At 42.7% G+C, this 60,948-nt stretch overlaps 2 long non-coding RNA genes and 2 pseudogenes across 3 annotated transcripts; 3 read left to right on the top strand and 1 right to left on the bottom strand.

The window, feature by feature from the left end:
• Positions 1–325: 325 nt before the first annotated feature.
• LOC129050749 (uncharacterized) lies at positions 326–14,744 on the bottom strand. Of its 2 annotated transcripts, XR_008514491.1 has the most exons (5): positions 14,123–14,744; positions 13,742–13,908; positions 10,851–11,000; positions 4,815–4,866; positions 326–626 (listed from the first exon to the last, which is right to left on the bottom strand). It is a non-coding gene; the product is annotated as an uncharacterized LOC129050749 (long non-coding RNA). The 2 variants fall into 2 exon arrangements; XR_008514492.2 differs by lacking the exon at positions 10,851–11,000 and having other exon boundaries at positions 14,123–14,695.
• LOC129050752 (uncharacterized) lies at positions 14,125–25,552 on the top strand. The gene is made up of 3 exons (XR_008514498.1): positions 14,125–14,975; positions 24,463–24,587; positions 25,140–25,552. It is a non-coding gene; the product is annotated as an uncharacterized LOC129050752 (long non-coding RNA).
• Positions 25,553–42,521: 16,969 nt separating this feature from the next.
• LOC100447750 (angiogenic factor with G patch and FHA domains 1-like) lies at positions 42,522–43,522 on the top strand (annotated as a pseudogene).
• A 3,896-nt stretch (positions 43,523–47,418) lies between these two features.
• Positions 47,419–49,090, top strand: LOC100448129 (mitochondrial protein C2orf69-like; annotated as a pseudogene).
• The last annotated feature ends 11,858 nt before the right edge of the window (positions 49,091–60,948 follow it).

The raw sequence follows: 60,948 nt of genomic DNA, 5'->3' as shown, positions 1-60,948 counted from the left end.
ACCACAAAAATGTCTGTATTGGGCTGAGTTAATAGGTTCTGCCCCATAGCTACTCCCATGGAGAACTGTGGAACAGAAGTTTTCTGTGACTCTCAGGTACGCTGTGGTCTGGAGAAAGATGACAGTGTCTGTCTGAACTGAGAGTCTTGATCTCTAGAACAGAAGTTTGATAAGGAAGCAGATCACATTTTTTTTTTCTGTATGGGGGTGTCCAATCTTTTGGTTTCCCTGGGCCAGGTTGAAAGAATTGCCTTGGGCCACACATAAAATACACCAACACTAACAACAGCTGATAAGCTAAAAAAAAAATCGCAGAAAAAAATACTTAATGTTTTAAGAAAGTTTATGAATTTGTGTTGGGACACATTCAAAGCCATACTGGGCCACATGTACCTCGTGGGCCATGGGCTGGACAAGCTTGGTTTAGGATGTGTAGCTGATATATCTCCATTCCCCTCTGCAGCCTCACCAGGACCTCTCTCAGCCACCCCCAATAGGGCTAGTGTCTGTGCTCATCATTGGGGTATTCATAGATGAGCTTGGTGGTTCATCTCTGCCCAGCTTAGTCCCCTCCTGGATGAATGGGGAAATAAAGGCACTGGGCTTTTCACAAACCAGCCCATCACCTGAAACAACAAAGAGCATTTCTCATTAAAGAAAGATTAAGTACATTTGCATCTACTTCTGCCACAACTGGCTCTTATCTGCAAGCACTATCTATGACTCATTTTGTTCCTAACATAACCCAGTTCTACATGTACTGAGCACATATAATACGCAGGGCACTGTGCTAGATGCCCTGGCCTCAGTAAGCATCACTGTGGGGAAAGAAATTTCCTGGAAAAAAGTGTTGCATTCGAAAAATTAACACCATGCCACTTTTCAAATTGAGGTAAAACTAAAAAGACCTTGTGTCACTCGATAATTAGGGCATGAATAGACTTCTTAATATTCAAACTCATCTAATAATATCATGAAAGAACATGTCTGACTTTAACCAGAACAAAATACTATTGTTATTCTGAGATTTTGGGTTCAATTTTGTGTGAAAATATGTAATATTTTCATCACTTTGTGATGTACAACAAGCATACAAAAATACATGCACAAAGTATTCATGCAAAGCTCCATGAATTATTCCAGAGCAAATACACTTGTGCAGCCAAGAAAGAGAACCACCTTCACTCATGCCCTGGCAATTAGTCTTTTCCTCCCTCCCTCCAATGGCAGCTAAGCTTTTAATAGCCTACATTATACAGTAACTTTGTATTTTTATACAAAATGTTTTATTACAGAAAATTTTAAACATGTACAACAGATACAAAATCACCCAACCTCAACAACTACTAATCATGTGCCATTTTGTTTTATCTATACTTCAACCTAGCTCACCCCTACTTTATTATTTTTAGTTCTGTTTTTCATTGTGAGGTCATATGTACATTGAAAGGCATGAATCTTAAATGTACAAGTTTGACAGACAAATACACAATATAACATTCATAACTTTTAACAATAGAATTTTTCACCATCTCTAAAAAATTCTCTCCTACTCCTTTCTGGACATTTTTTTTTCTCCCTCAGAGTTTATTTCTTTGTTCATTTTTTTTAAATCATAGGTTCATTTTGTCTGAAATCACACAATATGTATTATTTTATGTTCAGCTTGTCTCATTTAGCAGGTTCATGAGAATCATCCAGGCTGTGTTCCTTTGTGTTGATGAACAGTACTTGGTTGTATGAATGCTCTACAATTTGCTCATCCATTTTCTGTTGAAAAACATTTAGGTTACCTTCTGCTTTGGGTTATTATGACTAAAAGGTCTATACACATTCTTGTGCAATACTTTTTATATTTAATTTAATTTCTGTATCAGCATTTAAGTGACACTGCTTTGCATTTTTTTTATTGATTGGTCCAGAGATTACAATATGCATCTTTAACATATCACAATCTACTTAGAGTTAATACATTTTAATACATGTAAAACATAAAGACTTTCCTACAGAACAGTTCCATTTTCCTCCTTCTATCCTTTGTGCTGCTCTTGTAAATTTTACATTGAAACATTACAAATCTCACAATACAATGTTAATTTTTTGCCTTAAGTAATTACTGGTCATTTAAAAAATTAAGAGAAAACAGTGTTTTGAAAATATTTGGAAGCCAATACTTTGGGGCTATGCAAATACATTTTTTCTCCTTTAAATTTTACCCACAATTTTAAAATTCTTTAGTAACTTTTGCCTACAGTTGTTATTACTGGGGTGTTCTTGTAGTGATTTTCTGTTTTGAATTATTCATCTACATTGGTAGATGTAGTACTTGGAATTCTGTAAAGATTTTCTTTCTTTCTCCCCTCCTCATTCCCTCACTTTCTTCCTTCTTTCCTTATTTATTTCATCTTTTCTATATTGGTATGGATGTGTGGATATATATTTTATTCTCTGGTTATAATTTAGTGCTATCATTATTTATTTTGCTGCTCACATTTTTCCACCTTGGGCCATTGGGAGTTCTTAGAGCGTGGCTCCTTTTGACATGCTCCCTTGTATGTTTTTAAAGCACTTTTTGACTTTCTGGCTCTATAAGATACTCTAGGCTCAACTTGTATTTTCTACCTCCTGCCCTAGAATTATCCACTATTACAGGTAGCCCTGGTTCTTTTTAACGAAGAACAGTATTTAGATATCAAGATCCGAAAGTTAGGTGTGCTCATTGATACTGAAATGTCACTGCTTCTGGGCCCTATTAGCAGACAGGGTTTGGAAACATGTTACTAAGGTGTGCACACATATCTCCTTTTCTCTCTCTCTCTCTGGATGGATATATTGCAATAGAAATGTTTATTCTGATATTTCCAGCTCCACATCAGCATGGCAGGGTTCATTCTAGCATACCATTTTTATTTTCAACTTTTTTCAACGAGAGTGAGAAACAGGCACTAATAATCAATCATATATAAATATATAAACTAATATATAAAGTAGTTTCAAAATTGCTAATCCATAGCTTTACAGGAAAAAAAACAACTAGAATACAGTGTCAGTGTACAGCTTTTGAGTATTACAGCATTCAATCAAAACACTGTTTTCCTAAGTGACTCAGGTCAAGAATTTTCATCGCCACCATCTTCAGTAGGGTTAGGCCATACATTTGTAGTATAGTTAAACTCATTTATCACCTACTGCATTTCATCTAAATGTCCCTAACTTTCTGGTTATTTTTTCAATTTGCATCAAGGACATTTACTCTTTGTGGTCTATAGTTCAATGTGATTTGGCAACTGTTCAGAGTAACATCCGCCTTCACAGTACCACACAGAACTGTTTCATTACCCTCCGATTCTCTCATGCTGTCCCTTCATAGCCAGCGCCTCCCCTCATCCCATTCTTTGGCATCCACTAATCGCTTTTGATCTTTATAATTTTCTTTTTCTACAATATCATATAAATACAAACATACAATATGTAGCCTTTTGGATCTGACTTCCTTCATTTATAGAAGTAAACTTAAGATTCATCAGTTTCATGGTGTGAAGCAATAGCTCCATTTTGTTGAAAAGTAGGATTCGAGTCTATGGCTACATCACAGTTTATTGATCCACATATTAAGGGACATCTGGTTTATGTTTAGCTTTTTGCAGCATGGCCCTTCCCCAACTTCGAGCCTTCTCAGAGCTGGGCCATGTATCCCCACCCCTCCCAGCCTGCTTCCCCCAAGTGGTTTCTCCTGCTAAGAAGGTCAGTGTGCTCCCCCCTGGCCTGGGAACCTTCTGGGCATAGAGGTGTCTCCCTAGGGAGCTCCCTCCCACCCAGGAAAGCACACTGGGGCAGGCCCAGGACCCAGTGGTAAGTTCAGCTGAATGGATGAGGTAGGACAGGCCTTGGAAGCAGTTTGCTAGGAGGGGAAACCCAGCTGCCTGCAGAGCTGGGAGCCTTACAGGCAGCCAAGAGGTGTCAGCCCACCAGGATCTGAGACCCTACCCCACTCTCTGAAGAGCTCCAGGGCCTGACAGGTACCAGGTGAGTGAGGATGGCATCCTGGAGGCCCCACCTCTTCCCCTCCCGGTGTCCAGGGCTGCCACTACCTACTTCCTCACAGCTCAGCTTGTGTTTGTTCCTTCTTGGGGTCTGCCTTCCTGCTGGGACTCCTGCAGAGGCTGGCATATCATCCCACAGAAGGGAGGTGCCAGGAGCCCAGGAAAGAAAATGGAGGCAGTCCCCTCCCCAAGTTGGCCTCACTGCCATCCACCCACAGGGACATCCCTATCACATGGAGGAGGACATTGAGGCACAGATGAGAGCAGTGTGGCAGACACTGGGAAGAGCTACCTCCCAGGGCTCTGGGCTGCCCTCCTGAGCCTCCTGGGGTGGGATACAGAGACCCCTGGGTGACAGAGACATCTTATCAGGCTGTGAAAGGGGCTGTTTTCTAAGACAAGGAGACCACAGTAATTCAACTCTGCCCACTGCCAGATGGTGCCTTCTGAAATGTGGCCTGGTAACCCTCACAACTCAAGTCCACAATGGGAGAAATACCTAACACCTGCCTAGGATGGCCAGGTGGGCAGAGGCAAGCAGAAACTCAGGGTGAGGTCACTGGAGAGTGTGGTTCGGGCAGGGTTTGAGGGCTCAGTTGAGGCCAAAAATTCTGATTCTCTCCCGGGGTATGCTCCTCTCCTGGGACCTGCTGCCCTGGTTTCCCCCAGCTCCATTCCCCTAGCTGAGTCCTCCTTGCCACATTTCCTGCTCTCCCATGTGGGCCCAGGACCCATCCCTGTCTAGTCTGTGTGCCTGGAAGCTGGTCTCACCTGAGTCTTCAGCTTCATTCTTCATCTTTCTCACTTCCCAAGGATGGAGCACCTGCAATGCAGGAGAGGGTGGGGGTGAGCAGTGGCCCCATGATGGCCCATATCCAGGAGCCTGCTGCTTCTCAGCTGGAATGTGTGACTTTCCCTCCCAAGGTTCAGACTCTGATCTGGCCCAGGAGAACCCCAGGTGCCTCTCACAGGCTGGGCTGGGGCTCTGTCCTCAACAGGCAGGTGAGGGACCAATGCCTGGTGGACAATCTCCCTCAGGTCACACCAAAGGTCTAGGTCCCAACAGGATGGAAAAGAGGCCAGGCTATCAAAATGATTTCTAGATCCCTGGCCTGGGCTCTGGGTGGCAGGCTGGGGATGATGGAGGGACACCCATACTGCAGATGGAGAGACTTAGGCCCAGGACTGTGGGGGATCCAGGAGCAGTGAGGAGGCCAGGGCTGGACTCTGGAGACTTTGGTGCTGGCCCTCAGTGAGATGGGCTGCTGTAGATGTGAGGACAGCAGGGCATGTGGCTCAGGTGGCTTCCAAGGAACAAGTGGCTCCAGGGTTGAGGGCACCCAGAGGTGAGTGCAAAGTTACTTCTCCATGCCAATCTGTCCAAACAAACCTTGAGTTCTTTATTTCTATGGAATTCCTGTAGAATCCTAATGGGCATGACCTTCAGGACCCATCTTCACAGCTCTGGTGCCAGTGGAATTGCACTTGCTCGTGCTTCTCCATATTTTGTTAACAGTGGAAATATTGAGAGACAGGGTGGGTTGGGAAGGTACTGAAATAATGGCTGGGGCCTCCTGGGTGGGTGAGTCAGGGCTCCGGCAGCCTAAGACTTATTACAGTAAATAAGTTATAGGTAAAGTTAGAAAAAAATAAAAATAAAATGGAAATCATTCTCTTTCTTTGCTCACCATAAAGAGAAACACACAGGGTCTAGACATGTCTGTTGGAGCCAGGCTTGTCCTGGGTAAGTGGGAAGCACTGAGCAGGAGCCCTGGGGACGGAGGGCAGGTGAGATGCGGCTCCCAGGGAGATGCAGCCATGGTCAGGCCCTGGCCCACTCAGGCTGGCAAAGACCTTCTGAAGCCCAGGAAAGATGGCCCAGGACACTGAAGGCTCAAGTGGCTCATCTGAGCCAAAGATCTGTCCAGTTGGTGCAGAATCTCAGCAGCTCTGCCAACGAGGGGCCTGATCAGCCCTGAGGATCTTAGTCACTGGAGGCAGGTGGCTGGTGGATGGAGCAGAAGAGCCACCTACTGGGAATGTGGGAGTCCACTGCCCGGCAGACTGGAAAGAGCTTCTGCGGGTGTGGACCCTAGTACTGTCAGTCTGTGGGTCTGCCAAGGTGGGCATGCGGACCTCCGTCGCCATGCCCATCTACCGGAGCTTTATCTCCTCAGTCTGCACAAGTGTAGGACAATGGAGACTGGATAGGATTTGAATGGGAGGCCCCCTAAAAAGACAGTGTCATGAGCTTTGGCCTCTCCTCTCCTCTGAGCAGAACAAAATGACCTCCTCTGCCCTGTCTCCTTGCAGCGCCCAGCACGGGAGCAGGGCTTTGGCGATCACGTCCCTCTGCTCTGCCTCTCCAACCTTGTACACTTCTCAGGCAGTACAGAGATCAGGCCGTTACAATCTTGGCACAGACAGACAAGAAGAGAGGCAGGAGAGGGCGAGGGCGGTGGAGGCGTGGGCTGCACTTCCGCTGGTGCCCCAGACCCAGGCTGCGTTTACAGGCTGCAGTCCAAGGGGTACTCAGTGTGGCTCCCTGCACCCCTCAGCGGCCTGAATCAGCTGCTGCGGCTAATCATTTCCGAAGGTTTGCGTGTACCATTTCCGAAGGTTTTCAGAGAATCCCTGGTGACCTCTGGCAGGGGGGTAGTTATCTGGTGACCACCAGCCGGGCCCGTGGCCTTGCCCCCAAGCAGCACCCAGCAATCCCCGCACCCAGACACTAAGCATTTGTGGTGTGCCTTTTTCTGGAAGCTCGCCTTCTCCTGCTAGCCCTCCCTTTTCCTCATCCCGGTACTTCTGGCCATCCTCCTTGTCATCACAGTGGGACAACTGGGTGCTGGAGATTCGGAAATCACTACGCAGACCTGCAGTCCATCCCAGGCCTGGCCAATAGGGCAGCGACTTGGGGAGAAAAGTTGTCTTCCGCCTCCTGAAAGACCAGAACAGATCCGCGTACCAGTCGTGCCCCAGGGCAGGCTGTAGGCACAGCTCACGATAAGACCGGAAGGTGCGTGCTCCCTGATCCACCCTTTTTTCCTGGAGGCTGGGGCTTGCCTGGCCAAGGTTGTCCTTCATGACAGGGAATCAGAGCTTTGCGTGGCTGCCTTACCCCTCTGGGGCAGCGCGGGAGAGAATCGCTGCTGAGGCTTTCCTGCAGGCTGCAGTGGCTGCCCCTTTAGGGTCCCCACAAAAACACCACCCCTGCAAGTAATCCACTGTGTCCTGCTTGCCAGCCTAGGCTTACTCATCATCTGTGATTCCAGAGAAAACAATCTACAGTGGAATGACCAAGTTCTAGAAAGAGGAAAACACAAACAATCTGTGGAAAATCCGTTTGTCATCTAGATTTTTAAAAGATACACATTTTCTCTTCTTGTTATATTGAGTAGTGCACGAAGCCGATATAATAGACGTACAATGCACACTATAGCTGATTGAAGGGTGAATTCTTATTCTAAGGTACTTTGTGGTCTCAAATTTGTCTGTTCCCACCCCCAGAATCCCCTTAAAAGCAAGTATTTATCATTGAGAGTGGATGAAGAAAGAAACTAGCTAGGCTGATAGGGCAAAGAGTCCTTGGCAGAACTTCCCTTCTAACAAAAACCAGCCCAAGAAATCACTTCTCCTTAACAGCTTATAAGATCAGGCTGCAATCACAGATAAGGAAGCTGAAAGCTTGCATCGACAGGGATGCCTGCAGCTGCACCCATCACCTTGGGCCAGACACATGCAACATGAAGGGCTCCACCCCTCTTTTTTGCACATGTATAGTAGGAAAGAGATGAGCAACTTGTAGTAGCTCAGACTAAGAACCTGCTTGCATAATAAAAGGGTGGGATGTGGGCTGTCAGAGATTTGTGCTCTATGCAGCTGACAAGCCTGGTCCTAACTGGTTTTTCACACCCTATGTGGATAAAATACTCCTTCCCACTAGCTCACATATAAAAACCCTTGCATTTCACTGCAGAATGGCTACCCTTTTTCAGGACCCCTCTCTGAGCAGAGAGCTGTTCTCTTTCACTTATTGAATTTCTGATCTAACCTCACCCTTGGCATGTCTGCATTCTTGATTTCCTCAGTTGCGAGACCAAGAAGTTCAAGTGTCACCCCAGACAATGAGGCTACTCAACTATCACTTGTCTCATTGCCTGTTGGTATATGGAACTTTCAATGAAAATGTGTCCAGAAGGACATTTCATGAAGTGCTCTCTTTTTCAATCTTCAAGCAATGTGGGAAACTATCCATGATGTATTAAAAACTGTTGGCTGAAATGCACAATTTCTAACACAAAATGAATGCTATAAATTACTTGATGTATGTATATTATGGCCATCTGGACATCATCACGCACTGCCAAATTTAGTAAGAGGGACTTGAGAACTCGTGGAAGTTAGGAAGCTTAACTTCTGCATACTGTCACTTATGAAAGTTAGTTCTCCCTGCATTTCTCCAAAGCAAACTTGAAATGTCTATCTTATATAAAATTTCTATATAACCCCAGTGAGGTTCACCCTTCTGGCCCTGCCCGCACAGCACTGGTAACAATGGAATTGCATTTGCTCATGCTTCCCCCAATTTCCTTGAGGTCATAAACATTTAGTGACAGGGTGAAACAAGAAGGCACTGAAACAAGGGCTGAGGCCTTCTGGGTGGGTGTGTAAAGATCTCCTGCAGCCAGGACATCTTCACAATAAATAGGTTGTAGGTCAAGTTAGAAAAAAATGGAAATTATTCTATTTCTTTGAACACCACAAAGAGAAATGCACAGGATCTTGATGTGTCTGTGAAGCCAGGCTTGTCCTGGGAAAGTGAGAAGGGCTGAGCAGAAGCCATGGCAATGGAGGGTGGGTGAGATGCAGTCCCCAAGGAAAGTCCACTAGGGTCAGTGCTTGGCACACTGAGGCTGGCAGGGGCCTTCTGAAGGCCAAGGGAGACGGCCCAGGAAACAAGGTTGAAGCAACACATCTGAGCCAAAGATCTGTTTAAGTCCTCCTGAATCTCAGTAGCCTTGCCAAGGCGGGCATGATCATCCCTGGGTATCAGAGACACTGGAGGCCGGCAACTGGTGGGTGAGGCGGGAGACCTGTCTACCGCACCAGTGCGATTTCACTGGCAGGCCAACAGTGGGGAGTGGATAAAGAGAGAGTTCTGTGTGGAAAACTCCCTTGGTGGATCATCAGGGAGGTGAAGTATTTGGCATGGCCTCAAACCCAGTTTGTGGGATAGCAATTCCAGTAAAGCTAGGACAAGCTGGCATGGCTCAACCAGGCCCCCCAAGACACCATGTCCCTTTTCCACCACAGCTGGGCCTGGATGGGGATGTGGACACCCATATAATCCAGAGGATTGACCCCTGGTCAGTGGTGGTGCTGGTGTGTGGCATAAAGGCAACTGGGGAAGGCCCTCCAGGTGGCGGGAGAGCCAACCTCTCCTGTGGGGCCATGGGCAAGTCACTGCCCTCTTTGGGCTTTTGTTTCCTCCTCTGGAAAATTCAGGAAGCCTGTTGTGCAGGCCTCACAGAGTCATGATAAGGTGCAAAGGAGGAAGGAAATTTAAAAGTTTTTGTGGCTGACTCTTCCTGAGAGGGATGACGGTGAGAACAATGGTGATAGCCACATGCGACTGAGTCCTTGGGAGGCCCTGTGAGGAAGGTGTTGTTCCCATCACACTTCCCACATGAGGAAACAGTCTCAGGGAGGTCCGGCTGTATGCCCAAAGTTATGAACGCATTGAGCGTTGGAGCTGGGAGTAAATCTCGAACCAGGGCTCACTGGAGGTGGTGGGAGCATTGCACCAGCTGCCTCAGGTGGTTATTTCAGATCTGAGGTCAGGAGAACAGAGGTGTAACTGTGAGGGAAGCACAGTCTCACTGACCCTGTTTCTGACTCTGCTAATTAGGGACATTTTTAGAGAGTCCAGATGGGGCTTTAGCAGCAGGTGAGTTGGCCTGCGTCAGGGAAGGGCTCCAGGAAGTCAAGATAGGGCTCCTCTCTCCAAGCTGGAGTTTTCCACATCAAGAGAGCAGAGTGTCTTCCTCCTCTGGCCCTGCCCTCCTGTGGCCACAGTGCTTGGAATGCCTTGATTAGAGATCAGAGGAAGAGCCTGGGAGAGCGTGGCTCAGAGTGGATTTGGGGAAGAGTGTGGCTGGGGACAACCTGACTTTGTGACTTATTAAAACCCGACCATAGAGGTAACTAGGATGTGCTTGGTGTCTTTGGAGGCCAGCTGTGGAAAAAGGAGGGAAATATTTTGGGTAAGGAGGATGAGGGTCCTTGGTGGCTCCAAGCGGGAGACTTGGGTAGGGGGTCAAGGAGATATGGGTTGGTGAGAGTTCAAAGGACAGGCCTTGTGGAGGAAGCTGATAATTGGTGCTCATCACTGCTACCACCTTGATGGCACAGGGTGCTGTGCCCTCTCTGGGTACACTTCTCACTGACATGCAGATGCTGGAAGTTGCCATAGAGGATTATATGGATGTGAGTGAGACTGGGACAGGCAGGCAGGGTGGGGACCAGGATCCTGAAAGTGGTGAGGAGAGAGTCTTGGACTGAGCCCTGAGATTGCAGCACTCAGCAAACCTCCTTTCCTGAGAGCCTACCAGATGCCCCTGTGAATGTGGGTGTCAGGTCCATCTTATCTATGAGTGATGGAGGCTCCAGCAAAGACACCAGTCCCTGTTCCTTGAGTGGTGAAGCTGCAGAGCTGAGTCTCAGCCTCTGCCTCAGGTGGTGCCCACTGGGGAAAAGAGAAATTGGGCCCCTCCTAAGACAGGCAGTTCCTAAGTGGTTGAATACCTTCTTTGTTTCCAAGGCCTCAGTGTTTCTGTCGGTCATCACAGAGAATCAGGGCAAAAGATCACTGAGCCTCAGTGTCCCTTCTGTAGAGCCCAGAATGTGGTGAAGGTCCAAGTCTTGTTTTATGCTCATGTCCTGACACTGGTGGCCCTGGTGGTGGTGCAGCATAGGAAGATGAAGGTTAGTCATGGGCCAGGGGGCCTTTCTGAGGGATCTTGGCTGTATAACTTCTAGGAAAATATAATCGATACTAAGTGATGAATTAAGGTGAGCAGCTGGGGCCATCACTTTGAGTGAGGGTGAGGATGTAAAAGTCAGAGACCACCCTGGGGAGGACACTCCCTGGCTCCATCCTCTGAATCTAGGATTTATTGGGAAGGTTTGTGACACATAGAAGGAGGAGAACCATTCCAGTGGAGGGTTTGATTAGCGGACTAGAATCCATTATAAGTTACTAAAGGAGGGGCTGTTTATATCCAACTCTGAGAACAGGTTGGGGCTACATGGGATTGGAGGGGAGGATGGGACCCCTTAGGAGATAAGCCTCAGAGACTGGCTCCTGCCTCCTCCCTCCCCCACAATTCCCCTTTATCATCTTCCACCCAGGAGCTGTCAGAATCCTGTCCTTCCTTCTGTCTCCAGATCAAAATCCTCCAAGAAATGCAGCTGCTTCAGTGACAAGAGAGAATTGTCATCTTCCGACTGAAGAAGAATTTGGGGTTTTGTTCCAGTCCATGAAGTGTGATGGTCAGAATAAAAGGTGAGGGCCTACAGATTAGCAGAGGGTATGAGAAGACTCTGTCTTGCGACCAGCTTCGAGAGACTGTGGCTGTGGCTCCCTGGTCAACATTTGGCCCTGCTGCATGGGGACCCCTGCGCAGGCAGTGGGAAGCCTGAGGTGTGGCTTATGGTAGCCTCACAGCTGCCACTATTTCCTGAAGCTCCTACTGGTTCTGTCAGTTAAGCCCTCATCCCAGTAGGCCAGCAACACCCTGAAGACCAAGAACAGGGCATGGTGAATCTCAGGGCCACTGAGTGCCTGGGCTGGCAGGGGCAGAGTGCCTCAGGGCTCCGTGACATTTAGGCTGAGCACGGGCTTTGGGAGTCAGACAGTTGCACTGGGCTCCCAGCTGCACCACGACCAGTCCTGTGTCTGGGGCAGGGGCCTCGCTGTTCTGGAATTTGAGACACCATAGTCATAAATTTAACACAGCGTTCTAACTGCTTTTTCTTTTTTATCTATCTTTCTCTATGTGCTACTGATCTCTGTGTTTATTTAAATTAGAAAAAGTTATTTAATTTACTAAATATGTTACACAGTGTGTACTATTCTTCCTCATGATTTTTTTACTACATTGTATGATTCAACTCATACAAGGTACGTATGGTTGTTCCATTCATAGAAACACAAAGTGGAAAAGTAGCTCCCGGGGGCCAAAGGGAAGGTAAAGGGGGGCTGTTGTTTGACAGGAACAGAGTTTCAGTTTTGCAAAATGAATAAAATTCCCTATGAATGCAAATGATGGTTGCAGAACAATGTGACTGTGATTAATTCCTCTGACCTGCACATTAAAAAATTGTTAATATAATTAATTTTATGTATATTTTACCACAAAGTAAAAAAGGACTTTTTAAAATGAACAGATTATAGAAATCTTCAACAGTGTAAATGAATATCATGAATATAATCTTGCAATAAAAATTGATATAAAATTATCCATACTTCATAATATCATTTATATTAAATCCAAAAATCAAAACTGAGGTTCTGGCTTCCACTAATGGTGAAGTGGCTAGCTGAAGTAACACTCTCATAGAGAAAAATGATTAATCCTGGATAAAATAGTATATATCATTATAGAAACACTTCTATATAGAATACGTATATGAGATATATGTATATAAGAACTGAATGAAGATTTCAGCTGTGCCCTCTGTAGGAGAAATAAGTATTGCAGCTAGAATTCAGCCCAATTAACACCCTCTTTAAAAAACAACACTCTTTGAAGGGACACAACAGAATCCAGAGTCTCTATAATTCTTGTATGCAGTCTCTAGTACACAATTTTTAAATTTATGAGATGTGTGAAGACACATGAGAATGTAATACATACACAAGATAAAAAGCAGGCAGTAGACATCTCCAAGATGTAATCAGAAGACAAGAATTTGAAGACAGCTATTGTAAGTATGCTCATGGAGGGAAAGGAAAATATTCCATAAATAAACAGATGTTGAACCTCAGCAGCGAAATGAAAAATAGTCAAATATAAAAATATGAAGTAATAATTTTGAGCTTATCTATAGATCAGAAACAGAAAACAAAGCAATAGAAATTATCCGATATGAAGATGGAAGAAAAAAAAGAAAAAGCTTAAAGAAAATGAACAGAGCCTTACAGACCTGTGGAATGATTGAGTCTGAGAAGAGGGAAGAGACAGAAAAAATTAAATGGGTACAAAAGTAAATCAACAAAATTTAGAGAAAATAAACAGAGCCTTAGAGACCTGTGGAATGATCACGTCTGAGAAGGAGAGCAGAAAGACACAGGAATTAGATGGTGTAAAAAAAGTAAATCAATAACTAATACCTGAAAACTTCCAAAAATTGTTCAAAAACCTAAATTTTTGTATCCAAAAGTCCACCCCCAACCCCCCACCCCCCACAAAAATACAAATAAAACCATACCAAGCCCATATTGTGATTTAGGAAACTAGCAGGGGAGGACTGTCAACTGACTTGATATGATTTATCATTTTTATTATTTATAAGAATGGAAATAGGTTCTCCTTAGAGTTTTTTTCTTGGAGAAAGTCTGACATGTGAGGCACAGATGAGTTATTAAAGGCAGATGACTTTTCTATCCTTGTCTTAAATGTTCAATTTTTTACCTTAGAAATTATTTATATTTGTTTCTTCCAAATCCTGCAGTAATATTGATGCTCCAGAAAGAAGCCCCACGGAGATTCTGCTCTTATGCGTCCACCCTGCTGGGAGCTGAGGCTGTGCCTATGACAGTTTCAACAGCGAGTAGTCTTGGAGCACTTAATCTGAAAAACTTAATGGAAACATGAATTAAGAGAATGATCACTGTTTCGTTCTATCAGCAAATTATTAAAAGTGGTCCAAAGGGGCTATTTAAAAAGAGATATTAAAAGATTTTCCAAGGGAGCCCTATTCAGGGCAGAAACGCAGACATTGTCCCTGACCTCACCACACAAACTTCGCTCATGTGTTGGGAGGGAACAAGGGGGCGCTGTAGCCCTGCTGACCTGGATTAATCACGGCCGGGAGGTTCACACTAGGACCCCGAGGCCTAGGAAGAAGCCTGGGTTGGGTCAGAGAAGTCGTGGATGTAGCTCCCAAAGTCCCTTCCTGTGGGTGTTTTCTGACTGAATAGAGCAGGGTCAGGCCCTTCCCCCTGGGACGTTTTCTCCTCTTTATTGCGGTGGCGGGAGCGTCCCCGTGAGAGGCCCGACCCAGGTGTGGGCCCTGCAGCCGGCCCGGGGATCCAAGGGGCGCTCCTGGGGTGCAGAGGAGGATTTGTGACAGCCCAGAGAACAGAGGATTTGAAAAGGCAAATGGCAGGTGACTAGAGACAGGATGTTTTCATTTCTGGCGGTGAACTGACGGTTTCAGACACTCGCGAGGGGGCTTCTCGAGGGGATCCCAAGAAGCCTGATAACTGTCGGGTCCGCAGCCATTTGCCAACCTCTAGGGAGGGGTGCACTGCGCATGTCTGAAATGGCAGGCCCGGTACCCCATCCCTAGAGATGCCCTGTCACTGTGCATGGCTGAATGGGCCAGACCATTACCCTAGGACGGGTGCACTGCGCATGTCTGAAAGGGCAGGACAGTTACCCCACCGCTAGGGACGGGCTACATCGCTTACGTCTGAAAGGGCGTGGCGAGGGGGAGGAGCGAGAAGGGGCAGGGCCGAGTGGAGAGCCCGGACGAGAAAAGGGGCGGGGCGTGCCCAATTCCGGCCAAGGAGCGTTACCATGGCAACCCTGTCGTGGAGGCCCTGAGAGGCGACCCGCCCTATGTTGGTCTGGAGAAATCAAACTTCCAAAATGACAAGCGCGAAGCCCGCAGCTCCGGGAGACGGGGTGCCACAATTTCAAGGTGAAACTAGCCGCCCTAGCTGCACTGTTTCACCAGGCAGGAGAGATTTGGGAACAGCCAGGCTTCCCTCCGCAGGGCGAAGGGGCTGGGCTGCGTGGAAGGGCGGGGCAGGGAGCAGAAAGGTCTTAGTGCATTGCAGGAATTACAGTGTCTGGTCCGCTCCCAGCTGGTTGGTCGCAGGGCTGAGGGTCTGCGATATGGGCCTGCTCCGGGCAGGGGGAGTGTGGAGCTCTTGGGGAGGGGCAGGGCGGTGCGCGCCTCGCGGGGCGTGCTAGGAGTTGCAGTCTCTTCACTGGTTCCCCAAGGTGGGTGGCGGGGCTGCAGGATGACAACCCAGATTGAGACAGGAGAGGACGCGGGGCGCAGCCCTGGAGGGAGGGGCAGGGCGGCGTAGGCGGCGTCACTTCCAAAGCTTTGCTGGCCATTGATTCCATGTCAAACCGTCGCCAAGGGAATTGAGTCAGGAGAGGAACTTGAGGAGCAGGTCTGGGTTGGGCAGTGAGGAGGGTGTGTTGCTGCGAAGTGCACCCCGCCTTTGCCCAAATCGGGAGTGTCTTGTCCTCACTCGCCCGCCTTTCCGCTGCTTAGCGCGATTTTCTCTCCCACCTGCACCCGGGGTCTTTCCAGAGCTTCTCGCCTCCTCCAGCCCCTGGAGCCGCCTGCTTTCCTAAGTGGCTGTGGGAACTGGCCTGAGGTCCCAGATGCTAACCACTTGCTGCTGTCCTCCGCTCTCTCCAAGCAGAGCGCAAGTTCAGCTGTCTTTGAAAGACACCTATGTGGGGAAAAGAAAGACCAGATCGTTACTGTGTCTATGTAGAAAAAGGAAGACATAAGAAACTCCATTTTGATCTGTACTAAGAAAAATTTTTGTTTTGAGATGCTGTTAATCTGTAATTTTTGTACCAACCCTGTGCTCACAGAAACGTGTGCTGTATTGACTCAAGGTTTAATGGATCTGGGGCTGTGCCGGGTGTGCTTTGTTAAAAATGTTCTTGCAGGCAGTATGCTTGGTGAAAGTCATCACCATTCTCTACTCTCTATTAACCAGAGACACAATACACTGCGGAAGGCCGCAGGGACCCCTACCCAAGAAAGCCTGGGTATTGTCCAAGTTTCCCCTCACTGAGACAGCCCCAGACATAGCCTCTTGGGAAGAGGAAGACCTTACAGCCCCCCAGCCCCACACCCCTAAAGGGTCTGTGCTGAGGAGGATTAGTGAAAGAGGAAGGCTTCTATGCAGTTGAGAAAAGAGGAAGGCATCTGTCTCCTGCACGTCTCTGAGGATGGAATGACTCAGTGTAAAACCGACCATACATTCTATTCTGAGATAGGAGAAAACCGCCTTGTGGCTGGAGGCGAGACATCATGGCGGCAACACTGCTCTGCTAAGCTTTACTGCACTGAGATGTTTATGTAAAGTTAAAGATAAATCTAGTCTACGTGCACATCCAGGCACAGCATCTTTCCTTAAACTTATTTATGACACAGATTCCTTTGCTCACATGTTTTTCTGCTGACCCTCTCCCCACCATCAACCTGTAGTCATGCTACATTCCCCTCCCGAAGATAGTAAAGATAGTGATCAATAAATACTGAGGGAACTCAGAGACCAGCGCCAGTACAGGTCCTCACTTGCTGAGCGCCAGTCCCCTAGGCCCACTTTTCTTCCTCTATACTTTGTCTCTGTGTCTTATTTATTTTCTCAGTCTCTCGCCTCCACCTTGCGAGAAATACCCACGGGTGTGGAGGGGCAGGCCACCTTCACACCTACTGCCTGTCCTGGGGATGCACAAATTCAGAGCTTTGCAGGGAGTGACCATGGGCAGTGGCTTCCTGAAAATGTCACACTCACCAGCGCCTTTTTCGCAGATGTGAACATGGAGGCATGAGGGAGGGAAATTATTGGGTTACCGAGGTGCTGCTAAGAGCAGAGGAGCAAATCCCAGTTCCCAGCCATGTGTCTTGTGTGACATTTCACCAACCCATTTAAGTACGCAAGCCTCCAAATATCTACCTAAAGATTATGATGGTTTAGATATTTTACACTTAAAATCATTGGCCTCATGTTGACTGAAACCTAACTGGCCAGTGTCTCAAAGACACAGAAGATGACCTGATCCCCCAGGAACAGATGGTGCTCCAGCTTTGTGGGAGTGACTTTCAAGGGATGGAGCACTTGGGTGGGGGGTCTTTGATACCTGTCAGGTTTCACATCTCTGCTTTGGGTGAAAAGCTCATCACTCACAGAAGTCAGGATATGCCTTTACTGGGGCATATGCCTTTACTGGGGCTGAACTGTTGAAACTTTTTGTGTGAACAATGGAAACATCCAGGAGCATTTCTGCTTTCATGGAGCCTCTTAATAATTGACATCCCTAAAGCCCTATGTCCTCAGGGACAGTTCCTGTTATTCTTGGATGGTACCAGCTTTCATGCTGTTAAATCTAATCTGTAAAAACCTGAGCGTTAATCTCCATGAATATAAGACCTTGTTCTTTCTCATTTAAATGCCCTCCCTTTTTTTCTCTTGTCTAATATTGTGAGTAGGATTTCCAGTAAAGTGTTGAAAGAAGTAGTGAGAGTGGGCATCTTTATCTTAAAATAAATCTTAGAAAAGAAGATTCCAATATTTCACCATTTTCTAAAATGTTAGCTATGGGCTTGTCCTATACTTAATAGGGAAAGTACTTATTTATTTTGAGGTATATTCTTTCTATACTTAATTTGTTATAAATTTTATTAGAAATGGATTTTAAAATTTGTCAAAATAATTTTAGGCATGCATAAAAATAGTCATGATTTTTAATCTTTTCATTGTGTAAATAAAATTTATGCCATTCATTAATTTCCACATATTAAAATATTCTTGCATCTCAGGAATAAATCCAACTTGATCATAATAAATGATCCTTTTAAAGTGCTTTTGAATTTCATTTGCAACTTTGTGGATGATTTTGCATGTATGTTCATTGGAGATATTGGCCTTTATTTTTTTTTCTTGTGATGACCATCTCTGGCTTTGGTATCAGGGTAATGCTGGCTTCATAAAATGAATTTGGAAGTATTCTTTTTTCTTCAATTTTTTCAAAGAGTTGGTTCTTTTTAAATGTTTGGTAAAATTCAGCAGTGAAGTCATCAGATCTAAAATCCTTACTCATTACTGATCTATTCATATTTTCTATTTCTTTATGGTTCAGTTTTGGTAGATTGTACATGTCTAGAAATTTATTCATGTCTTCTACCTTATCCAATTTTTTGGGATATAATTGTACATAGGAGTGTATGTACATAGTAGACTTATCACCTTTTGTATTTCTGTTATACCAGTTGTAATGTCTCCCCTTTAATTCTGATTTTATTTATTTGAGCATTTTTTCTTCATGTAGCTAAAGATATGTCAATTTTATGATTCAAAAAAAACACAAACTCTTACTTTTTTCTCCATTTTCTGTTGTTTTTCTAGTCTCCATTTATTCCTGCTCTAATTTTTTATTAATTTAATCACCTGGTAACTTTGGGATAATTTATTTCTCTTCTGGTTTCTTAAGTTATATCATTATTTGTTTAATTGTGATCTGTCTTCTCTTTTGATGAAAGTGTTTACTGCCACTCAGTCTCACTGGGATTAGCACCCATATGCACTATGGTCATTTTGTTTGAGTCCATCAAACTCCTGATCCTAAGATTGCACCTTTGGCATACTGGTAAGCAGCAGTGCTAAAAGCCCACACGATGTTAGGGATTTTACAGTGAGAGAATTACCCCCCATGTCTCGAGAGGGGCTAATATTAAATGCTCTTTTTTTCTTTTTATTACTCATCAGTTTCTAAACCATAAGGCAGAAGGAATGTGCACCTCATCATGAGAGTGCACATGACAGCAGCAAAGGAAGCAGCAACTTAGAAAAGAAAAGGGCACTATTCTTGCTTGCATGACAGTAGCACTTGTCAGAGCAACCGAGTGACATGCATAATTCTCTCCAAAGTAAAAGTCCCTTTTGTTTCTGCGGTTTTACAAAAGACCATCCCTGAGCCTGTCCTGAGAGTGTGCAATAATAAACAATGTTCAGATGACTACCCAGGCATTTAGTAATAATAACCAGACCAGATGAAGTGACCACAGAGATATATCCTGACTCTTGGTAATCAGGAGTGAAGTACTGACTGATCAAGGTTCTGTCTTTTCACTGCCTTGACAGGCAAGTGTCTTGCAAACTGCCTGCAAAACACAGGCTAAACCTGATGACACATCATGCTGGAGCAGAGTCAATTGACCATTTATGTCTAGGTGATGAGTGTGCTTTAGTGTGGGCAGGGAAGGCAACTCATGATAAAGGCCATAAACTGCTATTTAGACCAAAGCAAAAGCCCACCACCAACTGGTGGCTCTGACTGAGGTGACTTTTAATGTATCATGAAACCAGTAGGCCAAAAGCAGTTAAAGTTGAGCAGGTGTCCTCGGTTATGGTTGGTTAATCCAGTTTGTGTTGTGAATTGTTTGATTAGCCTCCACTTTACCCCATTAGTGAGGGAGAAATTACCACCCTAGGGCTACTGGAAGAGTTAAAACCATGGCACCAATCACTGGACAGATAAGATTGACAGCAGTTATTCATTACATATAATCATGGAAGGAGGAAAGTACTGTAAGGTAAACAGACCCACACAGGGATTGCACCTGGGAGCAGAGAGAACAAACAGGAGGTGTGAGGGGAAGGCTTTGTAATATCAAGAGGGTGAGATGCTCCTGGTTCCCACAGGAGGTTGTTATTGGTTGGTCTGAATAATTCTGTGATCTTGGGGGAAACTGAAACACATTATGCAACCAACTGCTAAGACTACAATAACATACTATAATATTGCAATGCTGTAATGTACTACATACTATAATACTAATTACAGGATTCTCACTTTGTTGATAGATTCTTGGAAACTGACTTTTTATTACTATATGAATGAAACCAATCTTACCATTGGCTAATTGATATAAATAAGAGTTAATTTCCTATAATATATAGTTTTTTCTTTCACTTAAAATCAGTTTCCAAGAACCTATCAATGACGTTAAGTGAGCACTTACTGAACATGTATTTTCATGATGTGTAATAGAAAGTAGCTACATAAAACACACTATATAAAATATAGTATCCGTATACAAAACTATACTTTGTGCTAAATATTACAGTGGTTAAACACATAACAATGTTCTAGAAATGGACAGACCATATATATGATGTTGTTTTGTCATAAGTAGGTAAATGTAAACCTACCTTTCAAGGCCAAAGGAGTTGAGAGGTTGAAGAAAGAGGCTGACGAATCAAGTTTCTTAGAAGGAAACATTTAAGAGGAACTTATGAATAGAGGCTATGTCTCAGAAGGTTGAAGATGGTGCATCCCTGTACTGTTACCTCCCAAAACCTAGACACTTATCACAGGAAAGGGATGTGTAGGACAATTGAAATCACTATATAAATTTGCTTAAGGGTCGCATTTATGCTACATACCTGTTCACAATAACTTCAGCGTTGTTTTGACTTAAGGGTAGAGCTTACAGAAACAGTCAGTTTCAATATATAACATAGGTACTTGAACCCCTCCTCAAAAAAAATTGGAAGATGTACCTGTGTCATAATTTTATTTTTTTTCAGTAATTTAAAATCTTAAAATATTGTTATGTTCAATTAAGTAATCTTAAGTTTCTCACTAAAAATTAACATTGCTAAGCATTAAATAATAGTTTTAAGACAGTTTTTACCCCAGCACCAGTGATTGGATAATAGAGCTCTAGGCCCCATTTCTTTGGGCCTGAGTGACAGAAGATGTGAACCAACTTGTAGCCAAATAAGGACAGAGCGAATAGTTCCAAGCTGCAGCCCTTTTCAGGCAGGACTCCCTCCTTATACTGAAGTCTGGCCCTCACTGTGGGACATTTGCATTTAACCTTGTATATAAGGTTTTTTTATTTGTAAATTATATATATGTGGCCAAGCATGGTGGATCTCATCTATAATCCCAAAACTTTGGTAGGCTGAGGAGAGAGGAGCTCTTGAAACCAGGAGTTCAAGAGCAGCGTGGACAACATAGTTTGAGTGCCCTGTCCCCCACCTTTTCTACAATAAAATGAAAAAATTAACCAGGTGTGGTCATGCATGTCTGTGGTCCCAGCTACCTGGCAGGCTGAGGTGGGAGGGTCACTTGATCTTGGGAGGTAGAGGCTGCAGTGAGCTGAGATCAGGCCACTGCACTGCAACCCGAGTGACAGAGAGAGATCCTCTCTTTCCCTCTTTCTCTCCCTTACTCTGTGTGTGTGTGTTGGGGGGGGGGCGGGGAATGTGTATTATTCAAAATGAAAACAATATAATGGCAATTATTATTATTTTTGAGACAGAGTCTCACTCTTTCACACAGGCTGGAGTACAGTGTGCAATTTTGGCTCACTGCAACCTCCGCCCCCCAGATTCAAGTGATTCTTCTGCCTCAGCCTCCTGAGTAGCTGGGATAACAGGTGCCCACCACCTTGCCCAGCTAATTTTTGTATTTTTAGTAGAAACATGTTTTTGCCATGTTGGCCAGGCTGGTTTTGAACTCCTGAGCTCAAGTGATTCTCCCGCCTGGGCCTCCCAAAGTGCTGGGATTACAGGCATAAGCCACAATGCCTTGCCAATGATAATTATTTTTAAATTTTAGATTTTACAATCTTTCTGACCCCTTGGCTCTTGGGGCAGCCTGAGCTTTGAAAATAGGCAATCCTCTATTGCAGCAATGTGCAATAGAAGTAAAACATGAGCCACATGTCTCAGTTAAAATTTTCTGGCAGCAACATAAAAAAGAAAAATAAGTGAAATTGATTTTAATAACTTAACCTAATATATCCAAAATATTTTAACTTGGTAGAATTGAATTATTAAGTGTATATGTGTGTATATATATATATATATATAAATCTTTAAAATTATTTCTTGTATTTTCACCCAGCATATCTCAGTTCACACTGTGAACAATACAGATGCACAGTAGCCCCCTGTGGCCAGTGCCTGCCACATTGCAAATGCATCTCTGAGAGCTCTGACTTTTCTGAACTTAGAAAGGTAAAGGGCCTGAATCCTCCTTTTCTGCCAGATGGGAGGAAATGCCCCTTCTCTGCCAATAGCTCTCCTGTTTCAAGGGTAAGAGAGGTCACGCCTGAGAGGCAGCAGGGGCATACAAAGACACAAGTGTTCACAAGTAGACCACTGCTGTCCACTGTTGCTTGGTGTGGAGTCATCACTCCTCCAGGGATCAGACAGCAGTCCAAAAAAGATGGGAGCCCAGAAGGGGGAAACCTCATGGTTTAGACCTGTCCATAGCTTTGACCTCCACAGTTTAGATGTCAAGAGAAGAGATTAAAAGCAAATGTTTTATCTTGCAATATGACCTTGGCAAATTAAAATAGAAAGAAATAAAAACATGTTACCATAAATACCAACTAAACACAAAGGAAGGCAATAAGAGCAGAAAAGAGGAGAAAATAGCTACAAGAAACAAATAGAACTATTAACAAAATGGAAATAGCTCATTCTTTTCAAGATTAAAATGAATATATACATGGAGTAAAATGTCCAATGAAAATACATAAATTGGCTAAAGAGATTTAAAAAACAGATTTATTTTCTGCTGTCTATAAGAAACTCACTTTAGATCTAAGCAAACAGATAGGCCAAAAGTGGCAGTGTGAAAAATACCTTCTAGGAAAATTGCATCAAATGACAGCAAGAGAGGTCACAATTATGTCAAATACACATTAAGCCAAAACTGAAACAAGAGACAAAGAAAGATATGATATAATGATAAAAGTGTCGATTCACTGGGGAAGCTGTATTAATAATAAATATATGCACACTTCACATCAGGGTTCCCAAATGTGTAAAGCTAACCTTGACACAAATGAAGAAAGAGATAGCTATGTAAAAATAGTAAGAGACATAATTACCCCACTATCAGTAATGAATAATAAAACCAGACAGAATGTTAACATGAGAACAGAGGATTTGAATAACACTGCAAACTGTGTAAACCTAAAAGACATATAGAAAACACTAGTCACAGTGAGTAGAAGTGAAAAAAGGAAAAAACCAACAAACAAAACACTACACACAGCAACATCAGAATACACAATCTTTTTAAGAGGTCATGAAACATTCTTCTGTGTAGATGACCTACTAAGACACAAAACTAAGTTTTACTAAATTTAAAAATAATAAAATATGGGCCAGGCATGGTGGCTTGTGCCTATAATTCCAGCATTTTGGGAGGCTGAGGTGGGAGGATTGAGTGAGTTTAGGAGTTCAAGGCCAGTCTGGGCAACATAAGGAGACCCTGTCTCTACAAAATATAAAATAAAAAATTTAGCTGGGCACATGTCTGTGCTTCCAGCTGCTCAGGAGGCTGAGGTGGGAAGATTTCTTGAGCCTGGGAGATTGAGGCTCTGGTTAGACATGATTGAGCCACTGTGCTTCAGCCTGAGCAACAGAGCAAAACCCTGTCTCAAAAAACAAAAGATTAAAATATTACAAACTATCATTTTTGATTAAAAGGGAATAAAATTAGAAATCAATAGCAGAAGAAATACTGGAAAATCTGAAAATATGTGGAAATTAAACAACATGCTCTTGAGCATGTTCAAGGGTTGGAAGACAATATTATGAAGATGTCCACACTATCCAAAGTGATCTACAGATTCAATGTGATCTCTATCAAATTTTAACTCTCATTTCATTTTGCAGAAATACAAAAAAAAATTCTAAAACTTATATGGAATCTACAGTGAGTATCAAGAGCCAAACAACCTTCAAAAAAGGAAATAATATTGGAGGTGTCACACTCCTTGACTTCATAATGTATTACAAAAGTACAGTAACCGAACCATTTGGTACTAGCATAAAGGCAGACAGATAGACCAATGGAACAGAACAGAGCACAGAAATAAACTTTCATTTATATGGCCAAATGAAGAGTTATTTGTATATCCATATTCATCGCAGCTTTATTCACAATAGCTGATAGGTGGAAGCAGCCCAAATGTCCCTCTATGAATAAGTGGATAAAGACAATTTGGAATATATAAATCATGGAATATTATTCAGTTTTTTAAAGGCAGGAGATGCGATTGTTTTTACACTAAGGATAATCTGAAGACATTATGTAAGTAAAATAAACCAGTCACGAAAAGGACGAACACTGTGTTTTTCCAGTTAAATAAGGTATCTAAAGTGGTTAAACTCCTAGAAACAGAAAGTAGAATAGTATTAGAGCCTTAGGGGAGGACATAAGGGGGTAGTTGTTATTTCATGGGTATTGAGTTTTAGTTTTGCAACATGAAAGCATGATAGAGATATGTTGCATAACAAAGTGAATATATTTAATATTATTTAACTATGTACTTAAAATATCTAAGCTGGTTAATTTTATGTGTTTTTTTGTTTTCTGTTTTTTTTTTTTTTTTTTTTTAGATGGAGTTTCACTCTTATTGCCCAGATTGGAGTGCTGCAATGGCCCCATGTCAGCTCACCACAACCTCCGCCTCCCAGGTTCAAGTGATTCTCCTGCCTCAGCCTCCAAGTAGCTGGAATTAGAGGTATGTGCCATCACGCCCAGCTAATTTTGTATTTTTAGTAGAGACGGGATTTCTCCAGGCTGGTCTCCAACTCCTGACCTTAGGCAATCCACACGCCTCAGCCTCCCAAGGTGCTGGGATTACAGGCATGAGCCACCATGCCCAGCTAATTTTATGTGTTTTGACTACATTAAAAATGAAAATCTTTCTTAAGAGATATTATAGCCCTTTTAAAAAATTACCTTCAAATCATAAAAATATCAGAAAAAAAAAAAAAAACAATAAAAAGGCCAGGTGCAGTGGCTCATCCATGTAATCCAAACACATTGGGAGGCTGAGGAGAAAAAATAGCTTGAGGCCAAAAGTTGGAGACCAGCCTGGGCAATATAATAAGCTCTCATAAGCAGATGGAAACTAGCAAATTACAAAATATGTGAAACTTAAAACAGTACACCCTTGACTTCTTGTTGAAGGGTCAGAAAATTTAATATTGTTAAGATGTCAATACTATTGACAGTGAAGCACAAATTCAAAGTATTTTCTATCAAAATACTAATGTCACATTTTTTGCAGAAATATTATTTTAAGTCTTAAAATTCATTTGGAATCTCAAGGGACAATGAGTAGCCAAGATAGCTTTAGAGAAGAACAAAAAGAGGTATCACACTTCCTGATTTGAAAACAGATTACAAAGCTATATAAATACAAACAGAAAGACAAAGAGATGATGGAACAGAATAGAGAACCCAGAAATAAACCTTCATGAATATCAAATAATCTTCAATCAAGTTGCCATGACCGAACAACAGGGAAACAATAGACACTTTAACAAATAGTGTTATGAAACTGAATATCAAAACGGATGAAAATGAAATTGGACTTTTCACTTGCACCATATACAAAAATATCTTAAATGAATTAAACACTTACATCTAACTAAGATAGCTATAAAACTATTAAAATAAAATATATGGTAAACAATCATGACATTTGTCTTTGTGATTTTTTTGAATATTACATTAAAAGCAGAAGTAACAAGAAAAACAGAAAAATTAGACTACATCAAATGCAATAAGCTTTCTGCACATCAAGGAAAACATTTAGTGGAGTAAAAATGCCACCTAAGAAATGAGAAAAAATTGTAAATGATATATTTGATAAAAGTTAATGTCCAGAATGTATAAACAACTTATAAAACTCAATAATAAAAAGTGGATAATCATATGTAAAAATGGACAAAACTCTCAACAGATGTTTCCACAAGGCAGATATACAAATGGCCAAGAGAAATTTGAAAAGATGCTAAAAGTCACGAATCTTTAGAGAAATAAAAAGCAAAACCCCAATGAGATATTACCTCACACTCATTAGGATGGCCATTATCAAGTAAGAAAAAATAACAAGTGTTTTCAAGGATGTAGAGAAATTTGAATACTTGTACACTGGTGGTGGAAAAAATAATAATGCAGCTATTATGGAAAATAGTACAGAGTTTCCTCAGAATATTAAAAATGGAAGTATCATATTATCTGGCAATCCCATTTCTGGGTATCTATCTAAATGTGCAAAGCAGGACCTGAAAGAAACATTTGCACACCCATGTTTATAACAGAATTATTCTGAAAATCCAAAAGGTAGAAGCTACTTAAATGTACCTTCACAGATAAATAAGTAATGAAAATATGATATATGCATACAATGAAATATGATTTTAAAAGGAAATCTTATCACATGCTACAATAACAATAAATCTTTAGGACATGATGTTAAGTGAAATATGCCAGGAAACAAAGTGATAGTGAGTGTATGATTCCACCTATGAGAACAGAAAGTAGAATGTGTTTGTCAAGGGCTCAGGAGAGGGTAAAATGGGCAGTTGTTGTTTAATGGGTATTGAGTTTTAGTTTTGCAATGGAAAAGCTCTAGAAGCCTGTTGCATAACAATGTGGATATACGTAATACTATTAAAGTATGCAATTAAAAAGGTAAAGAATGGTAAATTTTGTTATGTGTTTATGTTACAATTAAAATATTATAAAGTGATACATAAAGGAGATACAGTGTTATAAACTTTTCACAAAATTACCTTCAAATTACAAAAGTGTTTCCCTCACACAAAGATAATATAGATTCATCAATAAATACATGGGTAAATTAAGACTATTTACATGACTACTCTCCTGAATAAAATAAAACAACTTTTGACACCAGCCAAGAAAAGAAATATGCAAGGTAAGTTATGAACAAACGGAGTGTATTTATAGAGGCAAAGAAACATACATGAATTTCTTGGTGATAGACATGGCTGATTCATAGTTTAATTAAACCTCACTTCGACTTAACGTGTACACATAGAGTTGCAGATATACATCCAAAATCACAATACTTAGGTAAAACCAAATACAATACACAAATGTCAAGGAACGTACCCTAAAAAAGAAACACAGTCATATGAAATTGCAAAACAAGTATGAGAGAAACATTTACCAAAAAACTCCTATATAAAACATAGATTTAGAATATTCCTAGATAACTACAATATTCAGCTGTGACTGTGCACCTGTGGTGAGCAAGGATTTTGAATCATGACTGCGTTAGGGAGACGCTCCAGGTGACAGGCAGTGCCACCTCCAGAGAAACCACTGCTGCGATCCGGGGTGCACCGGGCAGCGCGGGTCCTGGCTCGGGAGTCCCTGAGGACGCCCCGGCCCAAGAGACACCGCTCATGCTCCCGAGCGCCCGGCAGGCCACCGCCACCTCCTCTGTGTCTGCAGCCCCCACTGGGCGCCCGACCCCTTCCTGGACTGCGGAGGTCCTGTTCCCTCTGAAGCGACTGACAGCTTTTCTCCCGGCCTCCTCCCTTGCTCCTCTGGCAGATGCAGGACCGGAGATCTGAGCTGGTCCTGCGCCTCTGAGGAGCCAGGGGGCCAACTGTGAGAACCAGGAGGCGAGCTGCTGGGGGAAGGGGCGACAGGAATGCCGGGCTCCTGGGGCCGCTGTCGGCGGCGCGGGCAGGGCTGGCTGCTTCCTGAGCCAGATGGTCAGAGGTATCAGAGGTGGCCACCGTCCCCACCCTTGGCGCCCTAAGCCGGCATTCATACATTCCGTGCTCAAGAAACGGAAGAAGCTCAGCGGGAGCTGCTGCTCCAGGAGGCGGAGTGGCCTGAAGGAGGGGCTCACAGCTGCCACCTGCTGCGAAGCGGGCTGGTCTGCAGCCTGGGCCCGCGAATGCCCGCCCCTGTGCAGGACACACCGCTGCCCTTGACCCGCTTGCTCCCCGCCCTGCTGTGCAAAAATGTTCAAGTGCCAGATCTCGGGCATTCTTGGCAAGTGTACTGTGGCGGGGAGACAGCAGGGAGGAGGGGGCTTGCCAGGAGCCCTGAACAGAGGTTCTTGGCATGGAGAGGAGAGAGAGGTGGCTGGCTGGTTCCAATTGTAGGTAGGGGGACTACAAACACCGTGGGATCCTGTCTTTTCACGAAGACTTCAGTTCAATTCTTATCTGTTCTCCACCCTCATGAGCCTCTGAGAACAGAGAAGATGGGGCTCTTTTAAATTGGCTTGGCCATAAGGGTCTGGACCCTTGCCCCAGCGCAGACCTCCTTCTGGGGCTTGCTTATTTATTTATTTATTTGAGACAGAGTCTTGCTCTGTTGCCCAGGGTGGAGTGCAGTGGCAAAATCTCGGCACACTGCAGCCTCCACCTCCTGGGCTCAAGAGACTCTCATGCTTCAGCCACGCGAGTAGCTGGAATTACAGGCATCTGTCACCATGCCTAGTTGTTTTTTGTGTTTTTAGTAGAGACAGCGTTTTGCCATGTTGCCCATGATGGTCTCGAACTACTGACCTCAACTTATCCACCCACCTTGGCCTCGCAAAATGCTGGGATTACTGGAGTGAGCCACTATGGCCAGCCTACCTGTCACTATCTCTATGTTTATTTATTCAGTGAGAAAATTCTCAGTGAAGACTCCTCAGTATGATGAAGATAAGCTTGTGCAAACAATCATTGATAGATGCATAGTGGAAAAACTTCCATTTCCCTTTTGCAGCTCTCAGAGCTAGGATTAAAAACTCCTGGTCATAAACTCATGTGATGAGAAGTTATAGCATGCCTTCATTTTCTACATATCCACTTGCATTTACAGTTGCCTTGCTAGAAGTGAAACTTGCTAGACAGGAAAGAACTGGAGATATGCTCCCCTTAGAGCTACTTTCCTCCCACTGGGGAGTTTCCAGTTTGTGCATTGTCCAGATGGCCCAAGAGCTGATGATCAAAGGGAAGAGATCATGTTTGTCATGAGAATGCTTTGCTGCATCAGGATTCAGTGAAAATGTTCACTGCCTGGAGCCCATGCAGCCTCCAGAGGCAGGATGGAGCTAAGAAAACATCACTGAGGTTAGGAAGTGAGGATAGAAGTTGAGGGCTGCCCACAGGAGAGAGCCAAAATGCTCCCTTTGGATTTCCAAGTAATTGCTGCTGCATCTTGCATCAGTCTTGCTTCTGACCACAGTGTGTTCCTGCTAACCTTCTTCTTGGCATTTTGCTGTTTGTATGCAAGGGAGAGTTCTGGATGGCAGTGGTGAGAAGGATGCCTGCCTGCTAAAGCTGATCCCCTGGTGAGCTCTGCAGCCTGTTAAGCAGAGCCTGAAATTCTTTCTCACTGATTGGTGATTTAGACCATGCTGGGTCCTCCTCCTATGGATCTGCATTCAGAAAAGACTGTGCCTTTTCCTGAAACACTGGAGTTGATAGGAGATCATGCCGATGGCTGGTGTGTTTGCTCCAGCAGAAGGGATGGCGACTTCGTGGCTCGTGTCTATTTCTGCCACAGGGAAAACTCAGTGTACATGGGCTGCTAAGGTGCTCCTACTCCAGGTTTCCATTGAATCATGACATCCTGGGACCCCTTGCCCAAGCCCCGCCACTACAGAAGGTGGGATGTGTCTCATTGACCCAGACCCTGAAATTGTGGCTAAGGATGACCAGGCCAAGGCTGTCCCTTTAAGGTAGAACTTCCACTCCAGTGTCTCATTTTTCTTGTCATCCTGAAAGTTTCCTTTCAGCAGCGGCCAGAAACAAGTGTGTGTGTGGGAGATCTTCCCTCCTAGAGTTGATACCATTGACACATGACTCCTAAGTTCCAGAAGAGGTTGAGAGATCTCTCCCATCTGCACAGCCAGAGTGGGCCTGAGCATCATGACCCTTGATGCCTGACTCATGCAGCCTGCAGAGGGATCGAAAGGATCACAGGATGTGGAAGGTGGAGGAAGACTTGGTACAAATGACGGGTGACTGGTGAAAGAATAGGAGGCAGGAAGAGGATGGGACCTGCCTGGGACAGTGCACATGTTTTGTTCCAGCCAAACAGTCAGATGAGGTCTTGGAGTTGGACTGGTGCCAGGGAATTCACAAGCCCCCTTTCGCTGTGGCCTGGGAGCTGAGGTCTTTGGTTCTGAAACCAAATGTAAACTTTGGACTCTGGAATGCCTGTCTGTTTAGCCAGTTTCTCTCTAATAGTGATTCCAGGAAAGGAATTCCTCCTGGAAATTTTTGAGGATTCTTCTCAAAGGCGTCAATGAGTATACTGGTTTGTGGTTGGGTGATGAATGTCCCTTTGCTTCTGCCTTCATACACAGTAAATATTAACCATGGCAGTTATGGTCATATCATTTTTTACAACAGAGAAAATCTCAAGTTATTCATTGATGACACCAAAGCCTCATTCTCCTACATTAAACATTCTGCTACAATAAACTTCTGAATCTTCCATGTCAACTGTCTAGAAAACCTAAAAACATGAAATACTACAAATTAGATATAAATACCTCAATAGGCACCAATTATAAGTGTAAATCAAGTAAATCCAAGAAGGAACAGAATATATGAATACACATATAACAAGTAAAGAGATTTGATTAATTAAAAATCTTCACAAAAAAGAAGCCCAGAGCCACGTGGCTTAACTGGTAAATTCTACTAAACATTTAGTAAAGTATTAATGCCAACTCCTCACAAGGCCTTCCAGAAAATAGAAAACAGTTATTGGGAATACTTCCCAATTTGTTCTATGAGGCCAGTATTACCCTGATACTAGAGCCAGACAACAGCATCACAAGTAAATATGAATATGGATGAATTTCCCTGATGAATACACACGAAGAAATTCTCAAAAAAGAGTGAAATGAATCGAGAACATATCAAAATGATTGTACACCATGACCAAATGGAATTATTTCACAAATGCAATCTTGACCTATCCAATAATCAATCAATGCATTAAACAAAGTAATAGGATAAAGGAAAGTAACAGAAACATTCCTTCCACAGACACAGAGAACATTTGACCAGTCAAATATTCATTCACAATTAATCACTCTGGAAAGAAGGAGTACAATCAAACTTCCTGTATCTGCTAAAGGGCCTCAATGAAAAACTTACGGTTAACCCCATAATAATAAAATACTGGTTGTTGTGTCTTGACATTTGAGAACAAGACAAGAATATTAACAGCCAAAGAAATTACATAAGAAAAATAAACAAAATCATCCATGTGAGAAAATAAGAAGTAAGAATTGTCGATCATTGCAGATGACATAACTTGAATATAAAAGTTTTTAAGAAATTCATTAAAACACACTACAACCAATAAATGAGTTCAGCAAGGTAACAAGATACAAAATCAATATACAAAGTTCAATTGTACTTTTTATGCACTAGCAATGATCAACCTGAAAATAAAATTAAGAAAACTATTCCATTTATATATGCATGAAAAAGAAAGAAATATTTAGGAATAGATTTAATCAAGTGCAATTTTACAGTAAAAAGAAAAACTTTGTTAAAATAAATTTTTTAAAAACTGAAAGAAATAGGCACCGGTGTTCACTTAGTTAATATTATTCCATTATCCAGTGTACCCATTTAAACTCCACACAATAAAATTAAATATATTTTGGCATTATTTTTAGTGCAATAAACATAGGTTGGCAGAAAACTCATAAATATAAAAGGAACTAATTCCACATGTCCAGAATAGCCCATCCTAATTTTTCTATTTTACATCTACTATAAATTGAATAGATTTTGTTCCATATTTTATAGTGGATCTTAAGATAAAATCCAAATTGTTAAATATGTGAGATTGACTGTAAGCTCACCAAGGAGATTTTTACTCTGTGTGGGAATTCAGAGAGCATAAAGTTGCAAAGACAGAAGCAAATGTTTTTGAATGAATTATGAGGGACAATACTCACAGGGGTGCTTCCCATTTTTATCAATTGACTCATGTAATCTTACTGTAGGAGAAACCATCTCTAACTTTAGGCAGTTGTTCATAGAAGATGCTAAATGAACCAATGCCAAATTAGCATTGTTTTTAGGATAATAAATCTACATATCTACAGTGAGAACTTCTGACTATAGAGGATTTTGTCTTCTGACCGACGACATGATTCTGTCTCCCACAGGCTACTCCAAAACTTCTATAATGATAGTAGAGGTCAGTGAAGTGGAGGCCTAGGCCTGCCACCCCCATGCTCCTGGCAAACAGCAGCATTTCCCCTGAGCATGGTGGCGTAGGGCATGCAGTTGAAACCAGCTTGCTGCTGTTCATCTCCACATACTAAGTTGCTGTACACTTTGCAGTGAATTCCACCTTGCTGAGTCTGGTTGACCAGAAGCCCTGCAGGTAGAATGGGATGGTCAGGAGGGCACATTGAAAGAATAAATGGGAGCTTAGAGTCTGCTCACCTTCCTGTCCCCTGCACATGGGTCCCAACCCTCACCAGCTGTGCCACATGTATGTCTGCTGAAGGCCATAGCTCCAGGTGGAAAAGCAGGTGAGCCAAAGACAGGTCCCGCCTTCCACATCCAGGCCACACTCCCACCAACTTCCAGGCCCACCTCGATATTCTGATATGATGCTCTTTTCAGAGCTGTTCTCATTATCTGACAAAATTTTATATTATGATATCATAAATATGATAAACAAATATGATATTATGACATCACAATATATTATGATATAATTAATCTGTATTATGACATCACCGTGTAGTATGACATCATAATTAGTATGCATTATGACATTATGATATGGCATCATAATTGTATATCTATTATGATGTCACAATATATTATGACATACTACCATGCATATATTATGACATCACAATATATTGTGACATGATAGTACATAGGTATTGTGATGCCACACTATATTATGACATCATAATTCGTATGTGTTATGACATCACAATAATTATGACATCATCATTTGTATGTATTATGACATCACAATATATCATGACAACATTCATATGTATTATGATGAATTCATATTACATAATTTGCATGTAATATGATGTATTACAAATTATTATGTAATTTGTATGTATTATGTATGTATTAGATGGCTCTGGATGTCTTAGGCTCTGGGGGTCAAGCTGGGGATGGGAGAAGACACCCAGGTTACAGATGGAGAGATTGGGGCACAGAGGTCTGGGGTTCCAGGAGCAGTGTGGAGGCCAGGACTGGCCTGTGGGGACTTTGATGTTGGCTCTGGGTGAGATGGTTACTGCAGATGTGAGCACAGCAGTGATTGGGGTGGCTGCCATGCGGCAGATGGACGGAGGGGTTAAGGCACCAGAAGACAAAAGCTATAGCCCAGCCAGAGGGGAGGGTGGCTATGGGGGCTGTAAAAGGGGTGCCAACAGCATTTTTGAGGGATGGGCAGTGGGTGTGAGAGAGCAGGCAGTGGGTAATGCCCAGGCATTCTGGCCTGGAACAGTGGCAGGTGGACTTTGGCCAGCTGTGGAGGTGCCTGTCAGGGAGGTAGGGCTTCTGGTTTCAGAGGATCCCAGAGGTGTCCTCATGCAGATGAGGGTCCTTGTGGGATGGACGTGGAAAGGGCAGCTACAACCTGGGGACAAATGGTGGTGGGCTGAGCCCCTGGGACTTCTGGGGTGAGCAGGCAAGAAAATGAGAAGCCAGCCAGGGAACCAGAGGCAGAGGGAAAAGAGGAAAGTAGACCCCAGGAGAGGGGCAGACCCAGGAAGTGGATGAAAATTTCCCCTGACCAGCCCCATCAGCCTCTGCCCTTGCCCACACACCCTGGTGCCCTTACGCTAAGTCCCTGCTTGCCTCTGCCTACCTGGCCATCCCAGACGGGTGTGGGCTCGAGCTGTGGGGGTAACTGAAGGGCCAGTTTCAGAAGGCACAGTCTTGAAGTGAGCAGCATTGAGTCACTGTCGTCTCCCAGTCCTGGGAACAGCCTCTGTCACAGCCTGCTGAGCTGTCTTCATCACCAGTGGGTCTCTTTCTCCCACCCCTGGAGGCCCAGAGGACAGCTCAGAGCTGTGATTGGTGCCTTTTCCCAATGTCTGTCTATACTGCTCCCGCCTGTGCCTCAGCATCCTCCTCAAGAGGTGGGCCTGTCGCTGCACGTGAATGGTGAGCAGGTCACTGTGGGGAAGGGGCTGCCTCCTTCCTATTTCCTTGTCCCCTGGTGCCTCTCTCCTGGGGATATGGCAATCCAGCCTACCCATAAGTCCAGGCAAAAAGGCAGCCCCACCCCGGCCCCCAGAAAGAAGAAAAACTAGTTGAGCTTTGAGGGGAAGAATGGTGACAGCCCTGCACACTAGGACAAAAAAGAGTTGAGTCCTCTGGGAGGCCATCCTCACCATTGCCAGCCAGGCCCTGCAGCCCTGCAGGGGTTTGCTTATGGACTCAGAGGCTTGTGGGCCAATTCTTCTCAGCTGCTTCTGAGGCTCCCAGCTCTGCAAGGGGCTGGGTTTCCCCTCCTGGTAAAGTGCTCCCAATGCCTGTCCTGGCTCATTCACTTAACTGAGCTACCTGCTGGGCCTCCTTCCTGGTGGGCCCTCCCAGTGTGCCTCACTGGGTGGGTGGGGGGCTCCCATGGAGACTCCGTTCTTCCCTGAGGCTTTCAGGCCAGGATGAAGCACCCCAACCTCTCAGCAGGAGTAGCCACTTGGGGGAAGCAGAGGGAATGGGAGGGGACACATGGCCCAGCTCTGAGCATGACTGGGTGGGGACATCATGTTGTAGTTCCTGGGAGCTTCATGCAGCCCAGGCAGAGGTCCTTGAAGGCCAACACTCCCCCTACACAGAAGGGAAAACTGAGGCTGGGGGTGGGCAGGGCAACCTTGAATTGGGGGTCTGGTCAGATGGGTCCCTGCACCTCACATCAGCTATGGCCTTCATATGTTCTTCCACCAGCAGAGGCCCCTTACTGGCCCCCCAAAACAACTGTCACTGCCTGGCTCCTGGCAACCCCACTCTCTCCATCTCCTGGCTCCCATTTATCTGCTTTTTATTTTCAGGAAATTGTGGGCACCAGCTCAGGAGAGGCAGCAGGAGCCAGCACTCAAATTTCTGATCTCCTTTAATTAGTTCTGTGAGAGGAGACTCTAGGGTGAGGCCAAGCCTGTATGAGGCCTTAGAAGAGGGTGGATCTGGGCAGGGCTGCGACAGAAAGTGATCCCCACGCGTCTGATGTCTATGCTGGTGGAGTACTTCCAGTTCTGTCTTTCCTAAGTCCGCCCAATAGAAACTTGACTCCTTGAGTTTGTGTAATTTTAATCTATTTTAGCCATTTCCTTGTCAATTTTTATGACACACAATAACAGGGAATTTAACCAAAACTCTTGGTTTTTTTTAGGAAAATTATATGAGAAGCTAAAACATTTATTTTTACTAAGGTAAAAGAAATAGAAATAATCACAACAATAGGAATCATTCTTCTGTCCATGAATAGCCCTTCAGGTGGTGACATCAGAGCTCACAACAACAGCCTAAGGGAAGTGGAACAAATACAGCCAAAGTCCCCTATACACCTCCCTTCTCTCTTCTTACCACAGAATGTTGAATTCAGTCATTTAGCCATTTGCTCTGGAATGAAAGTATCTGGACTGTATAAACCATGAATGTTTCATCTGTTTTTCTAATGGTCATATGATATAGTTTAGATGTTTGTTCCAAATCTCATATTGAATTTTAATCCATAATGTTACAGGTGGGGCCTGGTGGGAGGTGGTTGAATCATGGGGATGGATTTCTCATGGCTCTACGCTGTCCTTGTCATGGTAAGTACTCATGAGATCTGGTGGTTTGTGAGGTGTATCCCTCCCCCATCTTTTTTATTCCCACTCCTACCATGTGAGATGCCTGTTCCACTTTCATCTTTCACCATGATTGTAAGCCAATTCATGGACCCCTTCCAAACCTGCAGAATCACATTACTAAGAGAGAGGCCTGGAATCAGAAATGATTTATATATACCTTGAAATTTGAGAGGCAATGCTTTGCTAAGTGGCTCTCAGCCTAGGCTTCCAACCATAATCACATGACCACTTTAAAGAAATACCATCACCTGTGCCCTCCCCACAGATCCTGTCTGTTGATCTTGGTGGAACCAATCTATATGGTTTTAGTTAGGAAGTCAAATTGTCCCTTTTTGATGATTACATAATATTATAGCTAGAAAAATCTAAAGACCAACAAAAACTTTTAGATTTGATAAATGAATTTAATAATGTTGCAAGATATAAAAATTAATGTAAAAACATTGGTAGTATTTTAATACACTAATAATGACCAAGCTGAGAACCTAATTAAAAAGTAAATTTCTGTTTACAATAGCTACAAAAAAGGTTAAAATACCTAGAAATACAATTAATAAAATAGGTGAAAGATCTCTGCAAGGAAAACTACAAAACATTGATGAAATAAATTGTATGAGACACAAGCAGTGAGAAAAATATCTCTTCTCATGGATTGTAAGAATTATTATCATTAAAATGACCATACTGCCCCAAACAATCTATGTATTAAATGTAATTCCTACCAAAATGCCAATGTTAGTTTTTATAGAATTAGAACAAAATTTAAATTCATATGGAACCATAGAAAAGCCTAAATAGCCAAAGCAAATTTAAGCAAGGACAACATACGTTACCTGACTCAAAATTATTCCAGAAGGCTTTAATAACCAAAACAGCATGGTACTGATATAAATAGATGCATAGATTAATGGAACAGAATAGAGGACCTGGAAATAAAGCCACATACCTACATGCAACTGATCTTTTACAAAGTCAACAAAAACATACATGGGAAAATGACATTCTATTCAACATATTGTGCTAGAAAAATTATATTACCATATGCAGAAGCATGAAATAGAATCCCTAACTCTCACCATATACAAAAATCAACTCAATATGGATTAGAAGACTAAAATGCAAGACTGAAATGATAAAAATTCTAGAAGAAACCATGTGATAAAACCATGTGATTCTGAACATTGGCTTGGACAAATAATTCTCAAAACAGATGCAACAATAACAAAAAGATCTCAAAACAGATGACAATAACAAAAAAGATCTCAAAAACAGATGCAACAATAACAAAAATAGACAAATAGACAAATGAGCCCAGGAAAGAGGAAGGAGGCAGCCCCTTCTCCACAATGATTTAATTAAACTAAATAGCTCCTGAAAAGAAACTTTATTTAACAGGTGACCAGACAACCTATGGAATACGAAAAATGTTTGCAAACTATGAATGTGACAAAGAACAAATGTTCAGAATATACAAGGAAATCAAACAGCTCAACAAGAATAAAACAAGTAACCTCATTAAAAAGCAGTCAAGGCCGGGTGCAGTGGCTCACGCCTGTAATCCCAGCATTTTGGGAGGCCGAGATGAGCAGATCACAAGGTCAGGAGTTCGAGACCAGCCTGGCCAGTATGGTGAAACCCTGTCTCTACTAAAAATACAAAAATTAGCCAGGCGTGGTCATGGACGCCTGTAGTCCCAGCTACTTGGGAGGCTGAGGTAGGAGAATCGCTTGAACCTGGGAGGTGGAGGTTGCAGTGAGCTGCGATCGTACCACTGCACTCCAGCCTGGGAGACAGAGCAATACTCTGTCTCAAAAAAAAAAAAAACAAAAAAAAGCAGTCAAATAACGGGAACAGAAATTTTTCAAAAAGAAGACAATGATGGCCAATAAGCATGTAAAAAATACTCAACATTGCCAATGATCAGAGAAATGCCAATTAAAAACCATTTTACATCGTTCATAATGGCTAATTATAAAAAGCAGAAAAATGACACATATTGGCAAAGATACAGAGAAAAGAGAATACTTATACATTGTGTGTGGGAATGTAAATTTCTACAACCTCTATGGAAAACAGTATGGGGATTTCTCAAAAACTAAAAATAGAAATTCCATTTGATCCAGCATTCCCACTACTAGGTATCTACCCAAAGGAAAATAATTCATTACATAAAGAAGATACCCACATTCGTATGTTTATTGCAGGATTATTCGCAATAGCAAAGATATGGAGTCAATTTAAATTTAGCAAAGATTGAATAAAGAAAATTTGCTATACATTTATACCATGGAATACTACTCAGCCATAAAGAAAAATAAAATCATGTCTTTTGCAGCCACATGAATGGAACTGGAGGCCATTACTGTAAGTGAAATAACTCAGAAACAGAAAAATACTACATTTTCTCACTTATACGTGGGAGCTCAATAATGCCTACACATGGATACAGAGACTGGAAAAATAGACGTTGAAGACTCAGAAAGATGGGAGGTTGGTAGAGGTTTTAGGAATGAGAAAATACCTAATTGGAACAATGAGCACCATTCAGATGATTGTTACACTGAAAGCCCCTACTTCACAGCTATGCAACATATGCATGTAATGAAACTTCCTTTGTAATTAATAAAGAGAAAAAAACTGACTTTTATCAAGAAGGCAGAGTGAATAGACCTCATAATTTTAATAAATATTTAGGCAGAAAAATAATTTTAATAAAATAAGTAAAATATAAATATATAATATTATAGATAATAAATAAATAAATAAATATATATATATATATTTTTTGAGTCAGAGTCTCCCTCTGTCGCCCAGGCTGGAGTGCAGTGGTGCAATCTCATCTCACTCCAACGTCTGGTTCCCAGGTTCAAGCAATTCTCCTGCCTCAGCCTCTGGAGTAGCTGGGATTACATGTGCCCACAGCCATGCTGGCTAATTTTTGTAGTTTAGTAGAGACAGGTTTTCACCATGTTGGCCAGGCTGGTCTCGAACTCCTGCGATCCGTCTTCCTCAGCCTCCCAAAGTGCTGGGATTACAGACATGAGCCACCATGCCTGGGCAATAATATTGTATTTTAAGAATGGTATAAAAAGATAATTTGATGAATTAGAGTAGTTAGTACTTAGCACAGACAATATGCAAGGAAAGATTCTAAGCCATTAGACATTTGTAGACAGAATATTTAGCATTAGTCCTTGGCAATGACAAATTGACATATTTTCAATCATATTAGATGATATTAAAACCATTGTAAAATTTACTGTTTTGTTTCATAATAAAGGGTCATAACGTTAAACAACTTCATTAAAAAGTTTGAATAATTAGGCATATAGATAAATGGGCAGCATGTTGACCAGTAAACAGACAATACACATTATTTTCAAACACCAAACGAAATTATTTTATATTTATGTATTTATTATTGGTGTGGGGAGAAGGTTTATTATCTGGAGATATAGTGGGGTCTTCTCCCTGGAAGGTGGGGTCTTCCAGTGGTCACCCTCTGCAGTGGTCCAGGAGGCGCCATGCAATTCAGTGCTGGGCTCAGCTGGGGACTGGGCCTTGGCAAGGCGAACTGTGCAGGGAAGCAGTAGCTATGGTGTCTTCACACCTCGGCTCCTACCTACTGCACTGAGTCCCTGGAGCTCCTCAGGCTCCCGCCGAGCCTGCGTCTCTATGGGGCAGTTACCATCCAACCCAGAACCTTATCCTAAGAGCCCAGTTTTATGCAGGCCAGGCATTTCCGCTTCCTCCCCTTAGGCTGGACTTTGCACTCGGGTTTCATCCAGTCCTTCTTCTGGCCGCTGTCTGCCCGAGCTTAAATTCCAGCCTCACAAATGTTCCATCTGGGAAGGGCGTGCCCACCGCGCCTTCCACACTGATCTCCCAGAAGGCCACTGCACGGGTGGGTGGATTCCTCCAGGGTCAGTGCAGGCCCCGGCGCTGGCCCCGTGAGCTCGGCCCTGCCCGCGCCCCCCGCGCCCACCCACGAGACCAGCGGGATCCGCAGCAGTCGCTTGCTTTCGCTGTCACCCAGGCCCTGCAAAGCGGATGTGGCCCCTAAGCTCTCCGAGCCCGCCGGGAGCCGCCTTCTCCCCTGCCCTGCCCCTGGGGCCCATGCCCACAGAACTCTGGGCAGAGGCGAAGAAACCGGGAAATGACCCTTTCTCCAAATTGACCTTGGGGTCCGCCTGGTCCTCTGCACTCCCTCCCACCCTGCCCACACGGTTCCCTGGGTTCGGCCAGTTTCAGCAAAGTTCCCTGCCCCCTGCCCGGGCCAGGAAGCAGTCCTGTTGCCCACTCCCACCCTTCACCCCTTTTCTGGCTCATTCTGTCTGTCCACTGGGTCTCCGACAGGACACCCTCTCTTCCTTACTGCCCGGGAGCCCCTCTCTGCTGCTCCTGATCAGCCTCCTCCCTGACCGCTTCTCCCTCCCCATCCTGGGGCTCCTACGGGGTGCCCTCCATCCCCGGGCCCAGGCAAAACCGAGAAAATTATTTCAAATGGGAACATTTGAATTCCACTGAATTCATGACAGCAGAAATCCATCTGGTCATATTTTAAAGAATTATGAAATGATAATAGCAACTATCAATTTAAAGTGTAACCAGGGGTAAAAATACCTACCATTTTACCACCACCACCAATAAGGAAACCCTGTTAGAGCTAAGAAACTAGTACAGTAAAATTGCAACATACAATATTAACATGAAAATCAGTTGTATTTTCATACAATAACAACAAAATGTCTGAAAAAGGAATAAAGAAAACAACTCTGTTTACAATATTATCAAATAGAATGAAATACTTACTTCATTAAACAGAATGCGTTTAACCAAGAAAATTAAAGATTGGCATACTGAAAACTATGAAATGTTGATGAAAGAAATTGAAGAATACAAAATGGGAACTATATCCTGTGTTCATGGATTCTAAAAATTAATATTGTTAAAATGTCTATACTGCACAAAGTCATCTACAGAGTTAAAGAAATTTCTATCAAAATTTTAATGCCATTAAAATAAATGTAGAACAAAGAATTGTAAAATTAGTATGGAGCCACAAAAGACCCCAAATAGCCAAATACTGAGAATAAAAAGGCTGAAAGCCTCAAACTTTCTGATTTCAAACTATGTTACAAAGCTATAGTAATTAAAATAAAATAGTATATTACCTACATAAGAACCAATGGAACAGAATAGAGGACCCAGAAATAAACGCACACATATACAGTCAACTGATCCTACAGAACTAGGAAAAAACAGACATGTCAAGAAATGGCGTAGAAGAAAATAGAAATGCACACACAAAAAGTGAACAATTCTCTTATTACAAAAAATGAATTTAAAATGAATTAAAGACTTAAACATAAGAACCGAGATTATGAATCCTCTAAAAAACAAAATAGGGAAAAAGCTCCTTGACACTGGTCATGGTCATGGAAATGATGTTTTGGATTCTACACAAAGAACACAGGCAACAAAAGAAAAAATAAAAAGTGGAACTATATCAAAGCAATAAGTTACTGCATGATAAAAGAAACAACAAAATATAAAGACAATATATGGGATGGGAGAAAATATTTGTAAACCATATTAGGATAATAAGTTACTATTCAAAAAATATATAATACTAATCAATATGAAAAAAAAACCCACAGCAGAACAAAACAAAAACCAATTCCTTGATTAATTGGGCAAAATATCAATTTTTCCAAAGGCATATAAATGGCCAGCCGGTATATAAAAAAGTATATAAAAAGTTTCTCAACATCACTAATTATCAGAGTAATTAAAATGAAAATCACAATGAGATATCACCTTATCATGGTGTTAGGATAGCTATTATCAAAAAGTCAAAAGAACAAAGAGGGTGAACAGAAAAGAGAATATTTGCACACAGTTGCTGAGCATGTCCATTGGTGCAGCCATTATATAAAAACAAACAAACAAACAAAAAACAGTATAGAGGTTCCTTTAACTTTTTAAACTAGAAGTACCATTAATCCCAATTTGGAGTATATATCCAATGGACATAAAATAAGTATAGCCAAGTGTATTAGCACTTCTCTGATACAAATAAATGGATAAACTGTAAAAGAGAGATAATTTCAGCTGTAATAAGGAATGAAATTCTTTCATTTACAACAATATTGATGAACCTGAAGACATTATGCTAAGTGAGATAAGTGAAATACAGAAAGACAAATACTGCATGATCTCATTTGTATGTGGAATATTTTAAAAAAAGAGAAAAAGGAAAGAAAAATACAGAAGAAGGGGTAGTTACCATGGGCTAGGAAGATATCCATCAAAGGGTGCATACCTTCAGTTATATAATGAAAAACTGCTGGGGACCTAATGTGCAGAATGGTGACTATAGTTAATAATAACGTGTAGTTGAAATTTGTTACTAAAGTAGATCTCAGGTGCTTTCACCACACACACTGAAATGTATAAAATAACTATGTGAGGTGATAGATATGTTAACCGGCTTCATTGAGATAATTTAAAGATGTATACACATCTCAAAGCACTCTATTGTACACCCTAAATAGATATACTTTTCAATGTGTAAATCATAGCTCAATAGATGTGGAAAAAAATTAAGAGTAATCACAAGGTAATATCTAGCCACATGTAAACTTTATTTAAAACTCTCTTGGCCACTGTTTCTGGCTCAACCCGGGAACTACTAGAGCACTTCTGGCCCCTTGACTTCCTGCTCTTCCCGCTGTTCTTGTAGCTGGGGCGAGGCTGCCTTTCGCTCCCTGCACTCCCATGGCCTCTGGCTCTGCAGGTGTCCGATAATGCCCCAGCAGAGCCCCTCCTCACATTACCTGTGAAGGCAATGTAACTGCAGAAGATACTGAGGAGGAAAATAAGAAAAAAAATGCCCCGTGTATTAGAGTAATCGTCATTAGATCGCCTATGTTGCAGACAGGGTCACTGTTTATCATTACTACTGTAAAACCTGTTACAATTGGAAGAGAAAATGATGTGGAGCATACACTTTGAATCCCTGACACTGGTGTCGGTAAGTTTCATGCAGAAATTTATTTTGACCATGACTTAGAAAATTTTGTTCTTGTATATCAAGGCAGTCAAAATGCAACAACTGTTAATGAAAAATGGATTGTTCAGCTGAAAACTAAATGTGACCCTTATGTACTTGAGATGGACATGAAGTGAAAATTGGAGAGACTGTGTTACCCTTTCACATTCACCCTGGCAGTCACAGCTGTGATGGCTGTGAACCACGGCAGGTTGGAGCTCACCTTCACCTTGATAAGAAAGATGAATCCTTTGTTGGCCCAACACTAAGAAAGGAGAAAAATGAGTTGGAAATAAACAAATAATTAAAGAAAATATGAGTAAAATATGGTTTGCAGAATACAGACTATGAAAATAAATAGACATTGAAGAATCTAAAATATAAAGAGAGCTGGAAAACAGTGAGCAGATTGGAAGCGAAGGAACTTTCAAAAAGATGCTCCTGCATTGGTTCATTCTGAAATTACTGACAGCAACAAAGGTCAGAAGATGTTGGAGAAGATGGGTTAGAAAAAAGGAGAGGGCCTGAGAAAGGATGGTGGGGGAATGAAAACTCCAATCCAGCTCCAGCTTTAGGGGACACAAGTAGGCTTGGGGACAGGCAATCCATCCTCAATTAAAGATGTTCACCTTCTCCAAAACAAAAACAAACAAACTGGGACAAAGCATGAGATAGGTTTGCTGAAAACCTCTCAGAAACTAAACCTAAAAAAGATGACCAAGGGACCATGCCTTGGGTAAAAGGGACTGTAGAGTGAAGGTTAATCATAGAAGATAACTCAAGCTTTTTAAAAAATAGAGTTTGGAAACTCTTATTTTGTTTTATTTTTTGCAGAACTTTTCTCCCCAAAAGACTCTGTGGCACAGAGGAACTGTATCACAGTTTACCTCTTCCTGATTCTGAAATGTGTAATAAACTTTGGTTTGCAACTTTTAAAAACCATTTTTTAAACTAATAAATACTGACTGAATCAAGTTATGCAGTAAGTGGGCTAAAGTTGAAAGAGCACAGATGAGTTTATCAAACTTCTTTGTTTTATCTTGTCATTTATGACATCCATATAAGCAAAATGCCATATAAACAAAACTTGTATAACCCTCTAATGACTTAAATGTACATATGTCTTTATCTCCATACATTCACAGTGAGATGCACCGCAAAAGAAACATCAAAAGTTTATAAAATAAATCTGACTCTATGTATCATTTTTTATACCCTTTAGAGAATAGATGAAAGAATCTCTTATACTTGAAATAGCCTAAATAATATTATTGAAGAACTAATGAACAGGTGACATATTGTAGAAAATTAGTCTCTTATTTTTTTCTTCTGTGAAGAATCTGTTGATTTGTACTATATATTCAGCATTTATATTTGGTTTGTTTCATAGATAATGAGATATTGGCTGGGCGCGGTGGCTCACGCCTGTAATCTCAGCACTTTGCGAGGCTGAGGCGGGCGGATCACAAGGTCAGGAGATCGAGACCATCCTGGCTAACACGGTGAAATCCCGTCTCTACTAAAAAATACAAAAAATTAGCCGGGCATGGTGGCGGGCGCCTGTAGTCCCAGCTACTCGGGAGGCTGAGGCGGGAGAATGGCGTGAACCCAGGAGGCGGAGCTTGCCGTGAGCCGAGATCGCGCCACTGCACTCCAGCCTGGGCGACAGAGCGAGATTCTGCCTCCAAAAAAAAAAAAAAAAAAAAAAAAAGATAATGAGATATTTAGATATGAACAACTGAGTACAATGTTGAAATAGTGTGCTGGCATTTGTAGTTTTTATAAATATTATTGTAGGCAATGGAGTTGCACCAGAGAAATCTGATTTCTAGTACAAAAGAAATACTTAGCCTGGGCTTCAAGTTTAAAATATTTATTAAAAATGTCCTCAATTGCAATAAAAACATTATAACCTTAAAAAACTCTTTTCAATAAATTCTGAAGTAAAAAATTCACATAATACCTTTTATGGAGTTAGGCGAGTGCTAATGAGGTAAAATGGCATTTGAAGCTGAAAGATCTGAATTGAGGTAAATACTTTTACCCTTATTAATTGTGTGTTAAAGCAAACAACAATAAACAATCATTCTGACCATATGCTATTTACTGCAGTAAAAGTATTTCAGAAATTTGTGCATAATACATAATTAATTTTCTAATGGTAAAAAAGTAATCACATTCTACAAGTTATTACAACATGTTCTATTGAAGAGAGTGGTATTTCAAATGAAGAAACCTGGAATTTTACATGAGATGGTGATCTATGCCATAGAAAATCTAGGTGAAATATTTTACTCATGTATGCAACTGTTGATATTTCTGCTTTCCAGGAAAATAACAGGCTTTAAAAACTTAATGAAAATAACTAAAATCACCAGGCAGTCAGAATGCCTAACATAGTTGAAAGGAAATTATGAAAACTTCTCAGGACCAGAAGTAAATAAAGGTAATGATCCAGAGAAGTATCAACCTAAAAGGCTAGTGGCTCCATTCAGCTGCATCTGATCACAAGGATGTCGAATCCATGTGGGTTGTTCAGCTTCAGACAAGGCAAATGGAATAAACAAAGAGAAACTGCCTGCAGGCATCTGGAGTGTAATGTCTCCCATATGTGAGAAGTAAACTATAATTTATGTTGCACACAAGGAGATGAGCTACTAGCGTGAAACATTAGATAAATTATATGGCACATAAAACTCAGATGTGAGGTTTATATTTAAATGTTTGCCAATATAATGCAAAAACAAGAAACCAAAATAATGTGGAAAAAAACTATGAGCTTATCAAGTCATATGTGGAAAACAGGCAAATGGAAAGTAAACTGTTGAAAATGTTGTAAAACAATTTAATGTACAGCATACAAATTACACATTGAAATAGACTGAGCTGATGAGAGGACTAGTAAACTGAAATGCTGAGCACAATTAATGTAGTCATATACTTTTCAGAAGGCAAATTAATACAAAATACAGATATATATGAAGATTAGATGAAAATAAATGAAAAACATTTAATTACTTTGCTAGACTATATGAACTGGAAGGCAATATTCAAATAATCAGTTACTCATAAGTTTCAGAAATTGGAAACAAGGCATGAATCCTATAAAAGTTTAGAGTGTAATGTGTCAAAAAAGATAAATTAAGAAATACTTACAAGATACAATGGTTTTGGTTATTGTGAATACTGCTTCAATAAACATGAGAGTATAATTAACTTTTTGACATACTGATTTTATTTCCTGTTGATATATACCCAGTGGTGAGATTGCTCGGTCATATTATGGTAGTTCTATTTATAATTTCTTGAAAAACCTCCATGCTGTTTTCCCTAATGATTGTACCAATTTACATTCTCACCAGCAGTGTATAAGTGCTCATTTACAGATGAATGAAGAAAATGTCAAACACACACACACAGAGACAGGAATAATGTTCAGTTATACAACAGAATGAACTTCTATCATTCATATCAACATGGATGAACCTAGAGGACATTATGTTAAGTGAAATATGCCAGTCAGAGAGAAAAAAGACCACATGATGTTACTCATCTGTGAAATCTAAAAAAGTTGATCTCATAGAAGTAGAAAGTAGAATGGTGGTTACCAGAGGCTAGGAAGAGTGAATGGATGAAGGAATGAGAGGTTTGTCAAAGTTTCAAAGTTACACTTAGACAGGGAGACTACATTCTGGTGTTCTATTACGCAGTAGGGTGACTATAGCTAATAATAATATACTGTTTATTCTAACACAGCTAAAAAAGAGGATTTTCAATTTTATTAGCACAAAGAAATAATAAATGTTTAAAATACTAGATATGCAAATTACCCTGATTAGGTCATTGTACAGTGTATACATGCATAGAAACATCACTCCGTACCCCATAAATATGTATGATTATTATGTGTCAATTGTAAGTAAAATACATCTTAAAAAAGAATAATGATCAGCCGGGAATGGTGGCTGATGCCTGCACTCCCAACACCTTGGGAGAACAAGGCAGGCAGCTCAAGAGGTCAGGAGTTTGAGACCAGCCTGGCCAACATGATGAAACCTCATCTCTACTAAAAATACAAAATTTAGTCGGGTATGGTGGTGTGCACCTGTAATCCCAGCTACTCAGGAGGCTAGGTCAGGAGAATTGCTTGAACCCAGGAGGTGGAATTTGCAGTGAGCCTAGATCACGCCACTGCACTCCAGCCTTGGCGACAAAGCAAGACTTCATCTCAAGAAAAAAAAAAAAAAAAAGAAGAATGATCAAATTGCATGACAACAAAAAGAAGAAAAAGTCTTAAAAGCAGTGAGATAGAAGACAGATAACATGTGAAGCTGAGGGAAAACTCTTACCTCTGTATCAAGTCAGAAAATGGTAAAATTAATATCAATAAAATTTTAAAAGCTTCTGGACAGCATAGAAATCTGTTAACAGAATAAAAAGACAACCAATGAAATAACAGAAAATATGTGCATCTGACAAGGAGTTAATACCCAAAATATATAAGGGACTCAACAGCAATACAAATAAAAAAACCCAACTAAACAGGGAAAAAATACCTGAATAGACATTTTTCCAAAGAAGACACAAATAAATGCTCGACATCACTAATCATCTGGAAAATGCAATCCAAAACCACATGAAATAGTACCTCACCCCATTTAGAATGGCCATTATCAAAAAGACAAAAGATAACAAGGTTTGATGAAGATATGGAGAAAAGGGAACACTTATACACTGTTGGTGTGAATGTAAATTTAGTACATTTTTAGATTTATTTATTTTTTAAGAAACCTTATGGAAAACTATGCAGATTTCTCAAAATAAGAAACAAAACGAAAAACAAAAACCTAAAAATGGAACTACCATATAATGCAGAAATTCCAACATTGAGTATATATCAAAAGGAAATAAAATCAATATATTGGGATAGCTGCAGTCCCATCTTTATCATAGTTCTATTGACAGTAGCCAACATATAGAATCAATCTTAGTGTCCATCAGCGGATAAATGGATAAAGCAAATGTGTATACACACAATGGAATAAGTTTTAACCACAAAAAGAGTGAAATCCGGCGCTGCGCGCTGATGTCAACTTCTGACATGGTTGCCCCCCTCTGGCTTCTGGCCTGGCGGTGGTCCCAACTGTTGGGCGTCCTGCCTCTGTCCCTCCCTCAGGACTCCCCACCCTCTGCCTCCCAACAACTCGGGTCTTTGCGGTTGCTGCGGCTGCTGGTCCTGCTGCCGCAGCTTGGAATTGGAGATGCCTCGTCCTGCTCTCAGGATAGAACCATGAATGCCCCCGGCAGCGGTGGTACACGATGCTTCCAAGCCGCTGCCCGGCGCCGCCTCAGAGCTTACCCAGTCCGCAGTGCCCGGAGCCGACGTGCAGCGCAGCGCAGAGTTGCTCCTGCTGGCGGCGGCCAGGGAGGGACTGGAGCTGCGGGACATCTTCCGGACCAGGCGAAAGAGGAACCGCAGTCCCCACGTTTTCTCTTTCCCCAGGGATGTGCAGAATTACCATGAAATTATGACACATTATCCTGCGAATTACCAGTGGGAAAAATGGAGTCTAGAAAATGTTGCCACCATTTTAGCCCACCGGTTCCCCAGTAGCTATATTTGAGTGATGAAGTGTTCCCGAATGCATTTGCAGAAATTCAGCCGCCATGATAATTTTGTGAAAAGTAACATGTTTGGTTTCCCAGAACTCCATAGTGACTCTGGAGATTTTAAGCACCTTTATATGTTATTATTTAATGCTTTTAAGTCAAAATAGTTTATCAAAGAAAAATTTGATTGGAGTAAGGACTCCACAGCATCTAATTGTAGTCCAGTTCTTTTCATACTACAAATCATTTTCAAGGAGAAAAAGAGAGGACCTGTGAAAAATCTGATGACTCTGCCATGAGTTTTTACCCACCATCACTAAATGATGCATCTTTTACTTTGACTGGATTTAGTAAAGGTTGTGTTGTTTTCAATCAGTTTCTTTTTGAATTGAAAGAAGCCGAGAAAGACAAGAACATAAATGCTTTCAATAAAGTGTAAGAACAAGGTATTGGCTGGATGGTGGTCATTACAGAGAAAGCAATACTTGGGTTACTTATCCACAAGTATTTAAAGAATTTGCACAAACAGGGATTATTGTTCACCCCCATAACACTTTGCCAAGTACATGATCCAATGAGATCTTGGATTGCAAAGAAGCAAAATAGATTTGTTTAGATACTTAGGGATATTGGTTTGCAGGTGACTAGCCGAATTCATTCCACAAAGGAAGCTCCTTCCATAGAGAATCCCTTCAGAGTTCATGAAATATTTTGAGACTACGAGTATATTAATGTACTTGTTTAGTGGAAGAGCATAAGCACTTTGAATATTATAAATTCAGATAATGGAATGTAATTGATGGATGCATTGTCAGTTTGGGGGTGTGGGTGAAAGCACACATTCCTCAAATAAGAGTGTAATGTGCAATAGTATTTTTTGCTTGTTGATGTGAGCAGTTTTTAATTTGGGTTGGGTTAGCATTAGTTAATTTGAAATATAACACGGTGGTTTGTGATAATACGGAGGAGATATAATACCCTTAAAAATGCAAATTACAACGTAGTTCTTGTAAAAGGTAACTAAATATATTTCTGTTGAAAATAGTTGATTTTCTGAGCAATGTTACTAATTTTGGTGACATTTTAACAGTAATTAGCTATTTTGGCACCTAAAATTTATGTGGAAACATTTTATTTCCTTCAGACAAAAGCAAAGGCACAATGTTGTTTTCTATAATTTTGGAATAACTGCACCCTGCCTCTTGTGTTTTGTAAACTCATTGACTCATTCTTTAATGTGCCACCAAGTACTTTTTTCTTGAGAGTCAAAATATGTTTGTTTTCTAATGTCCAAAAATGTGCAGTAGTGTAAAGGTGGTTTTTAAAAACATAGCCGGTTGTGGAGACATGTGCCTTTAGTCCCAGCTATTAAGGAGGCTAAGGCAGGAGGATCCTTTGAGTCCAGGTTGCAATGCACCATGATTGTGTTTATGACTAGCTAGTGCACTCCAGCCTGGGCAACATAGTGAGAACTAATCTCTAAAACAAAGAAAACAAAACAAATTACACCTAAGCACTATCGCTTATTTATTATTATTATTATTTTTGAGACCGAGTCTCGCCCTCTCACCTTAATTTTCAATTGACAGTCTTTAGTTAATTGTTTTGCATAAGACATTCTGGGGCTTCTTGAATCTTGGCCCGAAACCAGTTGTTTTGGAAAATTTTTTTAAATTAAGCATATTTAAGTATTTTGGATAAAAATGTACTGCAGAGAAAATTTCAAATTTTTCATTATATTAATCTTTCTGAAAGAGAAAAACTTAGGTAAGATAAATATATAATGCTCTATTTGTCCATGCTCTATTAAAAATAAAACAGATTCCATATATCCAAATCAATGTTTCTCTACAATCATGACTTTGTCTGAAAAAAAAAAAGTTATCTTTGTCCAAAATGCAAAATTACATTGCTGTAAGAAGTTACAAGTAAAAGTTTTAACATCATCCAGCCTGAGGCCAGATCCACAATGATAGTCACAATTTCAACGCTGAACTTCATCCACATGTGAGATTTAGAATCTCACTAGTGAGCTCTGCCCATGTATGAAGGTGACAGTCCTAATTGTTGGCTACATGTGTCTATGACAGTCACAAGCTCATTTTTTGCTGGGCCCTGTTATGTAACTCTCTATACACCCCAAGGGCTTTATAAAATACGTGTGAGTGTTATAACCTCCTGTGACCTTTTTATAATTAGTAGACCAAAAACTTTAATTGTTGCCCTAAGCATAGCTATTATAGTCAAATATTTTCCTATTGGCTGGGTCCATGTAAGAAAGCCATCATCATGACAGTTGCCTGGGTGTAGGTATAGGTCACAACCCCACCTGTGAGCAGAACCAGGGAGGAAAGCCACATCACCTGAATGCTGGGCCAGGGAAATGTCAATATCTATCCATGGGCAGAATCCACACAGGAAAGTCATTACCTTTGTGCTAGGCTCAGTGATATGTCACAATGCCCACTGTAGGCAGAACCCAGTCAAAAGGGTCACATCACCTAGGTGCTGGGCCCAGCAATATGTCACAATCCTCCCTGTTAACAGGGCCCAGTCATGAGAGGAGAGTCATATCACCTAGATAATATGCCCAGATTTATGTTACAAACCTTACTGGAGGTAGGCCACAGGCAGGAAATTAGAGTCTCATCACCTAGGTTATGGGCTCAGAGACACATTACAATGCCTCTTGTGGGCAGGGCCCAAGCAGGACAGTCACATTACTTAGGTGTTTGGGCCAGGTATGTGTCATGATCCCAATTGCTGACAGGTCTTATGGAAGGGAGTAAAGTCAATCAGGTGCTGAGGAAAAAAAACATATATGTCAAAGTCACACCTACAGGAAGTTCCAGGGATGAGATTCACAGTCCCACACATGTTCTGGCTAAAGGTAAAAGAGACAACACCTTCTGTGAACTGCATTAAAGTACACAAATCACAATCTCAATGGTGGACAGAATTCATGCATGAAAGCTCCAACCTCACCTGCAAACACTGTCTAATTAGGGCAGCCACTGTCTCACAGGTGGGCTGAGTTTTGGTATAAAAGTCACCATTCTACCTGTGAACAGCATCCATGCATGAGAGTCACAATGTCAACTTTCAACTGATCTGGGTGTGATATTCAGAATCTCAACAGTGGGCTATGTCCACGTGGGAAGATGACATTCCTCACTGTATGTTGTGTGTGCATAGGAGAGTCACAATGTCACCTATGTGCTGGGCCTTTATAAGATGTCCTCTGCGCCACTTAACGGCTTCATATGGTCTGCATAAGAATGAAAGCCTGTTCTAAAACCTTCATGATGGTATAAGCCCATAATCCTACATGTCGCCCTAATTTCAGGAATGAGAGTTAACACTTGTCTTATTTTCTGGGTCCAGGTATGACAGTCATCAGTATGCCTGTAAGCTGGGTTCAGAAATGAGCCGGCATGCCATTTGTGGATGGATCCAGATAGGACAGTCACAATTCCAACTGTGAACTGTTTCTCTGAGTGAGAACCAGAACCTCATGAGTGCCTATGAGCTGGGTCCAGATACGAGTCACCTTCCAAACTGTTGCCAGATCCACATATGACAGTCCCAATTCTAACTGTGGACTGTTTGCACATGTGAGATTCAGAACCTCACCAGTGGGCTTTGTCCATGTGTGAGAGTGACAATCCCAATTGTTGCATAGTGTTTCTATGAGAGGTACAATTTTACCTCTGTAATGGGCTCTGATAAGACCCAAGTATTTTATAGAATATTCATGAGTGTCATAATCATCTGTAGTCTTTATACGATTAGGAAACCCAGAATCTTACTGACTCTCTTAAGCTTAGCTATGACAGTCAAAATCTCTTCTATTGGCTAGGCTCTCATATGACAGTCATCATTATTCCTGTGACCTGAACCTAGGTATATGTCACAATCCTACCTGTGGGCAGAACCAGGCAGGAGAGTCACATCACCTGAATACTGAGGCATAGATATATTAGTATCCCCCTGCGAGTTGAGTGCTGGTAGGAAATTCACATCACTATTGTGCTGGGACCAGTGATGTGTCACAATGTCTTCTGTGGGCAGCACCCAGGCTGCAGGATTATATCACATGAGTGCTGGACTCAGCAATATATTACAGTCCCCTTTGGGAATGGGGCCCAGGCAGGAGAAGACAATCACAACACCTGGAAATGAGACCAGAGGTATATCACAGTGCTACCTGTGAGAAGGGACTAGGCAGGAGGGCCAGATTACCAAGGTTGCTGGCTTAGGTATGTCACAATTGAAACTGTGGGCTTTACTTGGCAGTATATTCAAATCAGTCAAGTTCTGGCTGAGCAAAATTGTATATCACAGTCACCTGTGGGAAGGTCTAGGAATCAAATTTGCATTCCTGCACATGTTCTGGGTCCAGGTATAAAAATATGCACCTCATAAACTTTTACACACCTCATGTGTCCAAGTATGCAAGTCATGATTTCAACAGCAAATTGAATCCATGCTTGAAAGCCTCAACCTCAGAGAACATGCATTAAGAGAGTTAGAGCCTAACATATTTGCTGAATCTTGGTCGGAGACTCATCATCTCACCTGAAAGCTGGATCTACATATAAGAGAAATAATACCAACTTTTGACTGTCTTTGGGTGCAAAATGCAGAACTTCAACAGTGGCCTGTGTCCACATGGGAGTATGGCAATCTTTACATTGGCAGTGTATACAATGAGAGTCAAAATCTCACCACTGTAATGGGCTTTGTTATATTATTATCTGAACCATATGCAGCTTTTTACAGTATGTGTGAGACTTGCATTCCACTCTGAAATGTTTGTGCGTATATGAACCCATAATCTAACTTGTTGCTCCAAGCCTAAAGATGAGATTCAACATCTCTTTTATTGACTGGTTCAGATATGAGAGTCATTGTTATGCTAGAGCTAGGCCCAGCAATGAGTCACTTATTTTACCCATGGCCACATCCACATGTAACAGTCAAAGTTCAAACTGTGGACTCTGTCTATGAGTGAGATTCAGGGCCTTGACAGTGGGCTCTGTCACGATGCCCTTTGTTGGCAGGGCCAAGGCAGGAGAGTCGAATTACCTGGGTGCTGGGTCCAGCAATATGTCACAAATTACCCTGTGGACAGAGCCCAGGAAAAAAGAGGAGTCATATGACCTAGGTGATGGACACAGAGATATGTCACAATGCCCTCTGAGGGAAGGGCTAAGGCAGGAGAGTTACATCACCTAGAAAATATTTCCTAGGTGTATATCACAATCCCAATTATAGGCATTGCTTAGACAGGAGAGCCACATCACCTGGGTGCTTGGCCCATTGATTTCTCACGATCTTTTTTTAGGGAGAGTCCAGACAAAAAAGAACAGTCAAATCTACCAGGTGCTGGGCCCACTAATACATCACAATTCCCCAGGTAAGCAGGTCCAAGGAAAAAGAGGAGAGTCATATCACAAGGTAATGGGCTTAGGGATATGTCAAAATTCCAAATGGAGGTGGGGCCCAGACAGGAGAGGAGAGTCACATCACCTAGATGATGGACCCAGTGATATGTCACAATTCCCCTTGGGGGCTTAGCCCAGGCCAGAGAGGACAGTCACATCACCTAGGTGATTGGTGCATAAATATTTCAAAATCTCCAAGAGAATAGCCCAGGAAGGAGAATCATATCATTTGTGTGCTTAGCCTGGTTATAGGTCACAATCCCATGTTTAGACTGGACCCGGGCAAAAGAGTAAAATCAATCAGGTCTTGGGCAAAGGTATGTTTCAAAATCACACCTGCAGGAAGATCCAGGGATGATATTCATAATATTGCATATGGCCTGGCTCCAAATATGAAAGTCAACACCTTTTGTGAGTTCTGTCCAAGTACATGAGTCACAGTGTCAACAGTGGACTGGATCTGTGCATGAGAGCCCCAACCTCATCTGAAAACAGTGTCCTAATAAAGGAGACACAGCCTCACAGGGTGTTTAATCTTGATCCAAATGTCACCATTTTACCTGTGGTCTGTATCAATGTATGAGAGTCACAGTTCCAACTTTCAGTTGCCTTTAGGTGTGAGATTCAGAACCTCAACAACGGGCTGTGCCCATGTAGGTGGATGATAATCCTTACTGTTAGCTGAGTGTGCAGACAAGAGTCACAATTTCCTCTTCATGATGGGCCAAGTTATGAAACTCTTTTTATCACCTGAGGGTGTTGTACAATATGCTTGAGTGTTGCGGGGCTCTATGACTTTTGTACAAGTAAGAAACCCAGGACATTACCTGTTGCCCTTAGCCTAGATACTAAAGTAAACATCTATTTTATTGGCTGGGTCCAGGTATTAGAGTCATTATGGGGCCTGTGATCTGGGTCCATAAATGAGTCACCATCCCACCTGTGGCCAGATTTACATATAACAGTCATAATTTGAACTGTGGACTTCATCTGCATGTGAGATTCAGGAGCTCACCAGTGGGCTCTGTTCATGTATGGGGGTGACAATTCTAATTTTCAACAAGCTGTGGCTATGAGAGTCGCTGTATTACCTGTGTACTGTAATTTGTATTATAAAACTCTCTGTACCACCCAAAGGCTTCATAACGTATGTGTATGTGTCAGAATCTTCTGTAACTTTTTACAAGTGGAAGACTCAGGACCTTACCTTTTGCCCTAAATCTATCTATGAGAGTAAAAATCTCTTCTATTGGGTGGTTCCACATCTGAGAGACATCATGATGCTGTGTGCTGGGCCTAGGTGGAGGTCACAATCCTACCTGTGGGTGAACAGAAGGCAAGAAAGTCACATCACCGGGGTGATAGGGCAGGGATATGTCACAATCCCTCCTGATGATAAGTCCCAAAAAAGGAGTTAAATCACCTGAGTGCTAGGCTCAGTGATATGTCACAATGCCCAGTGTAGGTAGGGCACAAGCAGGAGAGTCACATTACCTGGGTGCTTGGCCTAGTGGTATGTCACAATGTTTTATGCAGGCAGGGCACAATAACAAAAGAGTCACATTACCTAGGTGCTGGGCTAGAGCTATCAGTCTCTCAGTCGTTTAGAGTGAGGGTTATGATCTCTTTAGGCATCCTTGTAAAAAAGCCCCAAGTCCTCCGTCCTCAGAAGCAAAGGCCAGTGGAGACCAAATAGGGTTTGAAAGGTAAGGCCCCTAAAAAGGCAGAATTCTTCAGGTTTGGCCTCTCCCCTTCAAACACAACCAGATTATCACCTTTCTTCTGACTTCTTACTAGGGCCAGCACTGGAAAGAGGCTCCTGATTCACCCCCTCACCTCTCCACCCCTGCACTCTTACTGGGCAGACCAGAGACCAGGAGAGCTGAACTCTGGCACAGTTGGGGGAGAAGCAAATCCAAAAAGGGCGGCGGCGGCAAGGGCGGATGCCACGGCCCAAGGCTTCAGGCCCAGTCTGCGGTCCAGGTGGCACTCGGTGCAGGTTCTGTGATGCCGCTGGAAGGCCTGGAACTGCCTCTGCAGCTGCTGCTTCTTCCTTTTCTTAAGCGCTGAAAATGTGAACACTTACCCAAGGTTTTCAGATACGTCCAGGCACCCCTAGCTGAAGGTGGGAATAATGGCGTTCTTTCGTATGGTTTATCACCTCGCCCGCCCGGGCAGCACCCAGCCCCAGCTTCGCCAATCCATCTGCTCCAGGCTGGAGGCAATCCTGTCAAGCCTCCCTCCTGCAATTCCACTCCTCCTCCTTTTCTTCTTCCTCAACCACTGGCATATTTTTATTCATCCTCCTTGTCGTCACAATGGGGCACCAGACACCATGGAGACGTGGGAATCCCTCTGATCTCAGGTCCTGCAGGGGTCAGGCGAACATGCAGGAAGTCGAGAAGGAAAGTCATCTGCTGCCTCCAGAATGAACAGAACAAAACTCCTGCACTCCTGGAAGTTGGGAGCCCAGTGGGGGCTGCAGGTCCAACCCACAACAACCTAGACATGTGGGCTGCTCCGTGGTTCATGCTTGTGTCCTGCAAGCTGGAGCCCGAGAGAGGGTCCACAGTCTTTGTTCTCGACGACGAACTAGCGCTTCATCTGGTTACCAAGGGGTACCCGACCGGGAAAGGGTGGAAATGGTGAGAATCTTCAGCACAGCGGATCGCCTCGCCCTGGCAGTGACCAGCCCTGCCTGCGCGGCACCAACAGCCCCAGACTCCATGCGGTCATGCCAGGCTTCTCCCTACAGCAACTCTCCTACTCTTTTTTGTTCTCATGGCTGTATTATCCTACTTTGAATCATCTTCCTTGTCACAATGGGGCACCTGGCACCGTAGAGACTCGGGAAACGTACAGATCTGGGGTCCTGCAGCGTCCAGGCGAACATGTCGGGCGTCAGAGAGGAAATTCCTCTGAAGCATCCAAAAGGAATGGAACAGGAACCGGCACTGCAGGAAGAAGTGGGGCACCGAGTTACGGATGGAGGCCCCACACACTGCAGCAGCAAACATGTGAGGCGCTCCTGGGCCTGCACCTGTTTCCTGAAAGCTGGAGCTGCGCCCAGGCCGGGGTCGCCCTTCCACACACAGAATAAGCTGTTGGGTTGGCTGCCTCAGCCAGCGCCTGAATTGCGCCAGAGAGAATCTCGGATGCTGCTTTCCCGCGGGCTGCAGTGTCTGCCACTTTAGCCAACCCAAAAACACTTCTCCCACAGGGACTCCGTGGTGTCCAGCTCTCCAGCCTGGAGTTTCTCTTCACCTAGTGATTCCAAAAGACATGTTCTACAATGGCATGACCAAGCGCCAGAAACAAAGAAAGAAAGAAACATCTGAGGGAAGTCCATTGGTCACTTCAATTTTTCAAAGGTGAAAATTGTCCCTCCTTGAAATCTAGAGAGTCCATGGACAGGCTATTCTAATAGACATGCAATCCACACTAAAACTGATTGAAAGGTGAATTCTGATTCCAAGCTACTTTTTATTCTCAAAATGTGTCTGCTTCCCCTGGCCCCCTCAAAATGGAAGAGTGATGACTACTTGTCTTCTTAGCACTGTGGGGATGCAGAGCCTTAGATGGAAGTGTGTCAAAAACAACATTCCATAAAGGGCTGTCACTTCCAATTTTCAAGCAAGGGGGGAATCTATGATGTATGAAACACTGTTGGCCAAAATGCACAATTACTAATAAAAAAAGATTTGTATAAACTATTCTACATATGTGTGGCCATCATGGCAATTTGGATATCAAAAAACATTGCCAAATTCAGGAAGAGGAACTTGCAAACTCATGGCTGTTATGAAGCTTAACTTCTGTGTACTAGAACCTATCAAAGTTATTTCTCCATGCCAATCTGACCAAACAAACCTTGAGATGTTTATTTCTACAGAATCCTAATGGGCATGACCCTTCTGGCCCCATCCTCACAGCTCTGGTGCCAGTGGAATCGCACTTGGTCATGCTTCCCCGTATTTTGTTAAGAGCAGAAATATTTAGTGACGGTGGATTGGGAGGGTACTGGGGCCTCCTGGGTGGCTGGGTCAGGTTGCCTGCAGCCAGAGCCTTTTCACAATAAATAAATTATAGGTAAAGTTAGATAAAAATAAAAAGAAAATGGAAATCATTCTCTTTCTTTGCCCACCATAAGAGAGACACACAGGGTCTAGACATGTCTGTTGGAGCCAGGCTTGTCCTGGGAAAGTGGGAATTGCTGAACAGGAGCCCTGGGGTTGGAGGGCAGGTGAGATGGGGCTCCCAGGGAGATGCAGCCAGGGTCAGGGCCTGGCCCACTCAGGCTGGCAGGGTCCTTCAGAAGGCCTGGCAAGATGGCCCAGGACACTGAAGGCTCAAGCGGCCCATCTGAGCCAAAGATCTGTTCAGGTTGTGTTGAATCTCAGCAGCCCTGCCAATGGGGGCCCTGATCAGCCCTGAGGATCTCAGTCACTGGAGGCAGGCGGCTGGTGGATGGGGCAGGAGAGCTGCCTAATGCTGATGTGGGAGTCCACTGCCCGGCAGACTGGAGAGAGCCTCTGCGGGTGCTGGGCCTAGTTCCGTCAGTCTATGGGTCTGTCAAGGGGGACATGCTGGCCTCTGTGGCCATGCCCATCTACAGAGCCTTATCTCCTCAGTCTGCAGAAGTGTAGGACACTGGAGACTGGATAGGACTTGAATGGGAGGGCCCTAAAGATACAATGTGTCATGAGTTTGACCCCTCCTCTCTTCTATGAGCAGGATAAGATGACCACCTCTGTCCTGTCTTCTTGCAGTGCCCAGCACTGGCGCAGGGCTCTCAGCCATTACCTCACCCCACTCTGCCTCCCCAACCTTGCACAGTTCTCAGGCAAGGCAGAGATCAGTCTGTTTGTCATCTAGATTTTTAAAAGATACACATTTTCCCATCTTGTTATATTCAGTAGTGTATGAAGCCGATATTATAATAGATGTGCAATTCACATTAAAGCTGATTAAAGGGTGAATTCTTATTCTAAGGTACTTTATGGCCTCAGATTTGTCTGTTCCCATCCTCAGTACTCCCTTAAAAGCCGAATAGGTATCACTGAGAGCAGAGGTAGAAAGAAACTAGCTAGGCAGATAGAGCAGAGTCCTTAGCAGATCTTCCCTTCTAACAAAAACCAGCCCAAGAAATCAATTCTCTTTAACAAAGAGCAGCCTGGAAGATCAGGCTGCAATCAGAAATAAAGAAGCTGGAAGCTTGCATGGGCGGGGATACCTGCAGCTGCACCAATAGAAGTGATCACTTTGGGCCAGACACATCTAACATAGGGGGTCCCCACCCCCCTTTTTAGTACATGCACAGTAGGAAAGAGATAAGCAGCTTGGAGTAGCTCACACTAAGATGCCTCCTGCATAATTAAAGGTTGGGGTATGGGCTGCCAGAAATTCATGCTCTCTGCAGATGACACACCTTGTCCCAAGCAGTTTTTCGTGCCCTATGTGGGTAAGAAATCCCCTCTCACTAGCTCATCTATAAAAACCCTTGCATTTCACTGCAGAATACTAGCCCTTTTTCAAGACCACTCTCTACAGCAGACAGCTGTTCTCTTTCTTTCACCTATTAAACTTCTGCTGTAACCTCACATTTGGCATGTATGCATCCTTGATTTCCTCGGTTGTGAGACCAAGAAGTTCAGGTGTCACCCCAGACAATGAGCCCACTTCATCATGACTTGTCTCCTTGCTTCTTGGGACAGGGAACCTTCGATGAAAATGTGTCCAAAAAATATTTCATAAAGTGCTCTTTCTTCTGATCTTCAAGCAATGTGGGAAACTATCCATGATGTATAAAAAATTTTGGCTGAAATGCACAATTTCTAATACAAAATGAATGCTATAAATTATCCTCTGTATGTATATTATGGCCATTGGGACATCATTACACATTGCCACATATAGTAAGAGGGACCTGTGAACTCATGGCTGTTAAGAAGCTTAATTTCTGCATACTGTCACCTGTGAAATTTCGTTCTCCCTGCATTTCTCCAAACCAACCTTGAAATGTCTATCTTGTATAAAATTTCAATATAACCCCAGTGAGGTTCACCCTTGTGGCCCCGCCCTCACAGCACCGGTATCAGTGGAACTGCACTTGCTTATGATTCCCCTAATTTTCTTGAGGTCATAAACATTTAGTGACAGAATGGAAAGAGAAGGTACTGAAGCAAGGACTGAGGCCTTCTGGGGGATGTGTAGGGAAGTCAGAGACCACCCTGGGGAAGACACTCCCTGGGTACATCCTCTGCATCTTAGATTTATTGGGAAGGTTTGATACACAGAGAAAGGGGAGACCCATCCCAATGGAGGGTTTGATTAGGAGACTAGAATCAATGATAAATTACCAGAGGAGCAACTGTTTATATCCAATTCTGAGAACAGGTTGGGGCTACATGGGATTGGAGGGCAGGATGAGGCCCCTTAAAAGGAAAGACCCAGAGACTGACTCCTGCCCTCTCCCTCCCACAAAAATCCCCTTTGTCATTTTTTACCCAGGGCCTGTGAGAATCCTGCACTTCCTTCTGTCTCCAGATCAAAATCCTCCAAGAAATGCAGCTGCTTCAGTGACAAGAGAGAATTATCATCTTCTGAAGGAGGAGGAATTCAGGGTTTGGTCCCAGTCCATGGAGTGGCACTGTCAGAATAAAAAGTAAGGGCCTAGCAGATAGTAGAGGGTAGGATACTCTATCTTGTGGCCAGCTTCAGAGAGCCTGTGGCCATGGCTACCTCATCAACATTAGGCCCTGTTGCATGGGGACTCCTGCACAGGCCAGGGAAGCCTGAGATGTGGCTCCTGGTAGCCTCACAGCTGCCACTATTTCCTGAAGCTCCTAGTTGTTCTGTCAGCTGAGCCCTCATCCCAGTAGGCCAGCAACACCCTCAAGACCAAGAACAGGCCATGGTGAATCTCAGGGCCACTGAGTGCCTGGGCTGGCAGGGGCAGAGTGCCTCAGGGCTCAGTGATGTTTGGGCTGAGCTTGGGCTTTGGAAGTCATACAGCTGCACTGGGCTCCCAGCTGCACCATTACCAGCCCTGTGTCTGGGGCTGGGGCCTCACTGCTGTGGAACTTGAGACACCATAGTCATAAATTTAACACATCCTTCTAACTGC

This window comes from Pongo abelii, chromosome 18 (genome assembly GCF_028885655.2).
Source record: "Pongo abelii isolate AG06213 chromosome 18, NHGRI_mPonAbe1-v2.0_pri, whole genome shotgun sequence".
NCBI classification, from domain to species: Eukaryota; Metazoa; Chordata; class Mammalia; order Primates; family Hominidae; genus Pongo; species Pongo abelii.
The sequence above is the reverse complement of the archived record's forward strand: the minus strand, read 5'-3'. Positions and strand labels throughout refer to the sequence as shown.